Source organism: Zootoca vivipara, chromosome 1 (assembly GCF_965207765.1).
Source record: "Zootoca vivipara chromosome 1, rZooViv2.hap1.1, whole genome shotgun sequence".
Taxonomy (NCBI): domain Eukaryota; kingdom Metazoa; phylum Chordata; class Lepidosauria; order Squamata; family Lacertidae; genus Zootoca; species Zootoca vivipara.
The window spans coordinates 48,145,411-48,206,358 of NC_142582.1; the positions used below are offsets into that span (position 1 = coordinate 48,145,411).

At 45.4% G+C, this 60,948-nt stretch overlaps 1 protein-coding gene across 2 annotated transcripts; it reads right to left on the bottom strand.

Annotated features, from left to right (window-relative positions):
• Positions 1-5,260: 5,260 nt before the first annotated feature.
• On the bottom strand, positions 5,261-44,954 carry IGFBP5 (insulin like growth factor binding protein 5). 2 transcript variants are annotated; one of them, XR_009558115.2, is made up of 5 exons: positions 43,850-44,954; positions 14,197-14,426; positions 13,554-13,673; positions 7,216-12,774; positions 5,261-7,165 (listed from the first exon to the last, which is right to left on the bottom strand). XR_009558115.2 is itself a non-coding variant. In XM_035128162.3 (4 exons), exons 1-4 carry the CDS (start codon positions 44,199-44,201, stop codon positions 12,643-12,645), a joined length of 834 nt encoding a protein of 277 aa, XP_034984053.1. In that variant the 5' UTR covers positions 44,202-44,954; the 3' UTR covers positions 5,261-12,642. The 2 variants fall into 2 exon arrangements, 1 of the variants encoding a protein (XP_034984053.1); XM_035128162.3 differs by having other exon boundaries at positions 5,261-12,774.
• Between the last annotated feature and the right edge of the window lie 15,994 nt (positions 44,955-60,948).

Consider the following 60,948-nt stretch of genomic DNA (forward strand, 5'->3'; position numbering starts at 1 on the left):
TTTTGAATCAGGTTAGCCAGATTGATTTATATGCTGTCGGGGGATTCTTGCTGTTGTCTTGTTGGGCTGTGTAAAGGGGAACCATACTGGGGTGAAGGCATCTTCTTCTATTTGTCCCTGTGTCAGTTTCAGTTTGTTGGTTAGTTTTTTCTAATTAAGGCTGTTTCCCATATTATTTGATACCATTGATCCATGCCTACTCCTGACAGGTCTCTCCAGTGTCTGGCTATGATGCTCCAGGCTGCTGAGAATAATAATAATAATAATAATAATAATAATAATAATAATAATAATAATTAACAATAAGGCAATAAGGCAAGAGTTTTTTCTAGGCCAACCTGGAGATGTCAGGATTGAACCTGGGACCTTCTGCCTGCTGCTGAGCTACCACCCTTCCTCCATCAATCACTTTGACTGCAACACCATACAGCCATAGGCAGCATGCAGAATTCAGGGGTAGTCATTGGAGACTTCCTCTCCCCATTCCCATGAATGTCTGGATCTAGACTCTTCTGCATGCTTGCACCTTATTTATAGCTAGTCGCTGAAGATAAAGAGAAAGGCAAATCAGCAGGTGGCCATTTCTGTGGCATTTATATCGTGGAACATCAAGTTCCTGAAACATCCAATGGAGGACTTTTTAATATCCATGTTGGGGTTATTTTTGGGGAGAGAGGGGTAGATGTTTCCCCATTTGTGTTTGTCATGTTTTTAGTGTTTATGTTTTTATTGATGCTTTTTATGATGTTCTTCTTGTGGGTGACTTTGGGATGTTTCACAGGAAACGATTCAGAAACAAAGTGGAATGGAATGGAATGAATGAATGGTTATAGTCTGTTTTCTGGATTCCTAGGTAGTGGAGCAGCTACCAGGCAGAATCTAGGTAGGTCTCTCAGAACGGCAGTAAAAGAGATTGACAGATTGTTTTACGGCTGTTGTAAGGAGAAGAAAATGTTCTTCTCTTGATACTTTAACTTAATCAAAGGAACAGAGAGGGGTCATGGAGCAAATTCTTGAAACCAAAGGCATGAGTTATAAATAAATATGTTTTGGCAAGCACAGAAGTGCCTTTGGAAAAGCCTAAAAAGGCTAGAATGAAATATTCCATTATTTTGAGTACTTTTTAAATAAAAAAAGGTCCTTGTTATTAACCTGAAAAATTTGAGAACAAGCTCTGCCATGGTCCTGTCTCCACTGTCTGGCTTGACAACTCTGTCCTCCCACCCAAACACACAGACACACACACACACACACAGTCCAGGATACACAAAACAACGTCTTCAGGAATGTAGAGAGAGATTTCAGCTGGGTTGCCAGCATTTTTGTTCTTGCCTTAGTCAAAGGGCTGAGCTGGTGTTATGATCAGGACATCCCTTCGCTGTGTTTCTGCTGTGATCACTTGGCAGGGTTTATTGAGAGCCACCCAGTGCCAATTTGCTCAGATGCATCAATTACAGCACCCATCGCTCAGGAGCCCCTTTCTGTCCTTCTGTCCTAATTGTCAGATCCTGCGGGTAGCAATGCAAGCTGCTCTGGAGGGAGTGGGGTCCTGTGTATTGTTTGGGTTGTAGTGGTCTTCTCCTGTTGCCTGAGAGCATGTAGACATAGTTGGGGAGGGGGGGGAGAGTTCTAGTTCACTTATACAAGTTCACTTATCTTGAGCCATGTTCAAATATATAAAAGGATGTCATATAGAAGAGGGTGAAAGGTTGTTTTCTGCTGCTCCAGAGAAGCAGACACGGAGCAATGGATTCAAGCTACAATAAAGAAGATTCCACCTAAACATTAGGAAGAACTTCCTGACAGTAAGAGCTGTTTGGCAGTGGAATTTGCTGCCAAGGAGTGTGGTGGAGTCTCTCCTTCTTTGGAGGTCTTTAAGCAGAGGCTTGACAGCCATCTGTCAGGAATGCTTTGATGGTGTTTCCTGCTTGGCAGGGGGTTGGACTGGATGGCCCTTGTGGTCTCTTCCAACTCGATGATTCTATGATTCTATCTTGAAATAATGACTATTTGATTTAATACTTCCTGGCTGCTTCCACACATGCTTCCACAGAAGTAAATCCCACTGAATTCAGTGAGAGGTATTCCTGGCAACCATGTATATTTGGGACAGTGGCAGCCTTTGTATGGAACACATTTCTATGAGAATGCTTTGCATGTGAAAGATCCCAGTTTTCAACCCCCGGTATCTGCAGTTAAAGAATCTCTCATCCCCATCCAAGGCCTCTGGCCAGAGGTCTGATGCTGCCTTAGATAGATTTGGCTTATCTGCATGAGTGTGAAGGACTGGGAAGAGACCCTGTGTTAGGGCCCTCTGATATCTCAAGCAGAGGTCTTGATTGGTTACTGGGCTAGATGACTCAATGGTCTGACTCTCAGGGTGTGGACTGAGGGCTGGAAGCATGTTAGTCTTTTGGCGCTTCAGTGTTGCTGGACTAATGCATGGCTAATGGCCAAGGAGTCATAGTTCAGCAACATTGGGAGAGTCAAAGGTTCCCCATCCCTGGGCTAGACTCACTACATCACTTTCTTGATAAAAGAAAATCTAGGCACACAGGGGAGTTTCTCACAATACCTCCTGTGTGCTGTTTTTTGGATGAGATGTTGAAAGATAACTTCAGAACATCACACAACTGTTTACAAGGTTTCCTTCTTTATATAAAGCTTTTGATGCACTGGCGCAATACGGAGTCCTCCCTTTATTGCCGTTTTCGGCCACAAACATTTCAGGTGTACAGTATTTTTTTCAAAGTAGCTCAGGTCTGTGCTTCCCTCGTGTGGTGAGAATTAATATAGCAGCTGCTGCCATTTTTAATTTTGTTTTAACATGGGATGCATCATCAACACAGTGTGTTTTTATTTTACCCACCCATGTGCTTCTGACCCTTTTAAAGAATGGCACCAAGTTGCACAGTGTTGGAGATTCTACGGGCTTCTTTGCACCTCTTCAGTGCAACAGAATGCAGTTACTTATGCCAGCAACAGTGACATGGATAGATTTGTTAGGACCAGCCAAAGAACTCATAAAGTGAGCAAGTTTTTAAGTTCACTTTCTTTCAGGCAGGAAGGTGGGAGGGAGAACAAAGGGCAATATTCAACAAGGTTTTTTTGTGCTAGTGCAAGAATTGGTGCTAGTGTAAGGCGATTGCCACCTCTCCTTCCACTGTGATCCCCAAATCTACTCTGGAGGGTTGGAGTAACCCCTAGAACAGATGCAGGGGCGGGAAAGGGATGGATATGTTCTATTGCACCAGGAAATACCCTTACATTGAATACAACCCAAAGAGGTTTAACCCCTTGTATACTATATTGCTGTATTATTTAATACAGCAATATAGTATTAAACCTTTTAATGAGGGTGAAAGAGGAGAGCGCAAAATGTGGTCTGAAGCTCAACATCAAAAAAACCAAGATCATGGCCACTGGTCCCATCACCTCCTGGCAAATAGAAGGGGAAGAAATGGAGGCAGTGAGAGATTTTACCTTCTTGGGCTCCTTGATCACTGCAGATGGTGACAGCAGTCACGAAATTAAAAGACGCCTGCTTCTTGGGAGAAAAGCAATGACAAACCTAGACAGCATCTTAAAAAGCAGAGACATCACCTTGCCGACAAAGGTCCGTATAGTTAAAGCTATGGTTTTCCCAGTAGTGATGTATGGAAGTGAGAGCTGGACCATAAAGAAGGCTGATCGCCAAAGAATTGATGCTTTTGAATTATGGTGCTGGAGGAGACTCTTGAGAGTCCCATGGACTGCAAGAAGATCAAACCTATCCATTCTTAAGGAAATCAGCCCTGAGTGCTCCCTGGAAGGACAGATCGTGAAGCTGAGGCTCCAATACTTTGGCCACCTCATGAGAAGAGAAGAATCCTTGGAAAAGACCCTGATGTTGGGAAAGATTGAGGGCACTAGGAGAAGGGGACGTCAGAGGACAAGGTGGTTGGACAGTGTTCTCGAAGCTACGAACATGAGTTTGACCAAACTGCGGGAGGCAGTGGAAGACAGGAGTGCCTGGCGTGCTATGGTCCATGGGGTCACGAAGAGTCGGACACGACTAAACGACTAAACAACAATACTATATTGCTGTATTATAGTGTAAGTCACTTGGAGGCTGTTTCACTTTAGTAGTTGGCATCTAACAACTCCAGTCAATTAGCCAATATTGCAATGGCATGGAGAATGTGGCCTACAGCACAATCCTATACATGTCTATCAGAAGTAAGCTCCATGGTCTTCTATGGGGCTTACTCTCAGATATAGGATCACAGCCTCAATTAGACAGAGCTTTCTGCCCCCTTGAACCTTCCATATGTTTTGGGCTACAGATCCCATATGCCTTTATGTTAGCCAAGCCGGCTGGAGTGTATGGGAGCTGTAGGCCCCAACAACATCTGGAGGGAGCCAGGTTGTGGAACATCATGCCTAGTGTAAAATAGATCTTGGGTTGCTGCAAGGCATGCTGGGTGAAGGAAAAATGGGCGCTCTTCCATTGAAACCAGAAGAACCACCAGATCCATCTCTAGGACTAATTTAAAAGCACATGTCCCTTGTGAGAGCAAAAATGAAGAAAAAGTAGTACTGTTGTTTGTTTGTTTTTAATAGTAACAAAATGAGAAATGCTCCCCTCCTGATAAGTGTGTGGACAGCAAAATTGTACTTTCCATTGTGTTGGCAGGCGTGGCACTTCTTCTGCAGTTGCCATCTCTGCTTCATGATTTTAGGATACATTTGCATCTTTTGTGCAAAACAGAAGTAATTTATTTCAGAAATAGCAAAAACCACTGCTCTTCATGGAGAGGGGAAGAGGGGAGGGGTAACATTTGCCGGGCATAAAAACGCTGCTGATAAATGTGAGTTCCCTCCATCAGAGTTCAGAGTAGGGCTGAATGAACACGGTCACTGACTGAAGTGTTCCGTGTTGCACATCACAAACTTGATTCTCAGTGTCTGGCTCATCATGAAGTAGATTTAGCTCTCACCTAGTCATATATGCACCTGTGCCCTTCCCCGTTCCCTTTGTAAGTGAATGGGCACCATTGCCTCCTCTGCAGAAAAGTAAAGGGCTGCGGTGAGGATGAAACCTGCCTGGAACACCACATTTTGAAATCTGCAAGACTTCTGTTCACATGATGGGCATTCTGCTACTTTCAAGTAAAGTCAAAAGATTCTCAGCTGGCTCCCTTAGTAGAAGATGGGCAAATCACATTCATTCAGCACAAGCGCATTACACAGACATTCCCCAACTGCCATGCACACAGGCTAACTGAATGCATAACTTTATTAAATAAATGCTTTGTCATAAGAAAAGACAAAGATCAAAGAGTAACATAAATTATAAGTTGAATAAATAGTATACAGCAATCTTCACTTTTTAATAAAATGTGAGATTCTTTTTTCTTTTTTTAAAGTACAAAATGCTAAACAGAGCAATTACACTCCTCATCCATTGTCAGTTTTTTTTCACAAACTGCTCCCCCCCGCCCCCCACCGGTAAGAGTATGAATATTTTTTGTTTACTGCAAAAGGAAAAAAAAAATATCCACAGAGCTACTGTATGTATGTAAAGCTATTAAAAGCTACCGTAAAATGTGTAGTGAATAATTCTGCGTAATGATTAAAAACCAGGTAGGATACTCGGAATCATGTGTGTATTGTTAACTGTGCTATTGAAAGCAATAACTGCATTGTAGAAGAGCTGTCCCAGTGGTGTTGTGGGAGGGGCTGAGAGTGGGTGGAGTTGGAAGTTGGGAGTGCTGCAAGCCCCCCTCTCCTCCCTGGGCATTATCTGGCCAGGAAGGTGGCCTGGGACTGCAGTGACCTGTCAACTGCTGAAGTTATAGATGCTCTGTTGAAAGACAGAAGAGAGAGAGAGAGAGAGAGAGAGAGAGAGAGAGAGAGAGAGAGAGAGAGAGAGAGAGAGAGAGAGAGAGAGATGAAGTGGAGAAATAGTGCAATATGCTCTTGTACTAGTGGTTTCAAAATAAAACTGTCCTAGTCTGCAACAGTGACAAGGAATATCTCAGCTTGAAAGGAGGTCTTTGCTCCCCTGGATATTGTCGTTCGTAGGCTATGGTGGTTCCCCCCCCCGCCCCCGAGAGAGTTTGCAGCTCTGAGAGCAAGAAACTCTCATTCCCAGGATTGCAGGAAGCCATGTGATTCAAACATAGGATATGCATGTGACCTGCATCAGCTGCAGTGGGACCTTCTAAGACTTTAAAGATCTCTATATGCTCCTGAATCCCACTCACATAGGTCAAAAGTGAAAGCTGCTTTGGAGATGAAAGGTATCCAGCCAATTGCCTCCAAAACCTTCACCACACTTTCCCTGTGCACAGTCTCTGAGATCAATGTCTCTGAAGGGGACTCCCCCACCACATTGTCTTTTAAATCTGTTTTCTTATCACCTCCCACCCTGATTCACTACTCTGGCAGGAAAGCTCTTTCTTAAATGAAGTAAACTGGGCAAGCCTTTTCTCCTTGGTCAACAATGGAGAGGGTATCCTCCTCTGGAGGTGGTATTTCTACTTCGGTGGCATAACTTTCATCTCCTACCAATGGCAGCTGGAGTCTTTATGGGGGATCGTGGGTATTGGGTAACTGAAGAGGAAAAGCGATTCAGGCACAGAGTCGCCAGCCAAAGGGAAGGAGGGAGATCTGTGCATTCAATGGCAAACACACCATCTTTAAAGCTTATAACATAATGGAATTGAGCACTCGTCAAAAAACGTGGTGGGTCGTGTGAGTCACCCACCAGTAGCTTATGGTTGGGGGAGATGATTGAGAATGGCTTGCCAGAAGTTGGCACTGTAACCAATGTAACACAAACGGCTAATAGAAATGAAGGACTAGTAGGAGGGGTAAAGAACAGACTTCTTCTAATAGCAGGTGCTATTAGAGTAATGAGGTTCAGGACTTTTCTTCTAAAGCTGGCATCAGTTCTAAGAGGTTTTGTTTCCCCGTAGTCTCTTATGCTATAGTGCAGGGGTGGCCAACTCCCAAGAGACTGAGATCTATTCACAAAGTTAAAAACTGGCAGTGATCTACCCCCTTTTGGGGGGGGGGTTCGGGTCAAAGTTGTTGAGTTTTTTTTCAGGGAGGAGGTAAAATGTTGAGCTTTTTTAAGGGGAGCCACAGTTGTTCAGCTTCTTTGGGGGGAGCCAATGATCTACCAGTGATCTACCGCAGATGTCCAGTGATCTACCGGTAGATCATGACCTACCTGTTGGACATGCCTGCTATAGTGCCTTGGCATCTACAGGTTGCAAAGAGGTTCCTCTGCCTTTGATAGTTATAGGATTGTGAATGTTTGTTGGTAGGTATGAATGAATATGATGGATAAGGTAGCCCAAGTTCTCAGTCCTATTTCTAGCCATGTTCTACAGACTTTGGTCTTCCCAAACGTTGTCACCAGCCTGTTTACAAACACAGTTTTCCCTCTGCTCTTAGGAGGTGATCATGCAAAGGTGATCATGCAAACTCTGCAAATGTAATGCCATTGGTTAGCTCGAGGCCTCTTGAGGGCACATAAAAATGTCAGCCAACTTTTAAGGTCAAGGGTGGCAAGTTTAGCACTTTGGACTTTGCCCATGGACTTTTATCTATATATGGGTACTGGCACCTCAATTTTTTTAACCAAAAAGAAAAGCACTGGCATTGTAGGATTGAGACTGGGGCAGCTGCTTCCCAGCCTTTCAGCTGAGATTTTGAGTGCTGCTTTAAGAAATCCATAAAAGGCTGATCTTCTCATGGTGAAAGTCTACATCAGCTTTGGGTTCTCCATACTGTACTTAAGCAGCAAGGATGTAAGATGTGCTCTCTCCTGGAAAATCAGCTGTGGCCAATGCACTTGGAATGGTTTCTGCTACTGTAGTAGCCAGCAAAGTATGCAACCAGGTAAAGGAACTGTCCTCAAAGGCATCCTTTGAGCTTATGAGAAAATCATTTTACAATGTGGGCTGGCAGTTAGGTGGGAATATTATGTACTCCAAACCCCCCTCACCTGCTTGCAATATCTGTACTCTGTGAGTGTGTGTGTGTGTCCAATAGAAGTGAGAGATGAAGTGGCTCTCTCCATGCCCTGTTTACGGAGTAAGAAGGGTTTTTATTTTTTATATAGGGAAAGGTTTTCAAGTTTCAGGAAATAATAAAAAAATACATATCAAGAAGGAAGGAAGGAAGGAAGGAAGGAAGGAAGGAAGGAAGGAAGGAAGGAAGGAAGGAAGGAAGGAAGGAAGGAAGGAAGGATAAAAGATGATTTTGGTTGAAACCAGTCCAGGAGTGCCAAGAGACTGACTCTACCAATTGGGGAGAGAAAAGGATTTTAGCAACATTCTTTCATTTTATGCAACCAAGGCTGCAATCCTTTACCCATGTACCTGGGAATAGGTCTCTCTGATCTCAGTGAGACTTCTTCCTGAGTAGACATGTTACGGATTGCCCTGTAAAGATATATATTTACACCACACACTTACACTGATTTAGGAATCACTCCCTCCTTTCAGGGAACCTTAGGGACTGTAGAAAAGAGCAGTCCTTAGGCTTCTTTGGCAAAAGCCATGACAATTAAAATGGTACAAAATCAGCATAACTTTGTAGTGTAAATTACCCCTAATTTCTTATGTGCCCAGCACATCTCCTGCCCCTTTATATGCTATGTAGATTATATGTGCACTCTGCTCCACTGTCCTTTCCTCCTTGTAAATCTTCTTTTGACAAGAGAGATTTGTTTTTAAATCCAAAGGGATAAAGTTCACCAGCCTTTTCTCAGCCCATAGTCATTCTACCATGGACCTTTCCCATGTATTCTTTGGACCTAGAGAAAGTGCACTTTATGTGCCCTGGAGCAAGCAAAATGGCTCCAGTTCTCACTTTTGGAAGATGACAGAATTCCCTCTCCCCTTTGTTCATAGGGGGATCTAACTGAACCTCATTTTTCCAAAGAGATAAGAAGGCAATGCTGAGCTTTGCTGTAGCATAGATATCACCAGGTTCTATAGGACCACTTTGTCCCTCTCTGTAATGGCTAGAATGGAGAAGTCTCCTGTATGAATTACCCCTGGAAATGTCAGGATCAGATTAAACCCTTATATAATCTGTTGCAAGGACAAGGACCATGCAGTCCTCCAGTTGCTGCTGACCTCCAGTTCCCATTAGCTTCAACCACGCTGGCCAACAGGCAGAGGTGCTTGGAGTTGTAGTCCAGCACATTTGGAGCGCCTCAGGTTCCCCATTTCTGATCCACTGGCTTGGCCATTCTGGTAGTTCATTCTCAAGATATACGTTACTTTTGGTGCTAATTTAGGTCTCCCCCTTTTGGAATACTGGCCATAATCCCAAGTGTGAACACCTAAGGGACCAGTGTCCACCACTGGGGCTGTCCACACAATCTTCTATGGGAAAGAACAGATGCGGTCAGGACCTTTCGTTTACCAACCAAGTCTCAATACAGCCCAAATGAATGAACCATGTTGAAAGCCTGAGAAGAAATGCTTAAACAATTTCTGTCCTTCTACTTTGTAGAAGACTTCAGGGACAGCCCAAATGTTGCACATGGGTGCTGATCTCCATGAAAGATCTTTCATGGAGATCAGGATTGTGGCCATTGCAGGGGGGGGGGGAGCCATCTCAGGTTGCCCATAGCAAGGCAACAAGGGCACTGCCCCTCCTTTCCACAGATTTGCTCCCTTACCCAGTTCACACACTTGTTGACACAGAAGCACTATTATACCACCCTGGTAAGTATAGAATTTCTAAAAGGGACCTTGATGCTTCTTCTGTCCTACAAACTCTCTTGACTGACATAGATGATCTTGTTGCCAGGGAACTGGGAAAGAGCTGCCTAACTAGGGGGTATATTGCTCAGATTGCATTGTCAGCAGAACACCCAAGGACTTATCCAGTTTAGGAAAGAGGCACAGCCAAATAATCCAACCCAAATGCAGGTAGTAAACAATGAGGCATTTCTACATTTCCACATGCTAAATCAGGGCTGTGGGGAAAATGGGACTTAGGCTCACCCATCGTGATAACAAACGTCCCAGTCAAAGCACAGTCCGGCCTTCTGTTACACAGGAGCTTGTGGTAGGTTTAGCTTTGATTCGGAGGAGAAAGGGTAAATGTCTCACCACTGCTGCCAAAGCCCAGGGGAGGGGATAACTGGAATATCTAGCAGTCATTTACACTTTCCAGAAAATCTGGATCAAAGATGGAGGTGAACGGATGGAGTGGGCTTTGTTTGCACTTTGAATTCTGGGGCAGGAATTCCACCCAGATTATTAGACTTTTTACTTTGGAAGGATGTGTGTGTGTTTCCATCTCCATATTTCCTTGTCTCTGCACAAAAGGATGGGTGTTTGCACATAGAAATGTGGAGAAATCTTCCCCACCCTGCTCTCCTCCATAGAAGACAAATCAAATCTCCATAGAGCCAATATGTGAATTCCCTGATCCAGATTTTCTTGGCTAGTTCTCACATCTCTGGGAAGACCCCCAATGGTTTGTTGGCTTTCATCTTTGTTCTGGAGCTGATCTGAACACCGCTGACGGTGAAGGGGGTGATAGAAGAAAAACCCACCACAGTCACTTTCATGCTGTAGCCATTCCACCAGGACGATTCCTCATTTCCCTTTCTTCTGTGCTTAGTAGTGCATGTGGCATGTTGTGGGTGTCCTCCTGGTTCTCCTACCAACAGCGCTCTTTTCTGACGCTCAGCAGGCAGTGTGGCCTTCCTCATCTGTCTGCAAGCAAAAACCCCAGTCCTCTCTCTGTCTCTCTCCATGCTTCTGATTAGCATGTTGTCCAGAAGTGCTTGCAGGCCACCACACCAGTGTCCTCGACTCCTTTGTGTCCTCCTCCAGAAAAATCACCATGGGGTCCATTTCTTTTGCACCCTCAAGTGGATTGCATGTTTCTTAATGGCTCCTATTTTGGTGATTTTCCCCTAATGCTAGTGACTTTGGATGGGGAATCCTTTCTCTCTCCCTCCCTTTTGTCATTTTCTTGCATTCTCATTCACCATCCTGAACATAGGAAGGACCCTTGTCATGGCAATGTCCATGGAGACATACTGAGGAGTTTTAAAAAATGTTAAACAATAATTTATTTATTTTTTAATGGCTTTAGTGGCATGCCCAAGTCTGGACGTGCAAGTTGCCAAATTATTTTCTGCGGGTGATTTTTTTTATTTGTTTGCATAGCTGCTTCTTTCCTGGTGGAGACTTTGACAGCGGCACAAGAGGCAGAAATTAAGCAGGTGCAGCTTTTTTTCCAGCACAAAAGATGCACTCATGGGGACAAATTGACACGTACTGAATTTCTGCCTGCCATGCAGCAGTTTCAGACTTAGAGTCTCTTTCAGGAAAGAAAGAAAAAGGTCTCAACCTACTCTCAGTCACTTTGTAGACATTGAAAGATGGCAAAATAGTTTTCTTAGCTGTGGACTAGATTTACAAATCTAGTGTGCATGATTTTATGAATCATGTTTTAACTCCTTTGTATTGTCCTTGTTCCGGGCAATGATTTAGCATATGTGAGTACAATAACAGGAGTCATTTCACCTGTCCTCACCTTTACATTAAAAGGTAGAGAGTGATGATAATTGCTCAGCATTATGTGGACATCCACAGGTCGGTTTACATAACTGACAACAAGAAAAATATGCTTTAAGTGCCTGCAGGATGTCTGACATCATGCTATTGCTTCAGCTTGGGTCATGATCCTGCAAATACACAAACCTGAATGCCTTTGACATACACAAGAAACTGCACAGAGGTTTGTGGAGCTTCTTACATGATTGGAGGTCAAAGGACTCTTCTTGGAAGAAAAGGGACTTGTTCAACAAAGAGTAAACATGTGCAGCACAGCTGTATTTACACAGGAGAGGGATGGACAATGACACCTCAAATAATCAGGTCAAACCTCTGACTTAACTGCCCAGGGAAACAGTCCCAGCAGGAACTGAAGAATTTTGATTTTTAACCAATAGCTTAACTTCACCCTGCTGTAGGTTCTGCTGTTCTTCGATCCATTTGATTTTTATTTGAAAAGAAAATAAGGGAGAGAGAGCCTTAGCCCTGGGGGAAGGAGTAGAGAAAGGACAACATTGAAAAAAGGAACCTTAGAATATGTGTGTGTGTGTGTGCGTGTGGATTGAAAGAGTGAGTGGCGAGTGGCCTGCTTGTCCTAGGATTCTGCTGGTTAAACTAAGTACTTCCCAAAATCTTAAGATTTCAAACCCACCATAGTAAAAAAGGGGGAGGGGAAGAAAACAAAAACAAAATTCAAGTGCTTCTGAGAGCTTCCTACATTGGTGCTGACTGGGCGGCTGGATGACGTTACTTTCAAGCATGGCGGGCTACATGTCCCAAGGGAGGTGGTGGCTGCCTTGTCATCTTCATCTTCTGCCTCCTTCCTTCCTTTTCTATTTATCCATTTATTTGGCTTCAAAGTGTTGCCTTTTCTTCTTTAGTCTCTGCCATTGCCATTGAAAGAAGTTGATGGTAATAACCGTAGATTCCGAGGTCCTCAGTTTCTTAAAATGAGATGAAAGGAATCAGTCTCCTGGGCACGTCGTGAGGTGTGGGTGGGTAATGGGTGGGTGGGTGGGGTAAAGGGCTCTGGCAGGGAGAGGCAAAGAGGGACAAATCACTCAGTGTTGCCACTGTCAAAGTTGTGACACTGGAGGTCTCCGGCTACGTAATCTGTTCCCGGCAGCTTCAGTCCGTACTTATCCACGCACCAACACAGTCCACGTTTTCGGCCCCGAGATGGCTTGCACTGGAGAGAAGGGGGCAAAAAGGGTGGAGAGTGAGTGGAGGACATTTAGGATGGTCACTCCTCCTCTGAAAGGAAGGCATCCCTTGCTGACCTTAGAGGAAGTTAACCTGGGAGTTAACCAGCTGGCCTGCTGGTTAAGGCCTTAACTAGACTAAGCACAGTTTGCTTCTGGCTAAAGGAGTGAGAGAGGTGGAAGCCAGCCTAGCCTGCTCCTTTAACTGCAGCTTAATCTGAAGAAATAAACTTTTTTCCAGTATGGAGATGATGAGCAATTTTGGTGGATCAAGAGGTAGGTTAAGGCAATTAAATGTGGGCAATTGTCCTGGGTCTGCTGTAGGGTTGCTTGGGCTCCTAACTACACATGATGCTAATGGTGTCACTTGCAATCGTATTATCTTCTTTTATTCATTTAATCACCTCCTGCACCACATAATGCTTGGCTCGTACAGAGCATAAATCCATAGGCCAACAACCTTGGTTCAGACCAGTGTTCTTCAACTTTGGATCCCCAGATGTTGTTGCACTACAACTCCCATCATTCAAAGCTCACAACAACACCTCCTGCCATCCCTAATGGCTAAGTGAGCTTTGAATGATGGGAGTTGTAGTCCAACAACACCAGGAGGACCCAAGGTTGAGGGACACCAGTTTAGATTTTGTGGTGAAATAATTGTTAGAAGATTGGGTCAATTGACTCAAAGCTGTGTGATGCGTAAGAGTCCCTTCTGCCTGTACCCCTGGACCACAAAGCTGAGCTTGACTCCAAGCAGAGCTTCTACCTGTTTCCTCTTGTAGAAGCCTTTCCTGTCACAGTTGGGAAGGTGGACGGCACGGGGGATCATGCGCTGGCTTGATTTGAGCTCCTGCAGCGATGCCTCCATCTGTCTACGGCAAGGGCCCTGAAAAAAGAGAAGAGAAAGCAATCAGGTGCTGAGGAGGATGAAGCACTGAACTCCCAAGATATGGTCAGATTAAGTAGAATTCATTAAGATTAGTAGTTTTTTTTCTGCATGCTTATCTCAGTGAGGATGTGCAGATTGAGCCAAGAGGCAAGCACATGGGCAATGGTAATAGTGGTGAGGCAATGGGCACACACACAGAGCATCTTAGCCTGGCAAAACCTGGAACTGGCACTGCTTGGAGGAAAGCAGCTTCACTATGTGGTGGGTGGCTGAGCTCATGAAGGTGGGTGTGGGGAGAGGGAAGAGTCACTATGCAGAGTGGGCTTTAAACTAGCAGCTAGAATTGTGCCCACCAGCTCCATTTCTCCCACTTACCAATATCCCTCTCTAACCATCCTCTCTAACTGTCATGGCAGTTAATGGTGGGAACATAAATGGTAGGAAGAGGGGAGGAGACAAGACATGGAGTAAGAGAATGAAGGGCAAGAGCACATGTGGTGCAGGGAAGGACCACACTTACCAGTTCAAACTCTGGTCTCAGCTCAGGGGCAGCAACACGAGGGTGCGCCGTGTTTTCTGCCCCACCAACGAACTTGGATGAAGTCAGCTTCTTCCTGCGATCCTTCCTCAGGGCCTCTACCTTTGACTCAGAGAGGCGTACGTGTCCCTTGTTCCTGTGCGGTTTGGAAGGGTAGGTCTCTTCTGCCATCTCTGAGGTGGTTGGGTCCTCGTGTTCTCGGGATTCTCTTTCTGGATGGGAGAAAGCAAGAAAAAGAATTGCTTTTTGGACTGATGGTCACTTTCACCCATTTCATTGAGCCACAGCATCCTTCTTTGCTCGTTGCTTTCATAACAGCAGTCTCAAGATCCATAAAACACACCATCTGTCTTTGTCTGTATTTGTGGAACACATGAAGCCCACATGCTGAGAAACCTCACATATTGTCAGGGACCAGACAGAGGGGGAATGGTGGGAAGCGCCTCCTCAGCCTGACCCTTCCAGAGAAGAGGAAGACAGTATAGATTTACAACGGTGGTTTGTGGGAGGTTGTAGCTCAGAGACAGATGAGGTGAAAAGCTGGTAAATAATGGGAGAGGAGCAGGAAGAAGAAGCATCATCAGGGGAGAGACAGTTGACAGACTCGGTGTCTTTAGAAAACATTCCAGATCCCTCTTCTCCCAGAACCTGGCGGGCATTGAAAGTAGAAGAGCAGAGAGCTCAGAAGCAGAAGACACAGATCAGCCACCATAGGGATGACGTATAGTGGGAGAGATGGAGGGGGTGGGGTTTCACTCAGAGCAACACCATTACTCCTAGAGGCAGCATTTCTAAGCCTCTCTCTGTGAATATTGAATAAAAGACTTGGTAAGAGCTTCTTGTCTATCTATTACTGGTAGCCTGCCATGGGGGGACAATCAGATTCCCTGAAGCCTGACACATATTATCTTGCAGAAGCTGGGCTCTCTTTGATCAAGCCTGGCACTAAACCAGGCTTCGCAAAAAACAGAGAATATTGTAGCTTTCCGAAATTGAACAAAGGGATTGTGGCACAAGTTTTCATGGGCTAGCTGGTAGAATCTGCTTTGGTAGGTGCATGAAATGTTATCTTTAGCTGGAACATGTGCGTGAAAAGTGGATAAATATGTGAAGGCTGGGATCATATGGCAATGAGATGCAAAAAGTACAATCTAGGACAATTCAGTTAAACTAACCATTCACAACAGTAGTAATTGGTGCATTTCATTGCCGTTTGGCCCCACTCTACGTTTTCCTCCTTTAGATAAACACTTTATGTCTCTGAGGAAATAGACTCTAGACCAGGCATCCCCAAACTTTGGCCCTCCAGATGTTTTTGACTACAATTCCCATCATCTCTGACCACTGGTCCTGTTAGCTAGGAATCATGGGAGTTGTAGGCCAAAACATCTGGAGGGCCGCAGTTTGGGGATGCCTGCTCTAGACCATGGAAACAAACTAGTTGGCTTTTAAAGTGCAACAGCACTCTTTGTGCGCTTCCAGACTATTTTTGTGTGGGATTCAATCACAAACTAGCAAATTCCGGTTGCAGAATTACATAGCTGCCAAGTTATCCCTTTTTTTAAAGGGAAATTCCATTATGCTGAATAGGCTTCCTCGCAAGAAAAGGGAAAACTTGGCAGCTATGGAATTAATGCTGATTTGGAGCTCTTGCACAACAAATCCTTACCCCTCACCCCCTGCAACTTTTTGTGATAAAAGCGGCAATGGGGAAAGGCACTGGGATAGTGTCTGATGCAACATCGTGTAACCTTCCTGCAAACTTTGTGCAAAGAAATCAGGATGCATGCTCAATAAACAGGTCATTTTGGAAGGCATCTTTGTCGCTTTTGCTACAAAGCCTTGGAAACTGTCTAAAGGTTATTATAACAGCCCAACCTGCTACAATCCAAGGTTGCTGAATACAGTGTTGCTTTTCTAGGGTGACTAAACTACAGCATATTGTACCACGATCCTGTTGCCAGAATAGAAATCAGACAGCAGAAGACAGGATAATCTGGGTTCCCAGGGTTATTCTTTTGGAGGTGGAGTGTACTAAATTTGATAAATTCACAACTCTTGCTACTGCCACAGTTATTAATGGAAAGGTTATATTAAGTGCCAAACTGAAAGCATCCAAACGAAGAACTCTCCAACTGTTGCATGGCAGGAATATAGCCTACTGCACAAAGAGAAGACTCACCCACTTGCCTCTGGCCCTCCCCACACCCCTAGCATGTGCCGCCCACCCCTCAGATGGTTGCCAGTGCAGGAATGTAGCCCTCAGGTTGAAAAAGTTCCCTACTCATGATGGCTCACATTCAGGCTTGTTCACAAGAAGAGTTTTCTTGGCCTATGCCCTGGGAGAAGCAAGTGTCATTTGCTTTTCAGTGGGCAGCAACAACGCTCTGCTTCTGGATCTTAATGTGAGGCCCTCTTTAAGAAAAGCTTGTGGTGCTCCATACAAGGTCAAAAGAGACATTGCAAGGTATAGTTCCCCCGAGTGAAGAGATGCAGCAGATTTGTTGCCTGGGAAGGGCTTTCCAAGGGGTGGGTTGGAATCCTCTCAGTAACAGCGGATCTTCTCAGCTCTCATCAGTAAACACTCTGGCAGACTGTGTGAGGGGCCAAAACATACCCAGGGGCAGCAACTGTCCTGTTGTTCACATGCAGCAGACTATACTGAAATCTGTCACGAAGCCAGCAGTCAAATGTCTTGACATTTGTAGTCTCCTCCTCACATGCAGACATATATTAAGCAGCTGAGTGGGAGGGGGAAATCTCCCCCTCTCCTTTCCAATCCAGCAGTTTGCTAGCATTTCAAATATATCTGAATTCCACCAGAATTTTGAAATATATGTACAGGGGGCAAGTGCAATTTCCCACTTTGTGTGTGTGTGTGTGTGTGTGTGTGTGTGTGTGTGTTTTGAGATATCCCCTTAAGTTTTTATTTTTTAAAAAATCTATGTACGTCATCAAACTTCAGTGTTCAAACATACCAATATTTTCTTGACTTGGTGGGCCCATTTTGGCTGCAATCTTATTTGCACACCCCACTCAAGTTTGCTGTTAAAGGAGCAATGATCAAGAGTCACCAGTGCTATCTAGAAAACCTGGAGGTGATGGTGGCCAACCTGATGTCTCACAAAGTTTACAAGCAGGCAAAATGCTGGTACCCATCCCCTATTAATCCTCAGTGTCTGATCACAAAAGGTGATGAATGTAACCTTTTCAGGGTATCTTGGGTCTGGCTAGCAGCCACTCATTTGCCTTCCATTTATGTATTTAATCCTTGCAGACATCAATTTATGCACGTGGCCTTTCCTACCTTCTTGTGGCAGTGCATTCCCCAGAGAAAATCCACCCTGCCTCCTAAACTCTGTGTGTGTTCAAACTCTCTGATCCTAGCCAATATGATCTTATTAACAGATGGTCGCTTTTAGAGCTCCAGCACAGTTATATATAGGAACGACTTGGTGACAGCCTATACTTAGCTCACTTGTGACCTTTAATACAGCCCTTAGAGCAAAAGTAGGCTATTTTTAGCTCCAAATTTCAATAAAGTCCTAACCCCACAGAGACTATGGAATCCCGCACTGCCCATTTCTACCAGGCCACCCAGGGCAGCTGAGACTAGATTAGGGTGGTCACAGGAAAACGATTAAAAGCAAGCACAGAGTGGAAGAAAGGAAGGGCAGAAGCTTGGCTTTGTCTGCACCCAGGATGTGCCCAGTCTCCTTAAAGTTTTCAACAACCTCAAATCACCCTGGAATCTGAGCTGTCACACAGATGACCCACTTGGTGCTAAGCTTATGTTGGCGAGCTTGCTGGAGAAGGTAGTCCACTATTACACCTCTTCCAAGACGACCCTCTCTCCAATCTCCATCTATGGGCACTTAATCTAGAACAGATCTCCCTCACTGTATTTAAGAGGCCGATCCTAAAAATCCTTATCCAGAAGTAGAAGTGAAGTGTCATTGGTTAAAGACAGGACTTCCTGCAAAGTACTCCCCACTTTACCATGCAGTCATAAACATAAGGACTAGGGGATAAGTCCTTGAAGGGGTACCAAGTTGCTATCCTGAGAACACAAATGCACCCTGATAGAGCAGAGGGGGGGAGCTGTATGCAAACATCATCACCTGCCCTTTCCCCCACTGCTGTACAGTGAACCTCAGGTCCTGCTTGTGAGATGAGAGGTGACAGGGGTGAGGGTGGAGCAGGCAGCTCTCCCATCTCCTGTTGCATATGTTCTCCAGCTTGCGATTTGCTGGCTTGCAGCACAGCTGAACCCAATGGGAATGAGCTTTTGAACACTTACCTAGAATTAGGCTATTAATCTTTCTGTTGCTTCATGCCAAACACACCAATTTTTGTTCCTAGCACACCAAATAGAGGCTCTGACTCTGCTGCAGATTTAAGATGTTCCTTTTGGTTGGTAGTGCTGTGTAGAGATGGGCAACCTGTTGGGTGCTGTTGGACTCCCAAGCTCCCATCAGCCCCAGGCAGCAGGGCCAGCGGTCATAGTTGATGGGAGTGGTGGTCCAACCACATCTGGAGAGCCACACCTCTTGCTTCTTCCCTCACCTATTCAATCCACATCCATACCATCTCCTGTATGGACCCTATGCACGCTGCTTCAGTAGACAACACTGCTTTGGTTACATAGAGATGAAGCTCAGGCCAAGACATGTAACTAGGGCCAAGACATGTAACAATAGAGGCTTAATACTCAGTGAGGTTGTTTCATCCACCGCTGCATTTTAAGCCACATTTCTACATTGCTGCAGAGAGAGGGATGGGGATGTCTTTACTCAATGCTCATTAACTGGTTTTTTTAACTCACACCTGCAACTCCCTCCCAAACACCTATTCATGAAGTTGCCATCTGCACATGGGCAATGGCTGCCAAAAATGTGCACACCTTGGCTTAAGAGCAAAATGAACATTGTGCTCATTTTCATATTGGATGGAAGCTGGTTTGAAGAAAAAACTCATTGAAAAGGATAGATATGGATTGTGGCTAAGGTCATGCGCACATGACTTCAAACACCAGCGGTGGGAGCGAGTTGGAGCCAGAGTAAGTGGGTGGGAATGCTGTTGAAGTGTCATGATCCAAAGATCTGTCATCAGGTCTGCAGAAACACTACTCAGGGCAACAGGTGTGCATCCTGCTTTGGTGAAATAGGTACCTTTGCCTGGCTTCCTCCCCTCTTGTCCTATGAAGGATATATATCAAAATCCTTTACCCCTCAACCCAGGGGTGGGAGATGTTGCTGGGCTACAGCTCCAGCCCTGACTACTAGCCATGCTGGCTGGGGCTGGTGGGAGTTGGAGGCTAACAGCATCTGAAGGGCTCAGGGGTTTCCTTCGAACCTGTCTTAACTTCACCAATCACTTCAAGATCAGCACTAGGCCCATGATTCTTGTCCGTTCCTGTCTCCAGAGGACAAAGGACCAATCAAAAGTGCTGGTCCAGTGTATTATTCTGCTTTTCTGCTTAACGTATGGGCATGTGTTTTTAACAAGCCTCAGCTACTATTTAGCTCACATCTGAGGGGGTAAATACTCACGGCTCCTTGTTGCTTGTCTGTAGAGGAAGGGTGGCTAACCTGTGGCTCTCCAGATATTGTTGAACTATGATTCTCATCAGCCCCAGCCAGCATGGCTGAGGGTCAGGAATGGTCCGGTCGCCGACATTTGGAGGCTCAAAGGTTAGGCTTTTTCTTTTGCCATGGGTGTGGCATAGGAATAGTGAACCACAGCTATAAGCACCACCTCCTTTATGCAGAGCTGTGGTGTGTGTCTATGGTCACATTCCTTCACTAAGTGAGTCCTTTTCTAGTGCCTGGAAGCAATCTCTCCGCCCTGGCTGCAATATTATCCATTGCCCCGAAGAGGGCACCAGCAGCGCACGTATCAGCCCGGGAAATAGAATCTGGGCACATAAACAGAGTTAAGTTATAAATTACGGAAAGTATAAACAATTCTTTAAACCTGGAATTTGTCAGCAAGCCAGGGCAGGAAAGTGCTGGCCAAGTTCTAATTCCTTTTGGTAATCAGAGGGGAGATATGAGCAGCCACAGGGGCGGTCAGTGGGTGGGGAGAAGATCAGAAAGGGGGTGCTAGTGTGGCGGGGAGAAGGTTACTAACGCCCTGAACTATATAGCACACTATCTATCATTCACCCCTCATGTATCTTAGATCTTCCTTCACTTTCCCCATGCTCAGATGGCAAGTCATTGAGTCCAGCATGCAGCCAGGTGACCACAAGACTGGCCCTGCTGGCGCAGATCAAAGATCCACCTACTCCAGCATCTCATTGCAACAATGGCTAGGCAGACGCTTCTTTCCCCACATCCAAAAACTTGATCGCTGGCTGTGCAAGAAGGGAATTATTTAGCCCAGTGGTTCCCTTGTGAGTGTAGCTACAGTACGACCAGGTGTAGCCAATATGGTGCCTGCAGATGTAGTTAGACCTCAGCTCCCCCAACCCTGGTTACGCACCATGTTGGATGGGGCTGGTGAAAGTGGAGCCCAACAATATCTAGGCAGCACCGACTTGGCTTGCTCTGCATGAGAAGTCCTGCCCACAGCAGCTACCAAGTGAGCCACTGCTGGGAAAACCAACAGTGGCTTTGGGCTGGTCTTAAAATTCAGAATGAAATGGTAGAAAGCTGAGGCAGAAGAATGGAGTGCACACTGCTCATTGCAGGTGGCAAATATATCACCTGCCATGTAAAAACTCCCCACAAGTAGAAAATTATTACATCAAGGACAGCATTCTAACTTGCTGTGGTGCTGAGTGCTGATGACTCAGACGCGATCCTTCAGCTGAATTCCATTCCATTCTACCATTCCAATGTCCCTTCACGCCATTCTGCTGCATGGCTAGACCCAGTCCTTTATCTAGACCCTGTAATATTACAATTGCCTCATCTAGGCTGGATATGGAAGAGATGCAAACTCATGGTTTTTCACATAGTAAATGCAATTAGCATACAATAACCTGTTCATTTTAAATCTCCCCATGCGGTGGTGGCGCTAGGGGTGGCCAGGTGCAAAAAGAAGGCAGAGCTTCTGGACCTTTAATAGTTGTGCAGAAAAGAGAATTGCAGGAAATTCTATGAAAGATGCAGGAGTTTTGTCCTGCATTTCAGCACCCTAAAGACAGGGAAAGGTTATAGATACCTTTTTTATAAATATAAATGCATTTCAGAAAGAGAAATATGGGGAAGCCTAGAGATTTGCAAGAATAGGGGTTTGCAACCTGATGAAGCTGGCTTTTTTCAGTTGTAAGAAAAGCCCTCCTAGATCAGACCAAAGGCCTATCTGTCTCCAGCACCTCATTTTCACAGTAGCCAACTAGACAACCACGGGATGCCCACAAGGAGGATGTGAGCACAATGGCCACCTCCCACTTGCACCCCCCAGCAACTGGTATTTAAAGGCATGATCCTCGAGGTAGTACATAGGCACCTTGTGCCAAAACATTAGATTTGGATGCAACACCAATTTTAGTTGCTACTGCTAGGAGTATATGTTGTGTGCATCTGCATGTGCATTGGTAATGCCAAAATGAGAATTCAGTTTCAACCTTTCTTTTGGATCCCTGCCTCACGCAGCTTGCCAGTGGAGGGGGAAAAAGAGAGATCGCAAGCAAAGGACATCCTGCAGTTTTCCATGGATCTCTGTGCATAAGCTGAGCAGGCTTCAGCTTTTAAAAGCAAGAAGAAACCCCAGCCAGGTGGCAGGCTTAGCTGCAAACTGGTTCGACTGGTTGAAATTTAGCCGGCTTAGCAACCCTTGGTGGTCTCTGTCTGTAGGAAAATCGACGAGACATCTATCATTTATAGTGGAAATGGGGTGGTGGGGAGGGGGGGGGAAGGGTAGATGTGATGGTGGTGAGGAGAAACTCAGATATTAAAGTTGAAGGAATGGAGAGCTGGAATTCTGAAGGGCAGAGGTGTCTTCTCTTTTCCTCTCCCTGCACAGAAGCTTGGTAGGATTATGCAGGGATCATATGTCCCTCGGCTAGAATGCAGAGGAGCGGGTTGCATCCGGTGGAGCACACACACTCGGCCTGGGCCGTGTCACTGATACCGCATTGCGCTGATACCTGATCCCCCGACTGGTTCTCGAGGCTCACTCAAACTGCCTGAACCTGAGCTGCCCCTCCAGCTGGGCTTTTGCGCGACACTCACTTGATGCAATCAGGATCCACCACCTACGTCAACCACACATTAGTGTTTTCTAAACAATCTCTGAGGTCCTCCTCTCCTCTGGGACTTTGCTGTTAATCTCCATGTACCACCAACCACTTGCCCCTCCAGCCTGGATGAAAGAAGAGTCCCTAGGAAATCTGCAATGGCTTTGAGGGCAAGTGGATTTTATTATTCGGCGCTGCAGGCAAAAGAAGAGGGGATGCCTCTGAGGTGGGACAGCAATGGTCAAGGCTCGTACTTCACTCTAGGCTGGTCAAGTTCTTTGGCATCTAGGGGGGAAAAAACCTCCCTGGGTGTGGACAAGATGCTAAACCTATTGAATTTGGTACGGTATATATATTGCAGTTGACTGCAGGAATAAATAGTTTGGTAAGACCACTTAAGGTTTATTATCCCTGGCAAACAAAGCCATTCAGAGGAGAAGTTAATATATGGCTTTCATGGAGTCATGAGGTTAACTAAAAGGAAAGTACAGTAATACTAATGTAACAAGAAGCAGGAAGAAGTAAAGTCTGAGGAGACACACTCAACATGACAATGATTGAGGTTGCATTTCTGTCTATCACCCCCCACCCACTGATTCAGGTTGCTTTACACCAGGCACCCCCAAACTTTGGCCCTCCAGATGTTTTGGACTACAATTCCCATCATCCCTGACCACTGGTCTATTTAGCTAGGGATCATGGGAGTTGTAGGCCAAAACATCTGGAGGGCCGCAGTTTGGGGATGCCTGCTTTACACCAAACCAAACCAAACCACAGTCCATCAGCAGAATGACTTGGGAGAAGCAAGGCAGCCATGATCTCCTTTCCCAGAGTGCACACATTTGTGCTAAGCTGTGATGCATGAACCAGGCCATTATCAGTCAAAGAGGGCTCCCCATAAGACAATCAAGTCCAGAGACTAAGTTTACATAACTGTGCTACAACGTAGACTATTTACCAACTAAATAGTCAGGATATTCCTCATGAGTTTCTGATCTGTGGGTTATTATCCCACTTACTATGCAGGTACATAAGAAAACTTTATGCCTAAATGGGTCATCAGAATCACCTGCTCATAGATATCCCTTGAGCTCAGATTGCCTCCCTGGAGAGTTGTGATTAATAGGATAATTTCTGAGCAAACTGCTTAAATGTCCTGCTAGGGATGATGTTTCTCCATACTCACAAAGACTATTTCAGTTACCCACAGGGTCATGCAGAATAACATGCTGAAATTGACAGTGTTAAGGTGAAAGCAATCTTTCTTCCTTGGATGAGAAGGAGCTAGAAGCTCTATCCAGCTCCAGTAAGAACTGTGACTAGGTGATGTAGGGACCTTCACCTTGTTACCAAATACACCATGCCAATTCATTTAAATTATATGCAATATTTTGCCTGAGAAGGTGCGTCATTGTTTTTGTTTTTTAATATATATTTTAAAAACCCACCTTTACTTTCATCCTTGAATTAACTGGGAAGCAGAATAAGTGGTTGAAATTTGCAGTCCCTTTGGACTCCAAGAAAGGGAGCCTTTACAGCTGGATAATAATACCTTCAAACAAAAGGCCTCATTCTAGACAGTCTGGAAAGTAAGACGAAGCCCTTGAGGCAGTAAGGGGTGAAGCAAGGATTCTGATTGCCATTGAGTTGGAGGCAAGAAGAGAAAGCCCATGTAGAGACATCAGGAGGCTGAATATGGATCAGTTAGAACATGAAGAACCATCACATCTTAGGATCATGCTTGGGACCCACACCCTGATGATGTCAGCTGGTGATGTCAATGCCTCTGAATTTCCAAAAGAGCATCAGTGTCAGTTTCCAGCTTGCCAAGCCAAGGCTGAATTCACTGCCAAGCCATAGCTCACGATGCCAAAGAATGAGTTATGGTCAAGTCCCAGGGACTTTTTGGCTTCTAAGTGAGGGCAGCAGCTTCATGCCCAAAGGGTTGGAAAATGCTTTGGGTGCTAGTCATATTTTCACATGTTGGTTGTCAACACTTGTGAAGAGCTTGTGAAGCAGGGATTGGTGGAACTGGGTATGAACTTGGCGTGTAAAATGGTGCCCTGAACATGTACACTGACTTTCATTCTGGTTATCTCAGTCTCGAAAGCAGCGATCACATTACAGTGTATTTTCAATTTACCTCCACGGCTTTGAAAAACAGGTTTGGAAGTTGAGCTGGTACCAGAGCCTGAAACAAAGAAGTGTGTCCTCAACACTTATACAGTACTAAATTTCGTTCTGATATCTCTGTGTTCAAGAAGGTTAAACAAACTGTTGCATTGAACAAACTGCTGAATGGGCCAGTGGCTAAACCAAAGGTCTCGTTTCCATTACTGGGCCAATGAGCAACACTTGCAGAGGCAGGTAACACTAAACTGGGAGGAATCACACAAAATACTGCAAAGAAGCACAAACAAGCAATGCACTCGGAACAATATCATTTTAAATACACACACCACAAAATTCAATGACAAGAGAACAATCCTCTTGTTTGTGGCAGTTTTGACATAGCTGTAGGAAAGGTCAAAGCAAGTCTTGGTCATGCATGATTAACAAAAAACTAACCATAAAATGATATAAAAGGGGGATCAAAAATTTCCATCTGCAAGCTTGAACTTGTAAGGCTGCTGGGATAAATTATTGGAGCCCAGTTGTGATACTTATAACAACTAGTTTGTTTAGTTCATGCTGCACCTACCGTAGTAGAAAAATTGCCGCTTTTTAAATGAAATTATGTCAAAGGAGCCTGGAAAAACATTCACACTTAATTTTCTACTGTGCAACTCACTATAACCCCTTAGCAGGGGGAAAGGCTGCTGCTGTAGGCTTCAATTTTCTACCCCTTCCCCCTTCCCCACCCCCAGCTCAAGGGGCGCTTTAATTCCCACTATCAATGAACCTATTGTTAATAATATAAAAGACATTGATTCACTTAGAGGAGGTTAAGAGGAAAGCCAATGAATATTCTTAATGAGCTTGAAATATTGGCAGGTTGTAGGCACCAAAGTGAGATTACTCACAGGTGCTCAGAGGAGTTTTAGAAATAAAAGTGAGAGGCGAAGTCAGAAAAATTAGATTGAATATTGGGGGGGGGGACCTTCCACCAGACTATTTCATTTGTCAGTCCAACAGTCAAAGTGTTACAAAGTGTTGGGATGTCTTTGATTCTGCTCGAAGGAACACTTGTAGTATAGCTTTCGGTAGGCAATTAGTCTTTTGCAGGGAAGCATTATTTGCAGAGGCATCCTATGCATGTTTTCCCATAAGTAACTCGCACTGTGTCCAAGGAGGCTTGCTTTCTAGTAAATGGGTTTTGAATTTCAGCCTTAACTTGCTCCTGGGTATCTCTCAGGATCTGGGCCCCACCCAGCAGGAGCAATATGTAGCAATCTAATGTATTGTTAGATCGTTTTCATCTTTAATTTTAAGAATCCTTCACTGTTGTAATATTGAAAGAAAGAAAGATAGTCCAGTCATTAGATCAAAACGTACACCATTAATTGATAGGTTCTGCAAAGCCAGTGCTCCAGTTTCTAACAAAAGGATTTCCTCAGGCCTATACTTTCTTCAAATTATCTAAAGTCAGCTTGTTCATATACATGATGTCCCATGTCTTCTTCAGTCTATCCGAAATGCTGGTTGGTCTAGACTCTAGATTATTTTAATAGTAACCCTATAGATCTGGTGTGGCCATGGTAAGGTTGCAACTGCCTTCACTGACTGCTTAATGTGTTCTTGGCGGGCTCCAGAGATTAGGGTTGCCAACTCTAAAAATTCTGCTACTGGGTGAGACCTCAGGGTGGAACCCTGAGCAAATCTAGCGGCAGAGCCAACCTGCGGGTGGTGGAGCATAACACAAAAGTTGCCTGTTCACATGTGTCCCCCTTCTTCTAAGGGAAAAGGGACCGAAGGAGGAGGCGGGGAGGCTAGCCTTGCAAATAACTTTCACTGGTCTGAAAATAGATCTAGCCAGGTAGCTTTCCCCTCCCCACCCACTGTTGGTTGGCAGTCCTCTTGGAGACTCAAGAGTTGACATTTAATAATTGCTTTAGACTGCACCTGGAGCCCTCCAGATGTTTTTTGGACTCCCAACTCCCACCAGCCTCAGCCAGCTTGGCCCGATGTGCAGGAATGCTTGGAGTTGTAGCCCAACAATGTTGGGAGGGCACCAGGTTGGGGAAGGACGTGTTAGGACTGCACTCTTGCAATCTACAGCTCAGCTGCCTGTCATTATCCTGCTCTCTTGTTCTTGAATTCAGCATCCCTCCTCCTCCTCCTCCTGTTGGGAACTGCCAGGCCAGCTTGATGAGATCACATCACTAGGACCCTCCCCTGTGATCTCCATGCTGCCTCAGCACTTCCATGGTACTGCAATAATGTCCTATGTTTGCTCCCCAGAAAGAAAACAACAACAACAACAACCCCACTTTCCCTGTTAGGACTTTCAGTACAGATTGTCAACATCTCTCTAGAGCCACAAAATGGGATCCCCACCAGAAGTCTCTCTCTGCTAGCTAAAAATGGCTGGGTGAGGGGAGAAGGAGAAGACATTGCATGTTTAGAATCAGCTCCAAGGGGTGGTAACTGGATAGGGATCTTTTGCTTCTAAGGCTCTGGTTTGGGCTCCCAGCCATGCGAGTGGTGAGTGAAAGCTGTTATTGGGGAACAGCTGTTTGGTGTCCAGCTAAGGGGAAAAGGGTATGGGAATTCATCACAGTTCAGTTCCTAGAGGTCAAGTGTCTGTGTAGCAAACTGCACCCCCTCTCTGCTTCTACCTTCTAGGTGCACACGGGAGACAAGAGCTGTGATCTTAAGAAAGTGCTGTGTCTCCTGATCAATGGAGACGCACAAAAGAGTGAAGACAAAATCCCTTCTGGGCATGTGTTTTGTACCGGCCGGGGCTCCGATATGCTGGTTTACAGGACCTGTCCCCTGCAGTCCTCATACCACAGAGACCCTATGTAACAGCAGATATTGATCCCCAGGTTATCAGACCGAAAAGGCCAGTCATGCAAATACCTCTTGACCTGCAAAGTGGAATTAAGAAGGATTTATGCAACAGGAGGGGGAGGAGAAGGAGCTGAAACTTTACAAAAGGAGGCACTGCCATGAGGATTTGCTATGCACACAAGTGGAAATTCAGCATAGCAATGTCTGAAAGAAGAATCTAAAGGAGGGAAGATGCACACTACACTTGACAATGTCTGTGAAGCAAAATGTTCCTAGAATCAGAGAGCTGGAAAAGACACTGTTGGGTCATCCTACTACCCAAGGACAGAATATCCCACACCTAAAAGCACCCTTTGATTGATGCCTCACTGATTAATGCCAACCCTCCAACTGATTAAGATACTATTTCCCCTGCAGGCTGCTTATCCCACCACAGATCTAGTCATCTGTTCCAACCCATTTTTTTTTTAAAAAAAACCTTTAAAATGGAAAGCAATGCAAAATCATACTCGCGTAATCTCAGTCAAGGAAAGCATTGCTTCCATGTACACTGAAAGATAATAGACTGTCTGGTAATATCAACCACACATAGGATAGGATTGGAGAGAATCCAAGCAAAGTTCACCTGGAACTTTCATACTTTGCTCCCACTTCCAGAACAGATAGTGCTATTAAATCTAGGTAGCACTGTAATGCAGATATCTGCAATGGCCAGATATTGCTGGACTCTCAACGCTCATCAGCACCAGATGTTGGAAGTTTTAATCCATCCACATCTGGAGGGCCAGAGGTTCCTCGCTTTTCCATAATGTAAAGCTATATAAAGACTTAAACTATTAACTCTTTATTAAATATATAAGCCCCACCCTCTGACACCCCTCCCTATTTTAGCCAAACCATGCTACTTCTTATCTCATTATTGGATTCTTATCTCATTATGCATGATCAAGCTTTCTTTAGCGCCTCAGCCCTCGCTTCCCCCCCCCAGGACCTATTGCAGTTATCATCAGTCGTTAACAGCCATCTACAGGTTTACCACTCCCATCAGCCCATCACCCATTCCCATCACCCCCACCCTCTGAATATACATAAGGGTTTGGTGGATTCTGTTTCAGTGTATCTGACGAAGTGTGCATGCACACGAAAGCTCATACCAAAATAAAAACTTAGTTGGTCTTTAAGGTGCTACTGAAGGAATTTTTTTTTATCATGCTACTTCTGCGATCCTTAAAAGCAGCAGCTGTAGGAGCCATTAAAAAAGACCCCCAAAGGGCATAGCCAGCCCCACTAGCCCTCTATAATTTGAGCACCGAGTTAGCCTATTTCTCCTGGTTTACCTCATATGTCTGTGGATTGCCCTCCGTTTCAATTTTTGATCTTCTCATCTTGACTTTATAAAAACCTATGAGACCCACCTCCTCATACTGTGTTTTGTGAGGTTTTAGTGGCCACTACTGGACAATGTGATAGACCTATGGCCTAGCAAAGTTTGAAAACATTATGGCACCAATCAACTACTGTAACTGACACAACTCAGGTTCGCCCCTCCCCATTTTCTAGTCAGAAGTCTTGTGCCTTTAACAGCTGCTTGAAATGCAGAAATTCAACAAGTGTGGTTCCCCTACATGGGAAAAAGATATACGGTACCTGTTGAGCTTTGACCGTAATACAGCTGTTAAAGACATAGATTCTGCTGGGATGTGAGCTTCGGGAAGCAGTGACCCACTTTATAATAATTCAAAGCCAGCCAAACAAATCCCACAATGCACTTCACTGCCTGTGCTGTGCTATATTGAGTACCAAAAGCGTTCCTGACATTCTAACGGGACCACTTAGGCTCTGAAGAATCTGCTTGGTTAATGCTGAGTCACTCCGGCGCGTTGTGAAGAATGCAGTATGTGAAGTGTAGGGTTGCCAACTTCTCTCTCTCTTTCTCTCTCTCATTTGGCAGAGCCCCGGTGACTCCTGACAGCTGTATGACAAGCAGAAATGTAGCTTATCTCCACCACTGCTTCTTCAGGATTTTGTTTTGTTTGTTTTGATTTGTTTAATTCTGACGCATTATGGGTTTGCATTACTGCTGTACTTTATATACATATATACATATATCATGTTGTTAGATGCCTTGAATACTTTGTAGAAAGCTTGGAGAGATTACACACACACACCTCACAGCACCAGAAAAAGTACATTTTTTCCATGCCTGAAGCAATAATACATAGCTCTCACTCTACACACACACCACATTCCAAACCGAATTACAATTTAGCTGACAAAACACTCAGCAAACAACACATACTCTCTGGCAAGTGAAGGGTGTCAACAACTGTGATTCCCTTTTGACCTCACCACAACTCCCGTCCCTCTGCAAAGTTTGCTCTTGGCTTGCTGTACAAGATAGTATTTTAATGGCCAGCAGTAGATGATACAGCAGAATCTTACAGCAATAAAGTTGCACCATGCGTTATGAATGTTATTGGTCTATCACTCTCAAGTCAATGGTGACAAACCAAGCAATGCCAACCATCTGCTAAATAGGTGGGCAAGCACTCAGTCCATGAAACAGGATTGCTCACTTGCATATTGATTGCTTTTCCTCCAGTGTCTCATGCTACAGATTATACTTCAACAATACTGGCTCCATATTTTTATTTGGTGATGCCAGTGTGTGTGTCTTCAGGCAAGATACCCTCACTGAGCCTCTCTCCCTTGCCACAGACACTACAGGCCATTTGCTTGCTCCATTCCTTTGGGTCCAATCTGCACCACTGCCCAGAAACATAGGCAGCTGCCCTATACCCAGTTAGATCATTGGTCCCTTCACCTCAGTACTGTCTACACCAGGGATGGGGAACCTGTGGCCCTCCAGATGTTGTGGGACTCCAGCCCCCATCATTCTTGACTATTGACCGTGATGGCAGGGGGCTGATGGGAGTTGGAGTCCAACAACACCTTAAGGGTCACAGGGTCGTGTGGCAGCACCTGTGAAGAAATGTCAAAGGCAGAAGGTTCAGTGAGACCTTGTGGAGCTGTTGTAAAATCTTAGGGAACACATGAGATTGCAGCAAGATCTTGTCGGAAGCGGCTGCTGCTTCTCCACTAGTGGAGGATGTGGAATGGGTGGGGTGTGGGGTGGGGTGCCGCCTGTTGTTGTTCTGCTGCCTGAGGTGGCTGCTTCAGCCCACCTTGTAGGTCGGCCCAGCATTGGACCCTATGGGCCTCACTTCTGAGACAAACTTTTCAGCCAGTCTTCTCCAACCCAGTGCCTTCCAAATGTTTTTGAATTGCACTTCCCATCATCCTTGACAAGTACCCATGCTGGCTGGGGCTGGTGGCAGTTGTTGTCCAAAATACCTGTGGTTGGGTCAGTAGGTTGGAGAAGGCAGTCCTAGACTTAGACCATATTTACACCATGCACTATGATATCACAATAGACAGTCATGGTTTCTCTCTCCCAAAGAGTTCTAGTTTCTGGTTGATTAAGGGTGCTGAGAGGAGGCCCCTATTCTCCTCACGGTTACAATTTCCAGAGTTCCCTGTGATTGTTAAAGCACCCTGATTGTTTGTTAAAGCACCCCGAGAATTACAACTCTTTGCAGGGAGCCAGGGTCCCCTAATAACTCTCAGCACTCTTAGCAGGCTACAGCTTCCAGAATTATTTGGGGGAAGCCGTTGCTGTTTAACTTGCACATAATAGCAGTTTAAATATATGGTGTGCATGTGGCATTACACCGTTGCACCAAAAGTTGAAGCTTGTACTCTTGTAACATTATTTCTGAAATAGATACGTTGGATTTGAAAATGGGGAGGATGTAAGACGTGACATCCATTTCAGCTGTTTTTATAAGAAACCTCCCATCGCAAGCAGAAAAGGCTCTTTTAAACCAGGGCCAACCCCCACATTAGCAGCTCCCTTGATAACCTCCACCTGGGTTGCTTTGCTGCCTTCAATGGCAAACACAGACTGGCTGTCTCCATCAACAACCCTACAGCTAAAACAAATCAAACAAGGCAGCCCAGGATCCAATACCCTAACAACATCTCAATCACACAAGGTTTCTGAGCTCCCTCAATGCCCCTCCTCCCAACTTCTTAACATTGCTTCTCAGTGCTCAGCAGGATTGGTCCCCCAGGGCAGCTGCTTGGAGGACAAACACCTGGTGACTTAGGGAAACCCATTCACAATGTTATTTGCTCTGTTTGTTTACACAATGTATTTCTGTCCTTGTGTTTTGGCTGAAAGGAGGGATTTCAACAAGCTCCCTGAAAGGCATAACACTGGAAAGGGGTGGGGGTGGGGGAGTTGAGTGATGGATAGGTGGGTACTTGAAACAGTAAGCTCCTTAGAAAGCGTGGCCTGGTCTCAAAGGAATAGCAGAATCATTATTTCCTTCACCTTTACCCATCTGAAAGCTGAAGCATTGCCTCAACTGGCTGGGGGAGGGGGAGGGATGTGGGGTGGGGTGGCAGAGTGGGAGCCAGACAGGTTTCCAAGCCATCCATGAATCAGAAACTGCCAGGTCTAAAAGCATTACTTTGATTAATCAGCACAATTAACCTATCAATGGATCAGGGGCAATTAATTAAAAATATTGGTCAGCTTTGCCAGAGCCATCTGGTCACTCTACCAGCGAGCCTCCTTTCTATGGTGTATATGGTGAGAATTGCCTACCAAGGGGTATGTGTGTTAGTAAGGACAAGTGAGCACACACAGAAAAAACAAAAAAAAAACCCTATCTATTAAGGACATTTCCCATTGGGTAACTTTGGTAAAATTTTTTAAAAAAACTCTGACCCTGTTTTAAGTTCATTCAGCCTTGGGAGCCCTCCAGCCAAGCAGCATTCATAAGTTCTGTAGGTGAGCCCTACACACCCACACACATCCCACATTGGACTTCAACTCCCACCAGCCCCAGCCAATGGCCAGGAATGAAGGTAATTGCTGTTACCAAGATGCTCAGTTCAACTGGATTTCTGCACATATCCCAGAATTATGTGCTTCGTATTACTTTTGCAGGAACTAGAGGAGGCTTACAGTAGTGTCAACTTAAGTAAAGAGTAGCTCAAGTGATGTCCCTTGAGAGTGGTGAAGTTAACTTGTGTGTGTTCACATTGTAGTATTTTTGAGCACAAATAAATAAGAGAAAACAGCATCTAAATCTGCTTTGAGTATGTAATTGGTCCGCAGCCTAGAGATTACTCATTAGAAATAAGCAGTTGCGGCACCTCCCAACATCAACTCCTTTGGCTTGTGTTTGCAATTAGAAAAATGTAAGGGAACAGAAACTCTGGATTCTTTGGAGCATCTTCAGAAGCTTGCCAAGCAAATAAATTGTTTTTCCTGGACCCTGTTTCCCACCCACCCTTTTCCAAATTCTTCCCTAACCCCACCCTTCTCTCTGCCTCTGGATAGACTGGCCCAACAAAGCCACAAAGTGCTGTTGAATAATTTGCCCTGGCAGGGCTCACAACCAGGTGCCACATTCTGCAGAAGCTTCCCTTCTTCCTCCAGGAGGAGAACTCACAAAAAGAGTCCTCACAAATTGTAAGCGCCATGTTGCCAGTGTTATCCCCACTCACAGATGAAGGTTCTGCACCTTGAACAGTTCACATGGCAGCCGGGAAACAGGCATGATTGGATTTCCATGTTTTGCGATGGATTTTTAACTGATCTCACCTGCAATTGCTTCCCATCCGAGGGACTGACCAAGACCACACTCATGCAGGACCCAACCAAGCTAGACATGATGTGGGAGATCTGTGTTTAGGGTCTCCATTAAAACACCCCCCACACTGTCAGGGGACCACTAGGGGTCAGCGGAGAGCCCAGGAGATCGGGACGAAGGCTCTCAGATGAACCCGGAGCCCCAGAGCCTAGAGTTTGGCAACTTCCTCCGGAAGGTGGTACTAGGGCTCAGGAGGAGGTGCAGACCCTTGGGGATGTTGAGAGGGCTAGGTTTCCAGAGGGAGGGCTGCAGGGGGCGGACAAAACATTCTCGAAGGGGAGGCTCCAGAAGATACAGCATCGGTCCCTCAGCTGGGCAGCTCTAGCGGAGAGGGCGCTCAGCCAGCGCCTTCACCCCTACAGAGAAGGGGACAGTGGAGGCAGTTTAGGGTGCCCAGTGGGCTGTGTTGGCGGAAGTCACGATGGGAGGTGCTTCCAGATTCTGAATCAGAATAGTACAGTCATGCCTTTTGATGCTCTGTCTTGTACATATGTATATAAATAAACCCTGTAAAAACCAAGCACGGGGTTTAGAGCTGCTTACTCGTGAGGAAGCAACCAGCATCATGACACACACTGTGCTTCAGGGCCCCTTAACTGGTGCTGAAGAAGGGAAGTCTAATCCTGTCAACACTCGATACCAAAGTTAGTGTTTAGCCTACAGAGAAACATTTATTGGTACCCAAGTGACACCTGGAAGCAGTCGTCCCTCCTAGTGTAAACAGCAGCTTCGGAGGGGGGGATTTTAATCAGCAAAATGGCACAAGGGGGAAAGGGGGTTAATTTCCTCCCACTCTGTTGTGATCCTGTCTAATCCTGTTTAATCCTTCCCTCTCTGTAGCTGCTATTATGGGTGGGGAGATGGTTTGCAGGGACATAGTACTGAATCTTGCTAAAGTCAGTACTTGGATGGGTGACCCCTTGGGAACACCACTTTGGGCTGCATGACAGAAAAAAAGGCAAGATATAACCGAAGGAAAAGAAAGAATCAAAATAAAACACACAGTGGGTAGGTGGGAGGGGTTGTCTAATGGAGTCCAGTTCCTAATGGGTTAAATTCTCAAGCCACCCACCAACACCTGCATCCTTTGGAAAGTCTATTTGCACATGCAAACACCTGCAGGTTGCATACACAAAACTGGAGGATCCAGATGCAAATTGGGGAGCCTTGGAGAGTGAACTTTTGCAGTATGTTGGTGGGCAGATCCTACCGGTACTTACACCAATAGTGAATGCCTTCTCCAATTGCTGATTTGGTATGTATCCAGAACAACACCATCCAGGCACAAAAGGGAAGGCTTAGGTCTGTTGATGAACTGCAACTCCCATCAGCACCAGCAAGCATGGCCAATGGGCCAAGCATCCTGAGGCCCAAAGGTTCCCCACATTTGGCTTAGGGAAACCCCAAGGTTTATGCAAGAGCAAAGGGGAAAAAAACAATTTCTAAAAAAAAAATTAGACAGGGTTGCTGGTGATGTTCTTTCTTTTGGGGTGGTGGCAGAGTTACTTTAAAAGCCAAGAGCTGATCTAGCCTTGCTCTCCACATTAGGAGAGCCAGTGACTGTGGGCCAGGTTACTGTCTCTTAGCCTAACCTACCTCACAGGGTTGTTGTGAGGATACCACAGGGAAAAGAAAACCATGTACACCACCCTGAGTTCCATGCAGGAAACGGTGGGATAGAAATACAATGCAGTGCAGTGCAATAAAATAAATTTGTGAAATGCAGACTTTCTCTCTCTCTCTCTGGCAAGTGAAAAAGGCAATATTCTGACAGGTTAGGAGAGGAAATTGAAAAATGAGAAATTACTCAATTTCTTCCTTTTTTTCTTCAAGGCCATATCACTTTGATCAGCAATTAATTCTGGAAGAAGACTGCTGCCAGCAAGGAAATTGGTGATTGGGGGGGGGGGGAGAGAGCAGCAAGCCTGCCCACCCTAAGAGCCTGCTATTCAGTCCGTTGGCCATATAGAACAACTCTGGTATGCTTTTCTGTTATCCAGTGGTAACCATGAGGCCAAAGAGTACCCCCAAAGGTCTAGATTTGACCCAGAAGGCCCCTAAGGCAGGTGGGGACCCTCACATTTTTATTTATTTTTTTGCAATGGAAGAGCATTAGACATCTTCTAGGTCTGCCTTTGCTGGCTGAACCTGACACCTCTGCCTCCTTATGCCACCTTCAATAACTACTGTATCCAGAAAAACAAACAGCCTGGCCTGCTCTTCTGGCAGAGGTTTGATCTGTAGGAATCAGCAGTGAGGCTTTTCAGAGCATGGAGTCGAGCATTATCAGCTGCTAATTGCTGTAGATAAGACTGCTTTTAAAGGGAGAGCTACAGGAGCTGCTTCAAGAGTTGGAAAGGAACCTGGTCACCAAAACTCTTGACGTGAACTCTTCTGCCAGATCTATCACTGCTATAAAGCAAAGCTGATCAGGTTCACTGCTGCCCGGACACTGCTGGGTTTCAGGGAATCTCACCTAGACTTTTGCTGCTGTTGTTTTTTAAAACTTTTGCTAATCACAACTTCTGCAAAGAGAAATAGTGAATCTCAGTTTGTTCAGGCAGAATGACAGAATCACAGTAATGATAGCAGCAATCATGAAACTATGGGACTGGGAAACCTCTGATGATGGCCAACTAGTCTTCTAAGGTTCTGCACTAAGCCAGGACCCCAAGCAGCCACTCCTAACCATCAGATCAACCCCAATCTGAATAATAATAATGCAGAAAAATACAACCTAGGACAGCATGTTATCATATGTGGAAAATTGGGACACATCTTCATACAAATGATGGGTGGGGCATCAAACATAAAGCACACGGGCAAATGATACTCCGCTTCAATTCAGTAAACACTATACATGTATGGGGCCATGGCAGATAAGACTGGCCCAAATTATATGGAAGGGAGCAATGTGCTCATTCAGTGCACCTATCCTGCCTCCAATGTCCCTTGATGTTCCTTTGGGGGTGTGATGTTAGAATACAGCCTTATGTATGTGTGATGTTAGAATCAGCGTTATGCATGTAAAATCCAACACATGAATAAGCTAATTTTGACTGATAAGTTTTGTGGATAAAATTCTGCCTCCATTGTACAGATCCTTCCTCTCAGGAGGGGGCCATGGCTCAGTGGTAGAGACAATCAGGGAGATCCCAGGTCCAAACCCTGGCTTCTCAAGAGAAAAAGGATCAGACAGAAGGTGATGTAAAAGTCCTCTGCTCAACCCCAGTCAAAGCCAGCCAGAGGAGATAAAGCCAGGTTAGATGAAAAGGTAAACTGACTTCAGAAAGCAAGCTTCCTGTACTCTTTTTTTTCCACACACACCCTTTTTGCAAATCTGAGTTTCTCTGGAGTTTGACTTGCTTCTCTCCCTTAAACCCATTCCCACTTCAAAATCCACATGCCACCTTTTCCCTCTGGAGCACTCTGCCGTCTCCCCCAAAGTTCACAGAAACTCAGCTTTCTTGCTTGGACCTGACAGTTTAAACATGTTGCTCTCCTCCCACCCTTTCCCCCTATCCCTGTAGATGGGGGGGGGGCAAGAAAAAAGAATGGCGTTTTTCCAGTTTCTGAGCAAGCCACAGACCTGTTGCTACTAGCCTTGGCTTTAACAGTCTGGAGGGTTTTTTTTAATGTTGTCTTGGCTTCATGCAGAGAAAGGAAGAGAGGGAGAGAACGGTTCATCAAGGGTTGCCAGTTACACCCTGGGAAGGACAGCGCATCCTGGCAATTGTCAAAGGCACACACAGCTGGCTGCTCCCATGACCCTTGCCCCAACCCTCACCCCCCCTAACCCCAGTTCACCCAGGGCCTCCCTCCTCCATTCCTAGCTGTGCACCTGCCCCCCTTTTATATCCCAGACACCCTGCTGCAGCTGTTGTGTGTCTGTTATATACCCAACCCCATGTTAAACTCATTTGAGTGGGGAGTGCAAGGGAAAGCATGTCAAAGGAATGATAAAATATTAAATCTACTACTAGCCGCAGGAAACTTAAGCTCAAGTCGACGCTTCTCTCCTGTCTTGTGAAAGCTGATACAGCAAAAACTTTTTTTTTTAAAAAAATCCAGCCTCCGAGACTCTCTCCTCCCTAGTAACAGCTGTCATTGGCTCATGGTCTCATAAGAAAGCCTATCAGTAGTTTATCAACTCATTCCTCATTACTTCAGCTCATATTTTTTAAAACATGCATGAGGGAAGGGAAGAACAGAGAACTTTGGAGCAACATAAGAACATTAGAAGACCCCTGCCAGACCCTCCAAGTGCCCTATTTTCCAGGGACAGTTCTGGATTTACAGCCATCCAGGTTTCTGATTTGATCCTGGATGTCCCACTTTCCTTGAAAAGGTAAAGGGACCCCTGACCAATTAGGTCCAGTCGTGACCGACTCTGGGGTTGCGGCGCTCATCTCGCTCTATTGGCCGAGGGAGCCGGCGTACAGCTTCCAGGTCATGTGGCCAGCATGACAAAGCCGCTTCTGGCAAACCAGAGCAGCACACGGAAACGCTGTTTACCTTCCCGCTGTAGCGGTACCTATTTATCTACTTGCACTTTGATGTGCCACCCGCGTCCCTCCACTTTTCCTTAGGACGTCCCTATTTTCATCAGATAAATATTGGAGGACATGCCGGGCTGGATCTGGCCGAAAGATCACCTGGTCCAGCATCCTGCTTCCACTAATGGAATCAGGGAATTGAAACTAGTCCCATGGATTTGTCCAAAGCCATCCAAGTTGGCAACCATCCCCACTCTTGTGGGAGCAAATGTCATAGTTTTACTATGCATTGTGTGAAGAAGTACTTCTTCTTTCATGTGAGTTCTAGGAAATGTGTTACCTTCCATTGGGTTTGGGGATCTGGGTAGCAAACACTAATTGGGCCCCTTGAACTCTGCAATCCCTTGCATGCTTATCAAATCATGAGTCCTATTCCTCTCTGGGATGCTTCACACATCTCAGGCGCCAAATACGTGAAGTCGGAAGGTGTGGCATGGAGTCTTGAGCAAAGGATGAGTCAGATCCCTCTAACTCTACACGGTCTATTCTGAGGCTAGAGTGACCTCTCCAAGGATACAGGCAGGCCCCTTTCCAACCCTTGGGTGAAGATGCAGGGAGCAGGGAGAGAATTAACTGACCAAGTGACCTTCTACATGCCAAGGATGTACTCAGGCCCAGAGCGACAGTCCCTCCTCTTTTGATGTGCATGCATATATGAAAAATGTAATGTGCAAATTGTCTGGAAAATTATACGTGAATGAGTGTCACTTTTGTGTTGCATTAAATAGCAATTAATAAAAAAGAGGGGGAAATGTAATGTGCAAAAGGAGTCCACAGTGGGTCTTCTGGTGGAGAAACATGCCTAGGAAAGAGTGGGCTGCTAATTGCCTTCTCTCAGAAAAATAAAAACGCCTGTGTGATGTGGTGAGGAAAAAAAGTGGTGGAAAAAAGTGGTCATATTTCTAAAATAAAAAAAGGATAAATCCGGAACAGCCATATTAAATATGATTGCCATTTCATTTCTTCACTGTTGCATCAATTCCCCTGCAAGTAAGCCACATGGCCAAAGTCTCCCTTGGGAGGTGGTGGACTCTCCTTCCTAGGAAGCTTTTAAGCAGAGGTTGGATGGCTATCCGTCAAGGATGCTTTAGAGGAGATTCCTGCATTGCAGGGGGTTGGACTAGATGTCCCTTGGGGTCCCTTCCAACTCTACAATTCTATGATTCAAATGTTTGCTAGGAATATGACCACTCATCTGTATATGAAGGATATACTGATCCTAGGAATATATGTGTGGTGCTGGCATGAATAATAAACAATATCTCCCATTTACTCTTCGTAGGTGATTTCATTGGCCTCTTTGAGAAAAAAGGAATCCATGTTGGTTAGCTGTAGGTTTCTGAACTAGGCATGCAAATATCCAGTAGCCTGTTCACCCCAAATGACTACCATATTTTCGCAGTGACCGGGAAGTATATCTGCTGGCATTCTATTCTCAAAATCATTGACTTTAATTGAGAAATAAAAATGGAAAATAACTTGGCCATTTTGTTCCTGTTGCTTGGTTCCTTAGGAAATCACACCAATGATATAATTGTTATCACACAACCCGTCTTTTCTGTTAGTCATTATTTTCTACAATGCCGCTGTTGTTTCTGCATGTGGCCACCAGGGGATGCTTCTGTGGCAGCTGGATATTACTCTGAAAGCCTTCATTACTCAGGTAGGGTTGTGAGGGTGTGGCTGGTGTCTGAGGTTAGCAATGTGTTCATTGGAATGACACAAGGAAGCTCGGTGGGAATTACACTACTTCAAAAAGCTGGCAGGGAATGAGATGACTGGATGCCCTTCTCAAGAACTTCCAGCAGGTTAGTTTACCATTCAAAAGACAGGTAGGGGAATCAAATGATTGAATGCTCTCCCATCTTAAAAGAAGAACCACAAAGGCTAACATATCAGGAAGAAGGAGTATAACTCAGTCTTCCTCCTTTATCTGCCAATGTTCTGCATGCAGGAAAGGCTTTTGAAACAAAACAGAACATGGATAAGTATTCAATTATATGAACACACACACACACACACACACATTCCGATTTGGTTTGGTCTCAGGAAGAATGGGCCCTATGATCTTTCTGCTGCATGCCTTTCCGGAAGGACTCTGCCCCACCAACCTCATTCTGCAGCCTGCCAGCGCCTACCTGTCTACTTTGGGAGAAAAGGCTCAGAGCACCTGCTTTGTATGCAGGAAGGTTCACCTCTCCAAGTAGGGCTGAGAGAGACCTCCATCTGAAATCTTAGAAAGTCACAGCCAGTCGGTATAGACCAGGCACCCCCAAACTGCGGCCCTCCAGATGTTTTGGCCTACAACTCCCATGATCCCTAGCTAACAGGACTAGTGGTCAGGGATGTTGGGGATTGTAGTCCAAAACATCTGGAGGGCTGAAGTTTTCGGGTGCCTGGTATAGACAATACAGAGCTAGATAGATCAATGGTCTGACCTGGCATATGGGAGCTCCCTATGACTGCTCCTATGACTGGATGCTTACAGATGGTGGAAGCATAAGCATTAAGCATATAACCAAATGATCAGAAAGGCAGCTGGGAAATGGCTGGCCAAAAAATAAATAACTAAAGAAAAGCATCATAGCGGAAAGCAGCTGCAGGTAAGGTTGCTGTTTAATGGCTGGCAGACGTTGAGCATGCGGTTCAGTTTGGGCACTCAGGATGTAAGCGGTCAAGTTGCCTTGGGCACAGGATGCTGCAGTACCCTGGACCAGGTATGTGGGTAATTAACAACAGCATCCCATGGCATGCAGTGACAATTAGAATGAGCAGGCACTTTCAGTGGGCTTGACCACTGCTTCACTCTACCTGACTTGGCAGTCATGCAATTTTATCAGTGGGCATGGACAAGCAGAGGTATAGAGATTAGCCCCTGTTTCCAAAAGGCTGTCTACTAGGCTATTGTAGCCTATCTTGAAGAGGAAAAAGTCAGGGGAGAGAGAGAGAGAGAGAGGAAACCCCACTTTAAAACCAATAAGGGCAGAATAACATTTAAGATCAGGGAAGAATCAACCATCTCTCCCCACCAGTGCTTAATTTATTGTATACAGGCCTGACTTCCCCCCACTCTCTTCAGTTTCCAGCTCTGGGCCAATTTTGGTCATTGCCGGGACTGGCTTCCTAAGCAATTGCTCCTTGGATTTCTGGCCAACCTGGCAGAAGCCTTCAAGTTCAAGTCAAACTTCATTTTTCCTTTTCACCAGTTGCTTAGAAACATGCCTATGAAAATATACTTCTCCGTTCTCACACTCTACTGTTCTGGTGCCAAGAGCTTTTATTTTCCCTATGTCTTGCCCTCAGAAATTCCTGTATATATACGGTATATATATGAAGCTCCTGCAGGCATAAAGTTATGCCTGCAAGTCATCTGTTCCCAGCACATGCCCATCTCCAGAAAAAGGTGACTTTGGTGTTATTTTCAACGGCTGCTTTTTACATTATTGGATCAAAGTTTAACTAAGGAGCAAAACGAGGCCCCTAGATATTCACTGGCAGGTTTTGGAAACAGGAATGAGGTGGACAGCAAGGAAATGTCATTGCAGCCCCATCAGAGTGCTAGAGCAACACTTCTGCAGTACGACACACACCTAGGATCCACAGCATCCACCATGTCTGAAACTTTTAACGGCAAGAATACAGTTTAGCAGTCATGCCAACAGTTCCTGATAATGTTACTTGGGGCTTTTTCCCCCAACCAGAACTCACCAGAACTCAGTTCTGGCACCTCTCAGCTAGGTGCCATTGCCATTATAAGAGAACAAGGGAGGCGTTCATAGTGAGTTCTGGCACTTCTTTTTCCAGAAAAATAGTACTGATTTTACTGAGAACTAACAAAGGTCTGCTTCTGATCAGAGTCCACCTTCTGACTCCAAAGTCCTCAAAAACTGTCACCCTTTTAACCTACCAGCCTCCATCAGCCTAATAAATAGGTTCATGGCCAATCTACTGGTAGTAGTTGAGCTGCCATTTTTAGGTCTCTCTCTCCCTTTTTCTCTCCATCTCCTTTTGATTCCACCCCACTTTTTTAGAGTTGGAAAGTGCAACTGAGATAAAATTTGCAAGAAACCTTAAGTTACTTTTAAGAAAAGTTTTTTTAAAGCAGTAGTCCATTCTTATTGACTAGGAATGTCCTGCTATAAACTTGTAGAATGGTCACGACCCACCAATCATCATGCTTCCTTGCTGGTCTCCAGGAGATCAAGGAGGACTTTAGCCCTCCCCCCTCCCCAGGAAACAAAAATAATGATATAATGGCTGCATGCATGAGAGGGAGAGGCCACATTTAGATTCAACCCTGTTTGGTTTATTTGTGCATCAAGCTACATACTTTTGAGCCTCAGGACTGCTGTCTGAAGAGCAGAGTGGCCCCCAAGAATTCAGAAGTTGGCTATTCCTCTTACAGACAATTTTGGAGCACCTGCTGTACAGCTGGATCCGAAAGCGTGAGAGAAGGGGGAGGGGTGAGAAAGGGGGATGGAAAGAGAGAAACGCTCAGGCACGTTCAGACTAAATGAAAAAGTCAAACTGTTGCTGGTCTCATCTGTCTGTAAGTGGCACTGTTGCAACTCCAAAAGGAAGAGCAGAGTGTATTGCTCTGCACGCTGCCGTATTTGCACTGAACCATATTGTTCGTATTACTGACCACACACACACACACACACACACACACACACACACACACACACACACACGCACTGTAGATGACGTGCAATGGGGATATTCCACATAGTTTTAGTGTGAGTGGATTGTTACAGAGTTTACTGGGTTCCAAGACAGGAAATCAAGTCGTATCTCCTCCTCCTCCTCCTCCTCCTCCTCCTCCTCCTCCTCCTCCTCCTCCTCCTCCTCCTCCTCCTCCTCCTCCCCCCCCCTAACAGACTAGTTCCACTTTATGGAACGATCCAAGCAAAATGCCTTCGCCTTTCACCTCTTCCAAATGAAGCACCTGACATTTTGGAAACTTGTTTTTGTTTTCTTAAGGATATTTTCACTCCGCTGGATGAGATGACAACCCAAAGCCAGCAAATGCTTTCAAGCAGCAGCAGCAGCAGGAAAAGGCAACGGCTCTGTGTTGGGGGGAGAGGGGGGAGGTGTCATAAAAGCAGGAAGATTTATGGGGTGTTGGGAAGGAGAAGTTGTAACTGCAAATCTTCACTGTATGGATGCAACAGGCATGCTGGCAGAAAGCAGATGCCTAGTACAGTATGTGTTTTTTGGGTTTTTGTGTGCAGAAGATGGAAAGAGGAGGGGGGCAAATCAGTGGCTGTTTTGGGAGAGAGAATGTTCTCTTTTGCATCCAGGTGTGCAAAAAAGAAGAAATGGCTCAAATGGAATACAGGTTAGGAAATGCTGGCTTCTTCACCCCCTTAAAACGTATACTGTATCAAAGTTCCCTGTTCAAAAGTATTCTTTTCTTTGGCATTTTTGTTTTGTTACTGTATCGCACCTGCTCCTTTCTATGTCCCATCAAAACATTCAGATGCATCACAAGGAAAAAGCCGCTCTCAAGTTTGGACAGAGAATGTATGGAGTCACTCACAAGGTATGGAGCCTGAACTGAATGGGACTTGATAGGGTGTTTCTGTTGGAGTGCTCTTGCCACATAGATGCAGAGCATTAAAAATAAACCCAGAGAAGATAGACTGCTAGTAAAATGTGACAGGATTGTGGAAGGACCAAAGGAGGAGGTGGGAGTGTGAAAGGTGGTGGTGTGAAGAGATGGTCGATGAGGCAACAGGTGAGGTGGAAAATTCATCTGAGTGAGAAACCAGGCATATAATAATAAGGATGGGGGGAAAGTTATGCAATGGGAGATAAGAAGCCCAGGCTTGGGGAGGGGGAGAGTGACCAGGTGAGAGTTGGGCAAAGAAGGAAAACACACTTGCAGGTGAAGCAAGGTTAAGATGCGCTGCGAGGGAGGAACATAGGGCAGCACCGTGGAGGTTGCACAGGTTTATGTGTCATGGAAGGTAAGGGAGGTGCAAGTGAGTGGGGTGGGGTGGGGGTGACCTGGGCGTAATCGGATTGGAAAGGTGACCTGATGGGATAGGTGGTGCTTCCAAGGAGACAGCAGGGAAAGATGTTCAGAGGGCGCATAGAGAGCATGGCAGGCGGTGGACGGGGATGTGCAGAGGCAAGAGAGTGGAGCGAAATGAAGAGGTGCCCCGTGACCCCCCCCTCGAGAGCCAAGGCCCAGGGGCAGGACTCACCGTTCTTGGCTTGCTCCCTGTAGCTCTTCTCGTTGAGGCAGACCCCTCGGCCGTGCAACAGGGCATGCAAGGGCTTCTCCTCACCCTGGCGCGGCAGGCAGCGCATGCCCTGGGCGCAGCGCTCGGTGTACACCCCGCAAGACTGCCCTTCAGCCAGGGCGCAGGTCATGCAGCATCCACAGCCGGGCTCCTTCACCAACTCGCAGCCCACTGGGCTGGGAGGGCACATGGAAAGGGCTTTTTCATCGCAAAGTTCACAATGCACAAAGGAGCCCAGCCCTTGGGACAGCCCCAGGCAGAGGCACAGGAGCAAAACTTGGGTCACCAGCATCTTCAAGGCACAGGCAGGCATGCAGCGTGGCAGGCACCCAAGGCAATATCGATTGTCCTCTTTTTATTTCTTTTGCAAAAATAAATGTTCTATTAAAAAAAAGAGGAAAATAATCTTTTGCCAAAAAAGAAGAAAAAAGAAGCGTCTCCTTCCTTAGATTCCAAAAGAGCTTTTCCACTCAGAAACGATTCAGGATCGGAATGCAAAAAACAAAACCTGGCTGTCAAAATCTGCAGTTGCAAGAATTACGCATGCAACAGGTTGGAAATGGGGAGGGTGGGTTGGGGAGTCAAGGAGGGGGGGGGGAGAGAAGAGCCAGGAGAGCTTTGGTGAAGCTGCACACCGAGAGGTATAAAAATAATAATAATAATAATCCACAGGCTTCACTCAAAAAAGCAACGTCTGCAAGAGAGGCTGGGGAGGAAGCAGAGAAGGGAATCAGCTTCTTTTCGACTGTCCTGATATTATCTGCAGCAAATGAAAAAACGCCTGGAGAGAAGTAGCATTAAAGCAGGTAGAGCTGGGCTTTGTCAAGAAGAGATTTAGCATGGGACTGGCTGCAATTTTTTTCCTCCCCCCTTATCCTCCTCTTCCTAGATTGGGTTAAGAACAACAAAGAGGTTTTCTGTAAAAGTTGGAGGATTTCTACAAAGTCGGCAGTAGAAAGAGAACGAAAGAGGGAGGAGGGGGGAAAAAAAGAAGGGAAAAAAAATCCACTTTGTAGATCTCCCAACACTTTTCCCCTGGAGAAGTTTCTAAAGAGACTGAATAGTGCCGAGCAGGCATGTCTTTTAAATAGACTGGCCCTGGCTGCCTGCCAGCCCCTCGCTGCAATCTGAGATCCCAATGACACCTCAGCCTGAATGGGTGCCAGGAACCAGGGCAAGATCAGTGCACACTCCAAATGTGTGTGGGGGTGGGCTCTGCAGCTTCTGACTTCTAGGCTTCCAAAGCCCTTGGCAATGATCAGCAACATTATTGTTCGCAGACACACACACACACACACACACACACACACACCACCCCAAAGGCATCCAATTGCCTCATTTATACCGGACAAGAAGGAATAAAGTTCTCTATGCTCCAGACTGCAGGGAAGAGAGGAAAAAGGTCAGAGTTTCTGGGCGAAATTGATGTCTTGTTTTTGTTTTATTAAATGCCCAAGGCTATAATCATGTGTGCACACCATGATTTGGGAGCAAGCCTCAGTGGGGCTTCAAATCTGAGTAGCTCTGCACAAGGGTACATGTGGAGTTGCCAACTTTTTTATTGATCCCTGCTCCTGTGCACTTAACAGCAGCTCAGTATGGAATTGCTGCTGCCTAGCAGACCCTGTCAAAAAATCTTTACCTGGTGATTGCTGAACGGTAGCCAGGCAGGCATCGTTTCTGCTCAGCCGGCAACACTCACTATGCAAGTGTTGCCTTCTGGAACCTCCCATCACCTTAATCACCCTTGTCTGCTCCATGCCAAAGAGTGTTCCTGAAATCAGGCTCGTATACAGAATGTGGGTTATCACAGCCTAGTGTGGCTCCTTTTGTGTATAATCTGACATTTTGCAGTTGAGAGGCATCGTTCCAGGCCCCAGGAGCTGTTTGCAGGATTAGGCTGACAATTCCGTTACTGTGCACCGCGCCTGCAGGTTTTAACATGGCAGGTGCCCATTTGCATGACATCACCGCTGCAGGGCGATAACCTGCGTGGAGTTGCAGCGCTTGGTTTGTTCAGCAAGGCTCTCCGCCAGTGTGTGTGTGTGTGTGTGTGTGTGTGTGTGTGTGTGTGTGTGTGTCTGACAAAAGCTCCTTACCTCTCAAATACCAATTGCTTAAGCAAACCCAGAGCATGAGCAAAGCCAAACAAACCAGCAAAAGCAGGGAACCTAAACAGAAACCAGAAACAAAGTTAGCTGCATCATCAGAGGGCTTTTGCCACATCAAAGAGCCACACTTCATGAACTGCCAAGCATCTTTACCTCTTCTACCCTTCCCAATGCTCTTCTGACCTGTTACCTTGAAACACTTTTTTTTTAAAAAAACCATATAAAAAAATCTTTCCAGTAGCACCTTAGAGACCAACTATGTTTGTCATAGGTATGAGCTTTTGTGTGCATGCACACTTCTTCAGATACCAATTTTGTTTTGACTGCGTCAGACCAACCCGGATACCTACCTGTAACTTTAAAAAACCATGTCTGAAAAGAAAAAGTTTTTCCTCTTGCGTGTTATAGAACCAATGACCTTCTCTGATTTTCATGGGTGCTGAAAGGCTGCATACTGTCAAGATTCCAGTGGCTGGGATGGTCATGCCTACTACCACCCTTCCCAGTAGGCTCAAATGCAAACATGGCTTTTGAATAAAACACAGGAGATGTGGAACCACAGCTTGGCGCTCTGAAAATTTCCCCTTCTGCATATAGTAACCACTAAGAAGTTGGTGTTTCCTTCCATCAAAGGAAAGCAGCAGGGTAGGGGGGTGGGAGTGGGGTCTATGACTGAGAACAACTTGTCAATTTCCATTGGGGATTCTCAAGGAGCGACCGGGCCTCTCCTCTTCCTCTTCTAGGTGGATTTCAGTTCTCCTGACTGTGCTGAAAATGCCTGCATTGCATTGCTTTTGCCACTAGAATGCACCCTTATCTATGATAAGTCCTTGGGTCTGCTTCTTAAAAAAGAAAATTAACCCCTTTCTGGCCTTTGCTGGAATGTTTTTAGTGCTGGCTACTTAATGTCTTACATTTTCTCTCTTGACACCAAACAGAGGGGCGATTGGAGTCCAGAGACAGAAACAGAGACAGAGAGAGACCCCTGTTTCTCAAATGTCCAAGAGCTGCCAGCATCACCAAATACTCTTTTAAGTAAAGAATCTGAATGCTGGGAAATTTGCAGAAGCTCATTGAATACTCTCCCCATTGATGGTTAACTTAAATATGGGAGTCACAGCCTTTTTTTCTCTGCTGGCAGAGCTGGTAAGTCTTTAGCCACTGTGTGACAGGTGGAAATCCAACAGATGCAACTCTCTCCAGGGATGCATTGCAATGTTTGTGTATGGGAACTAATTTGAGGGCAAAATGCACCCTCCACCCTGGACATTGGCTGGGTTAGTTCTCACTAACAAATCTCCCACAGAGCTTATTTTACAACCCCTAATTTAACCCCCAAATTTATAGTATGCAATCCTTCCCTCTACACATGCTCCACAGGTGACAGTAGTAGTTCTGCTGCGCACCAGGTGATGTTTCCTCAGAAGTATGCCCCACTTGTGGGCAGATCTACACCATACATTGAAAGCACACTTAAATCACACTGTTTCCCCGCAAAGGATCCTGGGAACTGTAGTTCACTCCTCACAGAGCTCCAGTTCCCAGCATTCTTAACGAACTGCAGCTTCCTGAATTCTTTGATGGAAGCCATGCGCTTTAGATGTATGTTGTGGATGTGACCAACAGAGCTTACTTCTTGGGAAGTGTGTTTAGACTTGAAGCTTCATTTATCCTCATAAAATCCTGGAAGATTATTCATATTCCATTATTTGCAGATGTGGCTGACTGTAACTTTTTCAAAGCCAGCAAAAGAGTTCCTGGATGAGTAGAGATTTGAAAAAAACCCTCCCTTTGCCTGGCACTAGGAAGGGACAGCCTGGTCTGCTCTTGTGTCTCTAATGCAGAAATCAGCAAAAGAAACTTTTCATGGCACATTATTGGCACAAGGGTAACATGACCATTTACTAATGTCTGCAAATCAAGCTGCTTGAGAAAGGCACAGGAGCAGGGGGCATTTTAAAAGTTGGCAGTCCTGCCCTGATCCTAGGCTTTTGCAATTAGGGATAGGAAAGAATTTAACTTGATCCATGTTTTTAAACAAAGTGACCTTAATTTGCACTTCTAATAAATGGATTGGAATGTAACTATTCCTTGGATTTCATGCTTCTCAAATTTTGTGTCATGACTCTTGCCCTAAAAAGCTGCATCTTAGGATAGTATACATTCAGAAATGTGTGCATTGAGATAAAATATGTTTTTAAATGCATATTATTTTGTGCTATACAGTGGTACCTCAGGTTGTGTACTCAATCCGTTTCGGGATGCCGTTCGCACCCCGAAAAGTATGCAGCCCGAGCAGCGCTTTAGCGGATGTGCGAAGCACCGATAGAGTGCTTTTGCACACATGCGAAGCGCTCAGAACACTTCCGGGTCAGCCGCGTTCTTAAGCTGAAAGTACGCAACCCGCAGAGTACTCAACCCGAGGTATGACTACAGTGGTACCTTGGTTTATGAACTTAATCCGTTCTGGAAGTCTGTTCTTAAACCAAAGTGTTCTTAAACCAAAGCGTGCTTTCCCACAGAACCGGGGGACTCCATTGACAAATGGAACACACTCAACAGGAAGCAAAACATGTTCTTATTCCAAGGCAAAGTTCACAAACCAAAACACCTACTTCCGGGTTTGCAGCGTTCTTAATCCAAGTTGTTCATAAACATATGTGTGTATATGTGTGTGTTTATGTACAACTCTAAATATGTATTTCAGTCTGACGTCTCATACAGAGCTTTTTTAAACACACACACACACACACTCACGGGACAGAACAGACTTGGGAATATCACACAGGTGAAATTGAGATGGACTGGAAGAAATAGACTCGAGTACAATTTGTGGCTAAGTGACCCTGCTCACCACTAGTGATGGAAACGAGCCCATCAGTACCCATCTGCTCTCTTTGCCAAACTTGCTTCTCTCACCAGTAGCAAAGAAGCAGTTTTGCTTTAAAAGAGCTGAAACAAGAAACTGGTTTGCAACCAATTAGCTTCTGTTAGCTGTAATAGAATATACTTCTAACAAGGATCTTATTTTTCTGGCATTGCTTGTATGCCATTTACAAAAGTGAGGGAGGAGCAATGGAGAGGAACTATCCAACTACCGCCTTGTCTCCAAATTTCTTCCTTGGGTAAGTTACAGGAGTCTGGTATGGTCCAGCTTCAGAACCTCCTGGATGACCCTGAGCATCTGGATACATTTCAGCCTGGGTTCCAACCAGAATGAAGGACTGCCTTGCTTGCCCTGGTGTCAGGCTTCGGGGAATTGGCTTCCTCCCCTCTTTGGCAGTAAAAATGCAGAACAAAGGGAAAGGAGTCTTCTTACCAGTTAGAAACTTTAATGATCACAGTGAGAGAACAAAGAATACATTTCCTAGGAATGAAGGTGCTCCCAATTAAGGGTTCCACCCACTTCCTCCCTAGTCACCCACATCACTTCCGCATTTTGCAACCTGATCTGCAACCACTGTGCTTTCTGTGTCTCCACCTTATCTGCTCTTCTTGACCTTGGGCTCAGTGGATGAACACTTTCCAGACAAAGTGAGGCTGTTAACTCTCTCTCTCCCAGTTCTTCTTCTATTCGCTGTTCCCCATCCAATACCTCCTAGCTTCTGCCTTCTGAACGATGTCCCTCTGCAAACCACTGTTCCAAATCTATACTGTCCTCCTGCTCCTGGGAAGATTCAGGATCCTGATCAGGAGCAGGGGGAGGAAGAGGCTCCCACCATTCCTCCTCAGTGCAGCCCTCCTCAGCACGGTCCCTGACACCCAGTGAATGACCTAAGGCAACAGAAAGGCATGGGGAATGTGGCACTCTTCATGCTCCTGCTTTCAACAGCATTGTCCATGGCATCTCTGGACAGCTTTCTGGGGTGCTTGTCTGGGCTTAGAACTGAAGGCACCACCTTGTGTTGGTTCTGTTTCTAGTACCTGGGAGATTTTTCAGAATGCAGTGGTGAAATTTTTGTTTTGCTTCACTTGATAGCAATTGCTATGTGGCTGTGCCCACATGGTTTCACTTTGCCTCCCATGCTGTTTGAGATTTACATCCAGCCACTGTGGGAAGCTCATCAGTGATCCTCAGCACCCCCTCCCCATCCAATCAAGGTGAGGAGTTAGATGTTCTGGAAATGATCATTTACAGGCAGGGCGAGGGCTAACAAACTGAAACGCATTCCAGGGAAGATTGAGGTGTTGTTGCTGCAGTTTACTCTGGAGTTGGTGCTTGGCTTGTCCTAGGTGGAGGTGCACTCCGCTTCCTCTAGAGATCAGGTGGGCAGCCTAGGAGTTCCCATTGGCTCTGCTCCTAGATTCTCAGGTGCCATCCATGATCAGAAGCACCATGATCCACAATCCGCTTTGGTAAGTGTTCCAGTTGAGCCCATGCCTGCAGAAGGATGATCAGTTGCCAACATCCATGCATCCATAACAGACAGTAGGCTATCATAGAATCATAGAGTTGGAAGAGACCTCAAGGGCCATCCAGTCCAACCCCCTGCCAAGCAGGAAACACCATCAAAGCTTTCTTGACATATGCCTGTCAAGCCGCTGCTTAAAGGCCTCCAAAGAAGGAGACTCCACCACACTCCTTGGTAGCAAATTCCACTGCCAAACAGCTCTTACTGTCAGGAAGTTCTTCCTAATGTTTAGGTGGAATCTTCTTTCTTGTAGTTTGAATCCATTGCTCCGTGTCCGCTTCTCTGGAGCAGCAGAAAACAACCTTTCTCCCTCCTCTATATGACATCCTTTTATATATTTGAACATGGCTATCATATCACCCCTTAACCTTCTCTTCTCCAGGTTAAACATACCCAGTTCCCTAAGCCATTCCTCATAAGGCATCGTTTCCAGGCCTTTGACCATTTTGGTTTCCCCTCCTCTGGACACGTTCCAGCTTGAACTGTGGTGCCCAGAACTGGACACAGTACTCCAGGTGAGGTCTCACCAGAGCAGAATACAGTGGTACTATTACTTCCCTTGATCTAGATGCTATACTCCTATTGATGCAGCCCAGAATTGCATTGGCTTTTTTAGCTGCTGCATCACACTGTTGACTCATGTCAAGTTTGCGGTCTACCAAGACTCCTAGATCCTTTTCACATGTACTGCTCTCAAGCCAGGTGTCACCCATCCTGTATTTGTGCCTTTCCTTTTTTTGCCCAAGTGTAGTACTGTACTTTACATTTCTCCCTGTTAAAATTCGTCTTGTTTGCTTTGACCCTGCTGTCTAATCTGTTAAGGTCATTTTGAAGTGTGATCCTGTCCTCTGGGGTATTAGCCACCCCTCCCAATTTGGTGTCATGGGTTTCCATGGGTCTCTCTTTGAAAAGTGTTCAGAAACTACAGCTCATCCAGTGTGAGGCAACCAGATAACTACCTGCGGTTTATTGCAATGAACACAATATGCCTGTGATTAAGAACATCACTGAATTCCATTTGCTTTCTGGGCGCAATTCAGGATGCCTACAGGATAGTCTGCTTGAATATGAATACTCCAGTCTGCTGAGATCACCATCAGGAGTCGTACCTGTTCCAGGTACTCTCACTCATAACAGTGACAGGGATTTTCCATACTGGCTTGAGGGTAGGATACCTGAAATATTGCCTCCGTCTGTATATATCTGCCCAGACCATGAGATGAGGCCCTTCTCAAGGTGTAAAGCAGGTGGTTACTAAGGAGAAGACTTTTTTGGTGGTGGCACCCTCATAACGGAATGCCTTTCCCAATGATACCCACTTGGTGCCTCCATTAAGATTCTTTATTCGCCAGATAAAGTCCCTATGTTCACATATTGTTTGGATAAACACATATTAGGTGAGTTTGCCTATAAATGTGAAGTGAGTCTGATTTCTCCTCCATCCTTTTTCACTCTTCAGTGGTCTTTGGTCCAAGAAGAGGTATATAAATAAACCATAATGTAGCGCGAACCACTCAGAGGCAGCCAGCAAATATTCTCCATAAATACATAATGGTGCCTGGGTTTTGAGATGCTATCTGCAAAGGGGGCCACATTCTCTTCTTCTTTTTCTCCAGGCAAAACTGCCAACTATCTTGTTTATGCAACTGCCTTTGAAGGAGACAGCAGATAGATGGCTTTCAGAGGTTGTTTGCTGCTTTATATTTCTGTGTTTTCATTTCTTATATTTCTGATTGCTATATTCTTCTGTGATTTGAATGTTTGGCTTCTGCTAGCTAATATGGCCACTTTTAAAGTGAGAATTTAGAACAGAAATATTTTGATGACATAGGCAGAGAGATGAAATGCCCATGTTGTGGGTAGCCAGTCTGTTCTAAATCAGAGTTCTGCTACAGCTGGCTTCTAATATGACTATATATACCATGTTAGTGCACTGTTGTCTTATAATAGTTTGTTTTAATTGCACGCTGCTTTGAGCATTTCTTTTAATAGAAATGTTGCCTATAAGGGTTTTTTTAAATAAAAGATGACGGCTGGGTTTTTTGTTTGTTTGTTCTTGTTTTAAGATAGGCACTTACATTCATATTATCACGGAATGCCACGGCAGCTTGGTCTTAGCAGACAGCAGCCAAATCGGATGCAATTTAGGGCACTCAATAGTTTGCAATTAGCCCCCTCCCCCTTCTGCAAAAGCTGAGCGTTGGGTGGTCACTTACACACCACCTCCCTCAAAAGAGGATGCAGATCTCATGCAAATTTTATGCAAATCTGCTAATTTACATACACTGGCTAATTTACACATATAGGTGAACATGTAGACATTGGCAGCCTCACAATTAGACTCCTGCAATGTTTAGTATGTGGGACTAGCTTTGTATCTGATTCGGACACTGCAGCCAGTCCAAAAGGCAGTTGCCAGGTGCTTTGTGGGACACCCAGCTTTATACAAGTTAGTTACACCAGTGTTGAAGGATGTGCAGTTAGCTACCAAGTGAAGATCCGTGTTTTTGTTTATATTTAAAGCTGTATACAGTTTCAGACCAAGATGCCCAGCAGGCTGTTTCCCAGTACAGAACAAGCCGATCTAAGCTCTTCCCAGGAGGCCTCGCAGGTTGTCCCAGCAGGACCAGCCAATGAAGCAGTGCAGAAGCAGACCTTCTCAGCAATAGCACCCACCTTCGGGAATGCCTCCGCTATTGTAATTCGTGAGCCAGAGACAGTAATGGCCATTAAATACCTCTAAAAAACTCAAGTAATTACTCATATTTTCCTGGACTCTGACTCTTAATTTTAATGGATTTTTTCCCCCCGCTTTAGCTTAATTTACAATATAAAGTGGGATTTTGTTTTCAATCTCATTGTTGGTTTGGTATTTAGGAAACTGTACTGAATCTTGTGTCTTTATTGTTTTTCTGTAAACCACAGAGATTTTTTAAAAATGTATTAAGCAATTATTATTTTTTTAAAAAAAGCAACAACACTACCACCATGCTATAAATAGAAATGCAACACTTCTCACCATAGTAGGGGAAGATTGTGGCTGGATGACCCACATACCTGCTCAGTCCTCTGTCTAAGTGCCATCTATGGATGGGCAACTTCAAGACCCCTGCATTTTTATCATTAAACCAGACTTTGACCAGACAGCCTCTCAAAATGGAGGACTGCTTTCCAAAGGAGGACACAGGGCCACCCTGACAATCACCCCCTTTTGTGCTATGAGACCCTCCCCTCCTTAGCCCACCCAAGCAGCTGAACCCCAACAGGGGTGGGGTGAGTCACCCCATGGCTCAGAAACCAGAGAGGTGCCACTGTCACTGTTACCATCGTTTGGTCTGAAAGATCCCGCCCTTACCTTCCAAGTGCCAGACTGCAGAATCCGGGACCGGCAGCCGTGTGACACTGGAAGTTGCATCGACGTAACTTCCGATGTCGCTTTGCCCTTCTATGGGCACCAAAAATGGCCGCCGCCGGCTTCAAAATAGCTTCTACGCATGACCGAAAGTGCGTCAACGCACCTTCCGGTGTCGGCCCGCCCATCTATGGGCACCAAAAATGGCCGCCGCCGTCACCGGAAGTCGCGTCTACGCACTTCCGGTCATGCGTAGATGCGACTTTTGAAGCTGCCGGCGACCATTTTTGTGTGCCCATAGAAGGGTAAATCAGAAAAAAAAGGCCGCCGGCAGGAGAAAATAATGGAGAAAAATGGGAGACGAAGTGATACGGGGGACCACCAGGAAAAGGTAAGTAAAAACGGGTGTTTCCCGGGGAAAACTGGGTACTTGGCAGCTATGGTCCCGCCTCTCCCTCTCTGAGAGTTCTTTATAACAGATTTGGAGTAGCCCACCTTCCAAACTGAAGACTGCTCTCTGTAAAGTGGGAAGGACACATGGTCACTCTGCTAAGGCTGGGCTGTATTCCTCCAGAATAGCATGGATATGGCATGGAGGACAGCAGTAGGGATACAGCATATATCTTCCAAACAGTTTTGCTTGACATGTGTATTCTGGCGCCACTTGACACATCACAGTTATGTCAGGTATCCAGAAAGGCTAATGGATGACTCATGGATTAGTGAATGCTAAAACGAAGGAAAAGTCAGGTGTGTGTGCCCTGACTTGTATAAGCAGAAGCACTTTACACTAAGGCAAAGCCACCATTGGATATAATCCAAAGGCAACCTTGGCTCCTACTTTTGTTATATTCGCTGCACCCCCCTCTCTATCTCTCTCTAATTTCCTAGGGAAGAGCGTATGGAGTTTGCTTTCAAATTAGCCACAGGCTTCAATTCCAGCCTAGATGCTTCCACAATTTGTAACCTTGCTTGCCACCTTGACAAGCATGAGAAAGGAAGGCAGGACTCTCTCTGCAAGGGACCAGAGGGAATGTTGAGGTGGTGCTGGAATGGGTGCACAGTGCAGAGGGCTACAGACCAATCCAGAATTTGTCTCATTTTAAATCAGTTCAATTTTTAAATCCTAACTGCGAGCCCATTTTTCCACCCAGATGACTGATCTCCACCACCTAGGTCAGGCATCCCCAAATTGTGTCCCGGGGGCCGGATACGGCCTGAAGGACTCATTTATCTGGCCCGCGGCAACCCCCACCACTCGCTGCCGCTGCCTGCTCTTACTGGAAGTGTGCCGGAAATAGCGTGTGTGCACACGTATGGGCGCACACTCCCCCGCCCTCCGGCCCGCCGTGCGATCGAAGCGTGGTAAGTTTGGTGACCCCTGACTTAGGTCATAAGTTTAGATGCTGTGTACAGTGGCGGAGCTTCATGCTCTGGCACCGGAGGGGGGGGGGCTAAGAGCAAGCGGGGGCAGGGCTGGCGTGTGTCCTGGGGGCATGGCGAGCCACCCACAGGGGCGTGGCATGCATCCTGGGGGCGTGGCGCCCAGCACGGATGGGGGAGTGGGCAGGGGTACCCCACAGGGATCGCACTTGCGGGGGGTGGTGCGCTTCCTCCACACTCCTCTTTCTCCACCAGTGGCTGTGTACCTAAACACAACACTGATCTATCTATATCTATCTATCTATCTATCTATCTATCTATCTATCTATCTATCTATCTATCTATCATCTATCTATCTCTATCTCCTGTTTGTTGAAGCACCTATTGTCCAGTTTATAGAAAGTTGAAACTTCTAATATGGGCTGCATACACAAATAATGAAACCCAAGGCTGCTGGTCCAGTGTGCTGGTGTGCACAGCCCCAAAGTTTCCACTTTGACCTTCCTGAGCAGAAGAAACAAGCTAGAAAGCCACAATTAAGCTCAGCTTGCTGTGATATCCAAAGGAGGGCTTGTGGTTGCCAAACAAGCCAGGATCCATAAGCCAGCAACAGACCACGGTGACCTGGGCTTGTTAGGGAGACACAACCCGGAATCCTGGGTTGGGATGTCACAACAAGCCAAGTTTAATTGCTGCTTCTCATTTTGCTTCCCCCATTCACTCTGTGGAAGGAACAAATCTGGAGTAAGCAGGCTGCAACCATCAGTACGCTGCCCTTTCCTGATAAACGGCGATGAGCCAGCAACACAAGGCTATTGTGACATGAGAATGTGGCCTCCGTTCACCATTATTTCTCCCTCGACAACAATTTATTCTTCTTGTGACCATAAAAAGGTAGATTTGTGAGGTTCCTGGGACAAGGTATGGGATTCTGCATTTGATATCACATTCAGCATACTCTGTATCACAGATGGTCTGTTCATTCCTGTAGCTATGGGTAAATGGCTGGTGTTCAGTACACCTCATCTGCTCCAGGCTCCACAACTCACTCCAGGCTTCAATGCATGAAAGTGTTAGCTTTCCAAACTTGAGATGAAGGGCTAGAGCATATGTCTTCTAGACTGTTTGGCCTGGTTTGTGTACTCTGGTGCCACTGGACACATCACACTCATTGCGGGGCACCCGGACAGGCCAATGGATGACTCATGGATAAAGAACTGGCTTTATCTGGAAGGGATTCTGTCCAGTTAGCTTGGAAAAGGGGAAAAATAATAATAAATCCATATTTTAAAAGGTTTTGCTAAGGAAACTTAAATTTTACAAGCTCAAAGAAAAAGAAAGAATAAGTTTTCGTGCAATTAGAAAGAATGGCAAGGATTAAAGTTCCCTGGGGATTTATATCTCTCCACTCGGAAATGCCAGAGCAGAATGCCAGTGTGTGGTAGTGAAAGAGGGGATGAGGATAGGAGAAAATAAATAAGAAAATGGCTTTGGCCAACTGGAATCAGTTTAGCTAAGTGTGATGAATGGGCAAAAAGAAAGCAAACAAAGTGGTATTTAATTTCTTTCCTTTTGGGATGCTTAATGAATGTTTTAAGGTGCTTCATATACAGAACATCCTCCTTTTACCCAGAGATGAGCAACAGCTGGAGGGCAGTGTGTTGGCTAGAATCCCTGACCACTGGCCATGCTGGCAGTGGCTAATGGGAGTTGGAGTCTACATCTGTAGAGCATCACAACGGCCACTCTTGTCCTTACCAGTGAATGCATGTTGTGAGAGATGTAGCCAAAATATAAAGGTCATTCGGTCCAGGTCATATTTAAAGGATATCAAATTAATGTGACCCCCCCCCCACCTGCAAACTAAGGAACACAAATCATTTTTTTTGTTTTGAAGGTCATCAGAAGTGTATGCAGACAGTTATTTATATGAAGCAATGGGAGCAATTTCCTCCTTATCGCTACACTGATTGCTGTGATCCAGCGTTAGCAGTTGTTTATAACTATACAAGAGTCATGGAAAGGGTGAGGAAATTATATAATTTCCCTGATTGCAGCCACTTCCCCATGTCCCTTGCAAGTCAAGGGAATGGTGAAGATATTTGGACCAGATCACACACAAGCAGCTTCTGGCCTAGTCCAGTTGAAATCCTAAATGAAAAGCTAACAGGGACAACAGCAGATTGGAGCATGGTTGAAAATGAAAGGTAGCTTTACATTGTTTTATATGGACCACCTGAAAGGGTTAACTTGAGGCTTGCGTCAATATGTGAATAATGTCTTACCGCAGTGTAAACATGTCTATGGCAAGGCAGACAGCCATGCTTCTTAGGGACTACTTTTGACTTTCTGGTTATAGCTTCCTGAGCCACAAAAACTGGTTTGACCAGAGATCATAATGGGATTGATACACACAAATGAATGCTATTGGCAACGACTGCTCTGCAACGCTGTGTCCAGATCTCTGAAAATGCTTCAGGCTAATCCATCTGATTAAGAATAGCTAGTCCTGTTCTAGGAGGAGTAAGGGGATGGGAATGTGGGGACAGTGAGAGTCTTGCTGCCAATAGCATGGGATAGTGACTCAGGGAAGAGCTGCATTTCCCAGGTATGCAAATATTACGCATCCAGTCCTGGGAAACTGGAGTGTGTCCATGCATAAGAAACATAGCTTGGAGGGAAAGACTTCTAGACATACAGATGGTTAACACCTTTGCATTTACTGATTGTCTAGAAAGGTCTTAAAATGCATTCTTTGAATTGCACAGATGCACAGAGCAGTTTATATGGACTGCGATACAAAGCTGAATAGGTTTTCTGATGTATGCATGGTGCTCCAGGTGTGCAGGGATAACCCTTTGATCTGCACACTTGTTCCCAAAATGCATCCTGAGTGAGGGGAGCTGCTTCTGCTTCTTTGGAGCTCTGGGTCCACGTATTGTGCCCTAGGTACCAACCATCTCAAAACATCTCATAAAACTATCATCAGGAATGAGCCTGTTCTTTGCAGAGAAAAAAAAAGAGAGAGATAGCTCTACAAATCAGATATGGGATCAATTAAACCATTGCAAAGATGTCTCCAATAATCCTCTTTACACCCTGGTTGAAAAAGCAGCATGCAATTTTCCTAACCATACACATTATGCTTGCTATTTTAAAAAGCATAAAGCATGCTCACATTCTAAAAAGGACAGTGCCTTTCACTGTTTCCCCCTCTTATTATTATATGCTTGAAGCAAACTGGAAAATATCTGCCTGCTGCAAGCCTTCCCTTTGCAACACTGGAGCTTTCTTAGTGCAATGGTGATGCTGAGAGCTAGGGGGCATAGTGGATTCACAACTGCTGCAGCTGCAGCCCAGTTCTTGTTCAACCTCCCTGCACTATGGCAAATCCAATTAGGTCTCCACAAAGCTGTGTTCTGCATGGCTACAAGCAAACACAGCAGAGCAAGCTGTGATGAAGACAGCAACAGTGCTTGGGTTACTTAATGTGTCCCCTGAGAGGTATCAGCTTTATTGCTACATGCATAATTAGATTCCTCCAATATTCCATCAATGTGTACACACTGATGTTTGTGCTTACTTGCACCATGGGATTACTTCACCCACTGTTCACTGTGCAGTTTGGACTCTCACGCTAGCAAAGGAAACAAGCAAAGCAGTGGGAGTTCTTTTATTTCTCTCTTAACTCATTCTTAGAACGAAAGATAGGAAACTGGGATTCTTCTGACCCAGTTCTCTGTTGGTAAATTGTGAGAAGTAACCGTATACTTCACCGAGGAAAGAGAATACCCATCTTTTATTGGAGACAGTGCCACCATCCTTACTAGATCTATTGTTCAACAGACCTATTCCCAATATTATGTCACAGTGCTGTCTTTACTGTGCAAGGGAATCAAAGCATGCTCAAACACAAAGGGTGGTAGACAACTAAGTTTTACTCAGAGTTCCTCCCAATGTTAGTCAGAATCTCCTTTCTTGTAATTTTGGTTTAAGCCCTACCTTCCAGAGCAGGAGAAAACAAGCCTCCTCCAAGCCCTTCAGATCTTTGAAGATGCCTATCATATCTCTTCTCAGTCTCTTTCCCTGACCACATGTTCCCCAGTTCTGATTTAGCTTATTATCATCTCCACCACCAGGAATGAAGAGCTATGGGCCCATTGACCCAATTAGGCCCACCAGGCCTCCCCATTTGGCCGGTGGGGCCATTTCAGCTCAACCACGCCCACCTGCTTTACACCTGACATAATATATGATGTCAGGTACGGGGCAGGCAAAGACCTGACTCAGCAGAAAGGAATTTGTAAGCTCTGCCAATCGGCTGATCGGTGCTTACAAACCTTTCTGCCAAAGGCTTTGCAACACTCAGCAGTTGGCTGATTGTCATATCTTACAGACTGCTTTGCAATGGACTTTGCAGGACCCGAATGATCAACTTATTAAGTCCCTTGCTAGTGCTTCGTAAGAAATGGCAAATACCTGGATTATTGGGTATTGTGGAGTGCTTTGAAAGGTGGTTTGTGGGCTGTGTATTTGCCTACACAGTTGGATTTCAACCACCTAGGCAAAAAATGACCTCACCTGATATTATGGTGTCAGGTGACTGATGGGTGGGTGGCTATGCTCACTTGACAAATTTGGATGGGGGACGGGGAGGCATCCAGTTCCATGTCCTTGCTTTACACTGATCGGCAGTGGCTCTCCAGATTTTCAGAAAGGGGCCTTTTCCAGCCCTACTTCAGGATACTGGAGATTAAATTTGGGATGCAAAGTGCTCTGCCACTGTGTTGCAATCCTGTCTCCTTTTCAAGGCACTTTGCTAAAACAGACACACACACACACACACAGACAGAGAGAGAGAGAGAGAGAGAGAGAGAGAGAGAGAGAGAGAGGGAGAGGGAGGGAGAGAGAGGCCATGTATCTTATCTGTATCTCCACTTGGGATGGTAACAAAGTTCATTAAAAGTGAGTAGAAGACTGAGCTTCTGTCATACAATTGTATGTACAATTGAGCTTGTACAATTGTGCATAAACTGGTCACTTGTCTCACATGTGAGAACTTGTGAGCAATTTTTGACATAGACTTTTTTGATAAACCTTTCACCCCCAAATTCTTGTCACTGTTCTCAATCTCCAGGCTTAAGCTTGTAACTCCTCTTGACTCACTGTCAGTTTTTGCTGTTCCTGTCCGATACGACGTGATTAAATGTGTATTGGGACTGTCTGTGCTCAGCCTGTTATATTTAGGTGATGATTTATTATCCTGTGCCTTGAACTGGGAATTTTTAAATGCAAATCTCTCCACTCCTGATGTGACTGCCAGCAATCAGCAAGCATGCATTGTCAAAGACAGAAAATGAATGAGATAAGCAATTTGTCTGAGCAGGGGAGATGGGGTAGGGGCAGTGGGTGGGGTTGATTTGCCATGTAATCCTATCAAAGAAGAAAAGACAAAACTCTTTGTTCTGATCTCTGTGCCCAGTAGGCAAAGGAAGGATCTGGTGGTGAGATGGCTGGTTGAGGTGAAGTGGACTGGAGAGGCAGAGAATAAAAATAATATACAAATATTGAGGCACATGGTCACTTGGTGCCATCAGTATATGCAAATATCTGGCTCATTTAAGGCTGTATAGAACCTATAATGATGGAACTCATGGGTGGAGAATACTTTTAATTTTATAAATCTTTATTATTTGTAAAGGAAATCTTTTCATGATAGAATACTTTATTATCCCTTTGTATCTGCACTGTGCCTTTGTCCTTCCAGGCTGTGATGCTTTATGGGTTGAATTTTTGATTCTT

What these genes read in the sequence shown, in the direction of transcription:
- IGFBP5 (XM_035128162.3), bottom strand. Translation starts at nt 44,201, where the DNA reads ATGCCTGCCTGTGCCTTGAAGATGCTGGTGACCCAAGTTTTGCTCCTG. An exon ending in TGAGACCAGAGTTTGAACTG is followed by an intron (nt 13,674 to 14,196) that starts GTAAGTGTGGTC and finishes CTCTTTTTTCAG; the next exon opens with GGCCCTTGCCGTAGACAGAT. An exon ending in GCTTCTACAAGAGGAAACAG is followed by an intron (nt 12,775 to 13,553) that starts GTAGAAGCTCTG and finishes CCTTCTCTCCAG; the next exon opens with TGCAAGCCATCTCGGGGCCG.